At 36.9% G+C, this 62,937-nt stretch overlaps 4 protein-coding genes across 4 annotated transcripts; 2 read left to right on the forward strand and 2 right to left on the reverse strand.

The window, feature by feature from the left end:
* The first annotated feature begins 10,355 nt into the window (after positions 1–10,355).
* LOC146138326 (nuclear migration protein nudC-like) lies at positions 10,356–21,259 on the forward strand. Its single transcript, XM_083393384.1, has 8 exons — positions 10,356–10,484; positions 12,637–12,714; positions 12,795–12,887; positions 13,027–13,143; positions 13,308–13,499; positions 18,310–18,504; positions 19,566–19,768; positions 20,249–21,259. The coding sequence occupies exons 1-8, from the start codon at positions 10,413–10,415 to the stop codon at positions 20,298–20,300; spliced, it is 1,002 nt and encodes a 333-aa protein (XP_083249510.1). The 5' UTR covers positions 10,356–10,412; the 3' UTR covers positions 20,301–21,259.
* Positions 21,260–31,803: 10,544 nt separating this feature from the next.
* LOC146138327 (alpha-(1,3)-fucosyltransferase 7-like) lies at positions 31,804–39,640 on the forward strand. The gene is made up of 4 exons (XM_083394819.1): positions 31,804–32,698; positions 34,823–34,987; positions 36,459–36,687; positions 38,750–39,640. The coding sequence occupies exons 1-4, from the start codon at positions 32,550–32,552 to the stop codon at positions 39,362–39,364; spliced, it is 1,158 nt and encodes a 385-aa protein (XP_083250945.1). The 5' UTR covers positions 31,804–32,549; the 3' UTR covers positions 39,365–39,640.
* A 403-nt stretch (positions 39,641–40,043) lies between these two features.
* LOC146138328 (uncharacterized) lies at positions 40,044–48,150 on the reverse strand. The gene is made up of 7 exons (XM_083394570.1): positions 47,847–48,150; positions 44,965–45,168; positions 44,269–44,356; positions 43,848–43,952; positions 43,522–43,578; positions 43,278–43,453; positions 40,044–41,585 (listed from the first exon to the last, which is right to left on the reverse strand). Exons 1-7 carry the CDS (start codon positions 47,980–47,982, stop codon positions 40,972–40,974), a joined length of 1,380 nt encoding a protein of 459 aa, XP_083250696.1. The 5' UTR covers positions 47,983–48,150; the 3' UTR covers positions 40,044–40,971.
* Positions 48,151–55,334: 7,184 nt separating this feature from the next.
* On the reverse strand, positions 55,335–59,518 carry LOC146138329 (uncharacterized). The gene is made up of 7 exons (XM_083393966.1): positions 59,354–59,518; positions 58,356–58,510; positions 57,944–58,161; positions 57,652–57,721; positions 57,072–57,217; positions 55,975–56,122; positions 55,335–55,916 (listed from the first exon to the last, which is right to left on the reverse strand). The coding sequence occupies exons 1-7, from the start codon at positions 59,416–59,418 to the stop codon at positions 55,810–55,812; spliced, it is 909 nt and encodes a 302-aa protein (XP_083250092.1). The 5' UTR covers positions 59,419–59,518; the 3' UTR covers positions 55,335–55,809.
* Between the last annotated feature and the right edge of the window lie 3,419 nt (positions 59,519–62,937).

Here is a 62,937-nt window from a genome sequence, read left to right on the forward strand (position 1 = left end):
ATGAATAATGACGTCATAAAACAGTGATAGTATAGCGTCATAGAATGGTGATTGCAAGACGTGATAAAAAAAATATTTAGAAACAGCCAAATACGTCCAGCAAAAGCGACCACGTGCGTCGTCGACAATCCGTCAGGCGCCAGCTGCGAAATCACGGTGTGCAATCGTTAACTTCAGGCAAAAAAACAAACCAAGACCGTGAAATATGTGTGTGTGTCAGCTAAATTACAAGCTGCTTCCGTTGAGGGGAAATAAGTTGTGTCCATTGCACACTTAGCACGTGATCTTAGAGTATGCTTAAAGAGCATAATTTTGCGTTAATCATCATTACTTATAAATAGAGAATTTGAAACGCGCACGACAGTCACCATTATACCTCCTTTTAGAAACCTGCTTCAGTTAAACAAATGTCGATTTTACATCAACATCGGATATTAGCCCAGAGACCGAACAGTGAGGAACATACTGATACTGCGTATAACTCGACGTTTTGTAGCGAGAAAAAAAGAAAGAAGGTTTAACTTAGCGTTATCAATTATCGAATACACACTTGCTAATCAGTCAACCTACACAAATAACGAAAGAGAAAAACTTCCAGCGTTTACGTTCGACCAAACAAAAACGAAAAACGGCGTTTTGCGCTCGATTTTGGTTTCGCATAAGATTAAGACGTGTGACCCAATTACTTCAAAAGCACGCCGCTTCGAACAGTTTGTTAAACCATGACAAAAACGAACATAAAACGATAATGTCACTTACTAAAAGGGGGTAAGAAGTCCCGCCCTCCTGGATACGCCACTGGGGGCAATGGATAATGTATAATATTTTTAACCTTCATAAGTAATACATATTACACTTATAAACAATACTAATAATTGCATTTTGAAACTCCATTGGGGGGCAAGTGCCGAAAATTCCACTATAGATATGTGAGGCCTAGGGCACATAAATAAAACAAATTCGGTTATAGTTCGATATAACGCCATTAATGGTCTAATTTAACAGAAAATGTGCTTTGTTAAGCTTATGATTTACACAAAACAACATGCAGTACCATGCGAAAATATTCGTATTCCATAGTTATACACTTGGCTATAATAATAGTTTGGGAGGCCATGGCCTGGTGGCACTGTGATGCAACATTGAGCCAAAGTAAAAACTCCTAGCAATTGAACGTTAACTTACATTACAATGAGTATACGGCCACCAAGCGACCCACAATGGCATGACAAACGACGATTGATTTACACTGATTTTACAGGGTGGAAGATCTAGCACTCAAACACAACATTGACCTTTTGTTTGGGGCAGCCACTTCCAATATCTCTCTTAGGGTTTTTTTGAAAAACAGATTTGTTCCAGTAAAAGAAATGTTGTATGCGGACTACAAAGATCCCCTAACAGAAGAGTGTATTTTTAAAGATGTGCAACCACCTCATACTGGATCGGTGCTTACATTTAAAGAAATGAGACAAATCGTTTAACTAGCAATGACGTCAAGCAACCAAGTTGAATTAGACCTTTGGATACCAAAACTCAGAAGTATAGTTGTAAAATAGAGAGGGGCCGAAATCCCAGTTTTGGAAGCCATATTGTTTTTTTCACAAATATACTGGAGGCCGGGTATGGCTCTTAAGTTTTTCTAATTGCCTATAACATTTTTGTGATAAAACATATTTGTGATTATTTTTGCTTTAGTAAATAGGCAATTCCTTTGTCTAAAAATAATAGGAATATGCGGTTTCTTTTAATATGAGATGTGTCAAAAACAACTGAACTGAAAATCACTCAAATATTTGATGTTACCCGGATACAACGGGGAACAACTTGCTTGCGACGTAAAACACTTCTGTTTGTCTACCAAATACCAAATCAGAAACGAAATTTACAAATAGCCACTAATTTTAGGCATGTATACAGGTTGCTTTATCTCACGTTGGGGTAGTCGAAAATGACGGCCGCTGTCCGGGCTATACATGATGTTCACTAACCCATATACCTATCAATTAAATTAGACGTAATTTAATTCTCCTCAAATCGTCTGGTTCTTCTGGTTTATGCATGCGTTGTAAAGTATGTTAACCGCTTTTAGCTACGAATTGCTTTATCGTAGTAATTGTTTTGCGAAAGGAAGTAATAAAATTGTTTGCAATTGTACGCTCGAGGAGTTTATCTTATGTAGGCCTACAGGCTAAGTCTTATATTTTATGGCGAAATACGTTGGACTGTAACAAATTCGAAAGGAAGCGACATTTTATACGTTTTTAAACTAATTAAATATAATGATGAAACATTTGATAACATTATGCCAGAGGGTATTTGGCTGTAAATTTCAATACGGCTATTACTACACAATCCATAAATTTCGATTGCGTGGTTTAACAAATGCTATCTTATTGCGTAGCGTGTTGTTTTGGAAAATTATTGGGACATCTCAATTGCAAAATAAAATAAACTGGCCAACCATAGAATCACATGTTAAACTATTTTGGTAAATTTTATAGATACTATTTTTAAAAAAAGGGTCAAATATAGCCAATATATTTAACACCATTCGGCAATCTTAAATTTCATTACCTACTTAATTGCCTGTACTGACTTAGCGAAGAATATCTATATATGTAATGCCATATTAAGTCGGGAAACAAGGACGCTTTGGGTAAGAACGACCCTGGAAATTTTACCAAATTATGTAAGAAGACGATTATATGCAAGCTAAGCAAATACTAAGATCACGTTAATAGCGTTTTAGACTTTTGCAATGACAAGAATTTGTAAAGGATGCATACGGTGTGGCTTTTTAATTGGCAGCGATTTTACACGTCATTAACCTATGTTTCAAACGTACCCCTCTACTGTCGTATTGTCCGTTCTGATTACGTCACTCGTTAGTACGTCATATTGCGAAAACACATACAGCTTTTTAATAAAACAAAAAACGAAAGACAAATAAGTAAATGCCCCCCTAACGGATCGGCAATGAGGCTTAATAAAGAATGTCAACGCCAAATAGGTCAAGCAAAATCGGCACCCCAGTAAATCGGCACCATCAAAAGAAGTTCCGATACAAACTTATATCATCATCAGGTAATGTGAATGAAATATATCCAAACTTCACTTGTAAAATGTCGAACACAATTATATTTTTTCGACACATTAGCTGACGTTGATACAAGATTCCGTGAGTACTTTGTTTTGTTGCTTATCATCTCTTCCTGTTCTTACAACATTAGCCTTCTTACCAGCACGAGGTCAAGAAGTTTTTTGCCATATAGCAGCCTTATACAGAAAGAACCTCTGCTTATAACAACTGGACAGCGGGACTCGTAGCGCAAATTGGCTGGGGGTGATGGTCCCCCGGCCTGGGAAATCCTTTGACTGTTCCATAACTTGTGCACAAAAAACTTGCGCTTGAATCTAACCACCTGACTGGACATTTAAGGTGGAGGTGGGCGCCATGTGTTAGACACTTGGAGTAAACAAAAAGTTAAAAAAATGCTAGTTTATTCTTTTACAATGGGCGTCGTCGACCGTGGATTTGTTCGAGAAGCTCCTAACAGTTAGAGCTTGAAAGGACGTGGTTAGAAATATTGCGATCTGGTAATAGCTGACACTCCTAATATGACCAAATACGTAAACAAACTTATCGAAATTTCAGATTTAAACTCTTATTTACATCGTGTTCACTAAACAGGCACAAAGTTTTGAATGGAGGACGGTTAATAATAATGGATAACAGCCAATACTTAATAACAGTATAAACATTGGGAAAGTCCGATAACATCGAATTAAAGTCGATACCCGAAGTAAAAGTACCAGTACTTGCCAAGGTTAAGGTGGTATCGTGTCAAGCCAATACCAATGTATATTTGCGTTTTACAAATGGTCTGCGATTTCACGCTCGTAATATTTTTAGAAGTTGTACATAAAAATCAATTTTCCGGAAACGCAAGTCATTTTTTCATTGCATGTGCTGAGTCAGTGCATTAGGCTACGAATAGTCCGACACTGTTGTCAGATATAACCGTGCGTTTTTCATATCCTGTTAACGCCAGAAATCCTTTTACAGTGTTATGTTCCTTCTATTAGAACCTCAATCAAGCATCAATAATAGGAAACTTTAATTCGAGGTATAGGAGGTAAATTAAATAGTTCCGTTTGATCAGGAACGACTGGCGCCTGTGTGATGTAAATAGGAAATATTAGGATTTCATTAAAAAAAGGAAAAAATATTGGTCGGGTTTTCAAATTTATAAGAACTGTAGCAGGTATAACCTACTTTAGAGGATCTTCCCCTTACAATTTTCCAAGGTAAAATTAGCTGTTGGGAATGTAACTAAGACAAATTCTACGTGAAATACGTAGAACTTTTATTGGAAAAGAAGTCATTAACTCAGGATAATACGTTTAAAGGGCAGAACTTTTGGTAAGTGTTGAAGAAAGAAGTGTTGAAGAAGATTAGATTTATACTAGCCTAATACGAATTTTTAATTATTAGGTGAAGTTAAATCTGAAAAAAAAGTACAAGCCATGAATAGAAAGGCTGTTTTGTCATTAAGGCTTATGTTATCACTATATAGCTTTACAAAAATATCTTGGTACCTGTTTTGTTAGCTCAATGTTTTGCTTCTAGACAGGTTCATATAGTTTTACCCGTTTCTAAAGATGGAGGATTTCTACTTTAGAATTTTGACAGCTGACGACGAAAAGGAGGTCCGAAGCTACTTGTACCTTTTTTTAGAAAAAGATGTTGCTGTACAATGTTTGAGTTTTACGGATGATGATAAAAAACTTGTTGTTGAAACTTATGTCAAAGTAAGTTGTAAGACTCACTCGTCCAGCATCTGAGAATAGACTTGTAGGCAGAAAAATGATTGACACAATGTCGTTTACTGAATTGGTAATGCAAACGAATTTTACCGTTAACATTTGTATTCCGCAAACGTACAGGTATTCCAATTTAAACACACTAAACTTAATTGGGATTAGTTTAGTTGGTAGGACAATGTTATCTTTATAGACGTTTACACTTGCATTTAACAACACCAGTTTAACATTTCAAAAAAAATTATGATAATCGAAAAATTTTGGACCACTAGCCAACACCTCCCATCACATTATGGTAAATTCAGTTTTACAAATGATAAACAAATAAATGCAATTAAAATGCCAAAACGATTGTTTAAATTTATCATGCAGATGTTAGCTAAAGTTGACTTTGTAATATACCAACAAATGTAGAGTATACCATTCTGTGTTTTTTGTTCCATGCGATTTAAAAAAAAAAAAAAAAAAAAAAAAAAAAAAAAAAACGTACTCCTCCGACTGCACTTGCAGTTAGTATAACACAATTTGCTTTCTGCAGGATCTTCTTTATGAAGAAATATCACTATGGTGTATTTGAACGTGTGACGGGTGAAATGTGCGGATGTCTTTTGGTAGAAGATGGACAGTCAACTGTTTTCCCCGCAACCTACGCAAAACACGGAGTGGTTTCTGAACGCTTGGCAAAACTCATGAGGGTAGTCGTACCACCAGGAAAAATACTGTTTCATCATAGCTATTATACCTTGTAGACTGAGGCAAAATAAGTATAGTATTGGTTTCGCTCATACGCAAAAAGTGCTTGAAACTCCACAGTCTACAGTGTATTGGATAACCTTTATTTTTATTTTTTTATTGAACTTTTTTATGTAGTTTGACCAAGCTTTAGAGAAAGGTGTCGAAGAGGCAGCGGCCGGCAGAACTTTTTGGACACTAGAAGTGATGATTGTTGGTTCCAAGCACTTGCGAAAAGGATTGGCGAGTTATCTTGTTTCTAGGTAGTCATTATTTTCTCGACAACGTATGTTTTGTTTAACTGAGTTTATGGATGTCAATCTTTCAAGCAAAACTATACTTTATTTTCTTGCTTTGATAGTATCACTGCTTTCGGAAATTATTGTTTCAACCAGTGGTCGGCAAACGTTTTGTCACCGCCCTAAATATCCCTTTAAGAGCTATTAAAGGCCCACCGCGTTAAAGGATGGTGGGCCTTTAATAGCTATAGATACGTGAAGGCTATGGCAAATAAATAAAACAAATTCGGTTATAGTTAGAAATAACGCCATTTAATATGGTCTAATTTAACGGTTAACGGAAAATGTGCTTTGTTAAGTTTATAATTTACACAAAACAACATGCAGTACCATGCGAAAATATTCGTATTCCATAGTTACACTTGGCTATAATGGTAGTTTGGGAGGCCATGGCCTGGTGGCACTGTGATGCAACATTGAGCCAAAGTAAAAACTCCTAGCAACGTTAACTTACAGTACAATGATTATACGGCCACCAAGCGACCCACAATTGCATGACAAACGACCATTGATTTACACTATGTTTACAGGGTGGAAGATCTAGCACTCAAACACAACATCGACCTTTTGTTTGGGGCAGCCACTTCCAATATCTCTCTTAGGGCTTTTTTGAAAAACAGAATTGTTCCAGTTAAAAAAATGTTGTATGCGGACTACAAAGATCCCCTAACAGAAGAGTGTATTTTTAAAGATGTGCAACCACCTCATACTGGATCGGTGCTTACATTTAAAGAAATGAGACAAATCGTTTAACTAGCAATGCCGTCAAGCAACCAAGTTGAATTAGACCTTTGGATACCAAAACTCAGAAGTATAGTTGTAAAATAGAGAGGGACCGAAACCCCAGTTTAGGAAGCCATATTGGCTTTTTTCAAAGTATCCTGCTGAGATTCGAATTGAAACAAATATTGGGGAGGCCGGGTATGGCTCCTACGTTTTTCTAATTGTCTATACCATTTTTGTGATAAAACATATGTGTGATTTTATTTTGCTTTAGTAAATAGGCAATTCCTTTGGCATTTTCATTCCTGGTAACCCAAAGTCGCAATGCTTCTCATCGCACCCTTTAAAACAAGCAATAATAGCGTGTTTCTCTGGGCGTGAATGTATAACGACTTTAAAATTCATAGCTGATGTTTTATCTTCTACGCCTTTAAGGTTACTTCTTTATAACGCGTTTCACCATAACTTTGTAACGGTACATTATGACGCGAACCATTTTTATATTTCCAAAAAAATATATTTTTTTCCTAATTTATATTTTTCCTAATTAAGCACTGCATACTTATGTCGCGGATCGTATGCAATAAAAATTCAATAACATACATTTTTGCCTCCTTTGATAAGGAGTATATTATCACACTTTTGTTCTTTTTTTAATTTTTGCCAGTATAAGAAAAGCTTTTCATGTAGGCTCTTGCCACTGTAAATTGCAACACATGTAAGTCTGAGTCGTGTCCTAAATCAGGCAGGTAAGAAAACAAGTAGCAGAGTTGTAATAACTTAAGTCAAGTCACTGTTTTAAATAACTTAACTTGAAGTCTTTTGGGAAAATGAATTGACTTGACTGAAGTATTTTAGACAATGACTTAATTGGGTTAAAATTAGGTCTTTTGATTAAGCATTTTTTTCTTAAAATTGGGTTATTTTTCCTATTTATTGCACATAAAACAATTAGATTGCTCTATTGCTTTTGCTATGCTCTATTGCCTTTTTGGTATTGTTTAGTTTAGGTATTGCTCATAATCGGACGAGTTTACTCAATTTTAATAGCCTAACCTGTAATTTTTTATGACAAGGACTTTAACTTGGAATTGACTTGCTTTAATTATGACTGACTACGACTTGACTTATTGTAATTTATTTAAAAAGACTTAACTTGGACTTCAGTTATTCTACATATGACTTGACTAAGTTACTTTACAAATGATTTGAGTCATTTCAAAATGACTTGTTTACAACACTGACAAGCAGTGTTGGAATCAATTTAGTCAATGACATGATTTAGTTGCACTTAAATAGCTGTTTTCAAGTGACTTGACTTAAGAGCCAAATAACCCGGGTGCACTCATTGTACTGCATCGGGACCTTTTTTCAATTTTAAACAACTAAATAGCCTACAGACATAAAATTTATATTGAAACGTTGCACTTATAAAACTGTGTAGGCCACAACAAAAGGTAGAAAAAACATTGTCTTTTTTTATAAAGATGTAAGGCTAAACCACCTTGATCAATTGTTTGATTGTTAAATTGGTCGCATATTGCCTATGAGATTCGTCGGTTTGTGTACCGGTATTACAATCGCTTGGCCAATCGCAATAAACAAGTAGGCCTATCCCTGCTGTTCTTCAATTGGTTTGAAACAACTAAATAAGTTATACAAAGGGGATTATATAGGTCAGCATGTAACCGATGTTAATTGTTACCAAGTAACTCGCTGCACAATTGATAAATTTTGTTCCTCGTTTCAAAGAATCTATGTCAGGTTTTTTTACTTCAGTCGAAGTCAGGAATTGTTAATTAGTGAATCGAACAAAAGTTAACATGTGAAATAGAAAATGCTGTAAAATCATCACGTTGAATAAAACATTCAAAAACTTTATTACGAAGTAGTTACACCTGTTGTGTCAAGAATCTAAACAGGAATAATTAAGTCAGCATGGCAGACACCTTTTATCGTTTTAGTGCCAAAACACGCAAATCAAAACCCACAATATATACGGTGCCAAAGTCAAAGTATTCATTCAGGTGTCAATCCGACAGTTTTAGATAAACTTACAAATTATACCAGTGCTTCACACTCACAGAATAGGTAGCCTATATATTGTTTTCGCAAAAATCACATATTTAAAGGAAACAAAGGTTAAAAACTATGCCGAGGGGCAAAATGCTGGGGCCTTGAAAGACACTCTATACCTCACTGATACTTAAAAGGTGTCAAAGTAGCTGGTACTACGGTATTGACAGGTTAATTAAGTTATCTTAATTAAATCAATGTCTTAAAAGTTTTCCGGCTGCCTTACTGCCGCCGTGACCGACGTGCGTTAGCAACGATTTAAACTTACCTTAGTAAGTTTGTGGAAAAACATGTAACGACAATAATATTGTGATATTAGATTACGTACGAAACAGTAAACATTGCCAATATATGATATATACTTGCAATATATCTGTATATAAATATTATTGTTGCGATACGAAAATAGGTAGGCTAAATTTGTATTTTTTATTTTTAACTAGTTCAATTGGGCTAATTAAACATTGGGCTACTTTCGAAAAACTAACAATACCACCACAAGAGCTAATCCACAAACAAAAGTACAAAACTACCATTACATTTATGTTTACTATGCTTAGACTAGTTCTATAAAGAATTGTCGGACTTCAGCCTCAAGACCGAGATAAGAACAACGCCAACGTCAGAATAAAACACAATTTGGAATAAGGTCAAAATAATAATAATACCTGGTAATTAGTACCGTCTAAATCGGAAGTCCGAAATCCGTCGAAATAGACCTAAAAGGTCAGAATCAGGCCTAAACAACACTTACTAACCACAAACCCCACCCCTAAGTAAATCACTAATCACTAACTCCTTTTTTCTTTTGTGGCCCATTTACGTGAATTTAGGCCTTATTTCGATGAATTTAGGCCTTATTCCGATTTTGATGTTATGTTGTACTGGATATTACTGCGTATTTGGCTGTATTATGTCGTTGCCCATTGGTCTTACTACAGCGTTTTTATAGATTTTTATTATTGTGTATTAGCATTGACAATCGGCAGTATAACAAATTTAGTAGTTTTAAACAATTCGCTAAATAACAAATTTACAATTTTTTAGAGGGCCTGCGTGCCACATTTGGCACGCGTGCAGCGTTGGACACCCCTTGTTTAGTTGCATAAATAAAGATTGTGGTAATATTTAGGGTATTTTCCCTAATTGCTCGAAAGTTCGCCATGTTTGAAAATTTAAATATTTGTTAGTTGTTTTTATTATCTGCTCAAATCTGACGTATTTTCCAGTTATATTCAAAAATTTAATTCAAAGTTTTATCCTTAAAGCTATCAGAGGGCCTTCTCTTGAAAAAAATGAAGTGAACTTCACAGGAACAAGACAACTGCTTTGCAATATCCAAGTCCGTTTAAACTCCAAGTTATATTTCCTTACTTGGTTTTCATTTTAGATGCATATCCTTAGTTAAATAGTTACAACTCGAGTGAGAGATTATAACTGTCTAGCATCAGACTAATCAAAGTGGCCAAAATCCATACAGGCATTTTTACTACAGCATTTTATTAGGTTTTTGGGCGCTGGTCTAGAATCCTACCACAACGTTGAAATGATTATTAAGCAATGCATAATATGTGGGTTAGGGTGTCGGTTAGTGTTTGGGTGTGGGTAGGTCAAGTAATATTGTTTAACACTATTACTGGACTCACCCAAACCCAAACGCTAACCGGCACCCTAACCCAAATAATGTTCGTTGTGGTAGGATTCTAGACGAGCGCTGGTTTTTGTTATCAATATAATATTTAAGAACTCCCGAAAATGGATAAAACTGAACAGTGGGATGGAATGCTACTACATATGGCAACGCAACATGAGGGTGGCATAGAAGAAGTAAGTCAGATAACTTTTGGGCCCTCTTTTACTTATGTACGTGAAAATTAATAAAAAAAAACTTTCTTCAAATGCCGCATACCACGATGCATATTGTTTGGGTGCGGGTTAGCGTTTGGTTGAGGGTGGGTCAAGTTATTATTAATAATAAACATAATATTACTTGACCCACCCTCACCCAAACGGTAACCCGCACCCCACCCAAACAATATGCGTTGTGGTATTCGGTATTATTTTGTTTTGTTTTTTGCATAACTTTTCATGTACATAAGTAAAAGAGCGCCAACTTTTGTTTCGTGTTAAATTGACATTAAGGGATGGGACTTAAATATAAATGGAATAGGCTCTTTGCCTGTCGATCCAGTTAGTAGTGCAAGTTTTAAAGTTTGGTAAATGGGTGGCGAAACTTTGGTGGGTGCATGGCCAAAAAATCCGGGTGACCAGGTGCAACAAATGTCACAAAAGTACATTCGGGTGCACTTTATGATTTTTTTATTGTACTGTAGACTAGGGTTCCTCTTTTCCCCGGATTTTTTCACTACCGTAAAACGGGATTAAAAAATGAAATTTCCCAGGAATCCTGCAGAATTTTCGTTTCCCAAAATTACGTTATTATGATGTTTAAAATTACTTTATATTAGCTCCTAACATTGAATTAAGCTCATTTATATTTTGTGGTACCAGATTGGATTTTGCGTGGGGGAGACTAATTTGCAGCTTGAAATTGCGTTATCACCTTATTTGTAAAATTTGCACGGCTGAAAATGGAGTACTATACTGAAAACCGTTAGCGCGATGTAAGTTTTGCGCGTTTGAGCGATTTTTCGCGCCTGGCCGCATTTAACGTCCTGATTTTACTTGAAATGCGCGGCTGAGTGTAAAATGTGGGGCCTTACTTTCCAACCTGGGTGTAGTATTGTTTCTGCAATCTAACAAGACCTTCTTGTATTAAAGGCTGCACCCTTATTTGTTTTTATTTAGAAAACACGCGTATCCAGTGGATTTTTATTGGTAAAATAAATTTAATTAGGTTTTATTCCCGTGGTGCAACGACTTTAATAGGTTTAGTAATATTTTTTTATATTAGTCAAAAAAGAAAATTTTTTTTAAGTTTGCTATGTTGCCGAATAACCTGGATTATAAAAAAATTTCTGGGAAATGGGATCGTTATTTCGATGCAAATCCCGGGAATTTCCCGGAAAGGAAACCTACTGTAAACGTATGCATCACAAGCGATTTACATCATTGAGGTGCAGTTTGTATTTATTTTTTCGGGGTCCAACATTTAAGAAAAAATCGCGAGTGCATTTGCTGTACTCCACAGTGGGGGTGCGGATTAGTGTTGGAATTTAGGTAGGTTAAATAATTTTAATAACCAACCCTCACCAAAACAATAACACAGACCGTAACCCCAGATTGGAAACTTTGGGATTTGCAGCTTAAAATTGCGCAGCTGTAACGATAGTTCTGACAAATTGGCATGACAGTATGGTTATTGGTAGAAATTTGCATTGCTGAAATAAAGTTTATACAATAACGGAAGCCTTTTAGGCAACTTTTCACAACTGATCGGTTTTTATGGTGATTTTTCACAAAATGTGCCGCTATGATCATGGCAGAGTGGGCAACAGGCCTTACTTTCCAACCTGGCCATAACCTAAATAATGTGCAAAAGAAGGTACTTCTTAGTTGCAAACTAATTCTATATATAGCCGTTTACCGAACTTTTTGAAATTCAGGGACTTGCTCGTTCTTTCATATATACCGTACTTCAAACTTTGAAGTTCAGTGTTGTACCCCCCTCCAATATAAATTGGGCACTGGTCTAGAATCCTACCGTTTTTTTTTAAGTCACAAAAAGAGTTGTCAAAATTGAAATTGCAAGGAAAAAAAATTGGGGAGAATAAATACAATTACCCACCCATACGCTTACTCACACCCTAACCCAAATATTGTCAACAAAGTAAATCCCTGGATAAAGATTGGTAGAATTCTAGACCAGTTCCATAATTGTTGTGATTTAAACTTAAGCTAAAATAGGATTATATTTCCTAGGTAAACCCATTTTAGTTTTTTAAAGCGCTTGTTACCTAAATGAGCTTTCATTGTTAATTATGTTTTTAATATATATTTGTGAATTTTTCTTTTGTAGGTTCTTGATACATTTTTTGGTTTTTTGAGAAGGAAAACAGACTTTTTTACTGGTGGTGTACCAGGAAATGCAGAAAAGGTTTGTAAATTTTTGTTAAACAGGTTTAAAATGTTACCAAAATAGTGTTAAGATTTATAAGTATTTCTGCTACTGTTTAGATGACGATAAGAAAACTAAAACATCACCTAAAACTTGCAGCAGAAGCAAAAGCAAAAAAAGAAGAAGAAATTGCTGAACGAAACAACATAAAGGTTTTAAATGTTAACTTTAAATGGTGCCTCGATAAATATCTAGTTTTGTTTTTATGTTTGGTGTAAAGGTACAGTTTCTTGTATTGAACAGTCAACTATAATGTTTTTTAATCTAAATTTTTATACCCTTAAATTAAAGAAAAAGGAGCAAGAAAAGAAAGCTCGTGAAAAAGAGATTGAATCAAGTAAAATAATGGAAGTTACAGAAGAAGAAGCCGAAAAGATTGAGGCCGAACAAAACGCTAAAGACCAAAAGGTTCTTGAAATCATGTTTGCATTGATTTTTTTCAAAACCGGCTGATCTTTTTTTAAACAAATGCTCCTGCAAAATTATTGTATATTAAATAAGCAAATTGCTTTGACCAAACTAAGTTTTCTAACCCTTTCATATTCACTTATATGTTGTGGTTCCCTTAATAGCCAATTTTGAGCAACGGTGATGCCCCAAAAACCGAAGTTCCCGAAACTACCTCGAAGACGAAAGAAACCGACAAGAAAACTGAAGATGATAGTGATGATGATGAGGACAGTAAAGGCAAGATGAAGCCCAACACTGGAAATGGAGCTGACCTGCCCAATTACCAGTGGACACAAACTCTTCAGGAAGTTGAGGTATGACTTACTTTTATCGCCTGTAAGTAAGAATCACAATATATTTTAATTTTAATGCTACACTGTCTGTAACAATAATAAAAAGTAGTACACGATGTCGTATTTAAGCCATCTGTTCATAACTGTTAGCGGGCCATTTCGTGTCAATTCACACAGTCAAGAAATTCAACCTCTCCGATTTTCCTTAAATTTTACACACCTTTTCACTATACTATATAATGAACCCCTTCCATAATTTGAGCGTAATTTGTTGAGAAATGCCAGAGTTATGAAGCTTTTAGTTTGGGGGGGTCTGCCGAGGGGGCGCAATTTTTCCATTTTGGACCATGTTTGACACCTTATTACTGCTAAACTGAATAAAGTAACAACCCAATATTTTTACACGTGATAGTTCTTCTACCAAATATTTAAAAACAAAACATAGTTTACATTGTCACTCTACAAAGGTCATAGACATCCAAAGTTGGCCTTTCCCAGCACTCGGCTAAAATTTTCCCTAATTTTGAAATTTCGTCAAGACCCCATTTTTAATTGCAATTGGCTAAAAATGGGTTGAAATGTTGTTTATAGGATTCTCTCTGAACTGCGAAAATTTCAGCACAAAATATTAAAGGGGTTGGGAGATATTTATTGTGAAACATGGGTTGAAATGAAAAAAAGCAAAAAGTGGGGTTCTTTTAATATCCCGGTTACCCATGACCCCAGTGAAAATTTGCACTGAAATTTTGTCCACATATTTACTAAGATATGACAAGTCTACCATGCAAAATTAATTCATGGTTCTCAATGTTTTCTGATAGAAATTCTGTGTCCAATTTGGACAAAAACGCGAAAATTTACAAATGAAAAAAAAATTAAAATGAATTTGTAATTGTGTTTTTAACTATTGTTACCTCACAAAACACAAGTGTTATACTTGATAACTGTAATGTACAAGTGTACAACTTAATAACTGGAATATTTTTGTATTATTTGCCATATTACTGTATAATTTAAAAAAATTCATGCATTTCTCGCCATGCACACTGCCACATTTGTTGTGCTATGTAAAACCTTGTTTTTATAGCTTTTCAAAATTGTGAAATAATAAACAACTTGATTGTGATATAGATGCTGACACAATTATATTGCCAAAACTAGAGGCGCAAGAGTTTTAAAAAATTAAGCCAATTGAGGTGCTGCACAAAAAGTTTGAGAACCCCTAAATACAGGTTATCAAATTTTTAGTTTAAATACAATATATTGTTTAATGTTATAAACAGTTAGATGAAGACATCAGAGTTATACCTTTCATAATAAGGTGCAAGCAATATCCTCATAGTGATCAAACGAACTTGAGCATCTGAAAATCCTAAATGACTTGATTGAATCATTGTGTGACACCTTTCTCGCTTGGAAGACTCATCACTTCATTAGTTAATCACAATCAAGTTACTTGAAACAAATTAAACATAATTTAGCTGATGATGAAGTGTAATATTACTTGATATTGCTGATAACTACTTATTGATTGTCCAAGATGCTGTGTAGGGATCCTATAGTTATCACTCAACAACCCTTCACCCTTTTGTAATATACTACAAAAAATATGGAGCTTTAACGTCAAAAAGCTTGCGCTTGCAATATCAGATTATTTGGAACATTTAACAAGCACAGTGCATGCATTCATTGACCAAATAATTCCAATTATTATCTGATCACTTAGTTCTCCAAAAAAAAGATATTTTTCAATGATGGTGCTGCTTCACAATACAAAACCCACAAAAAAGTATTTTTGCTTGGAACTGAAACTGAGTGGCATTTCTTTGCTAATTCTCATGGCAAAAGCCCATGTAATGGAATTGGTGGAACCACCAAAAGATTAGCTGCATATGTAAGTCTTCAAGCAGCAACGAACAACCAAATTTTACCAATCAGAATGAAATCTGCAAGCCATATATTGGCCTACATTTGTATCATTTTTCGGCAGTTGTGATTGACCTTGTTTCACATCTACAAGGGAAAATGAAATATCATCTGACAGTCAACGCATTTTTAAAGACTGACATGATTGTGGAATGAAGCTATAATGTGATCTTCTGCCTGTTATTGTTTTACACCATGCATATCACTTTTCCAATTCAAATTTTGTGTTGAGGTCTTTAATTTTACTTGAGGAAAGCAAAATATATTAAATCCCACAACTGAGATCGTGTGCCCATTGGAAAAGATCTTGTGGTGTAAAAATTCGGTTGTTGGTTGCTGCTTGAAGACTGGCACATGCAAAAAAATCTTTTTTTGGTTCCACCAATCCCAACACGTTTAGTGATGTCCAAATGGAACCCCTACATGTCATCTTGGACAACTCCGCGAAATCAAGTAATATTACAACTTCACCATCAGCTAAATTCTGTTTATGTTGTTTCAAGTATATTTTTATGAATTGCTAAGGAAGCAATGGGTCTTCAAAGCAAGAAAGGGGTCACACACTGATTTAATAAAGTCATCCAGGCTTTCAGATGCTCAGTTAATTTTGTTCTATTAACATGAGCCTATTGCTTAAACTTATTATAAAAGATAAAAAACTGGTGTGTTCATCTAACTGTTTATAACATTTAACAATATATTGTATTTAAACTAAAAAATTGACCACCTTTATTGTAGGGGTTCTCAAACTTTTGGTCCGCACCCCCATTGGCTTAATTTAGCGAAACTCTTGCCAAATGTAATTATGTCAGCATCTATAAGTTATTATTTCACAATTTTTAATTGTATAAAATTGAGTTATAGTTTGCTGCTAGGTGTAAATTAATTGCCATTACAGAAAATAAGGTTTTACATAGCACAACAAATGGGGCAGTGTGCATGGCGAGAAATGACTTTTTTGTAAATTATACAGTAATCTGGCCAAAAAATAGAAAACTACTCCAGTTATCAAGTTGTACATTATAGTCACAAGTATAACACTTGTGTTTTGTGAGGTAACAATAGTTAAAAACACAATTACAAATACATTTTAATTTTTTTTTATTTGTAATTTTTCGCGTTTTTGTCCGAATTTGACACAGAATTTCTATCAGAAAACATTGAGAACCATGAATTAATTTTGCATGGTAGACTTGTCATATCTTAGTAAATATGTGGACACAATTTCTGTGCAAATTTTCACTGGGGTCATGGGTAACCGGGATATTAAAAGGACCCCACTTTTTGCTTTTTTTCATTTCAACCCATGTTTCACAATAAATATCTCCCAACCCCTTTAATATTTTGTGCTGAAATTTTCGCAGTTCAGAGAGAATCCTATAAACAACATTTCAACTCATTTTTAGCCAATTGCAATTAAAAATGGGGTCTTGACGAAATTTCAAAATTAGGGAAAATTTCAGCCGAGTGCTGGGAAAGAACAACTTTGGATGTCTATGACCTTTGACCTATTAGAGTGACAATGTAAACCAGGGTGGTCCAAACCCGTGGCCCGCGACATCATTTTTTGTGGCCCGCGAAGCACTGTTGAATTATTGTAATATGTAAAGTTAAGGGTTTAATCAAAGAAATATAACTGACCAACGATCATCGGCAAGCATATTGCAACTGTTTGATTATAGGCCTAGTTACATTATTAAATAAATTAATCGGTTTACTATCGACCATCAAGGTTTAATCCAGGGGTGCCAAGAACGCCTAATTTTGGTATGTGTTAGACCGGTTTGAAAGTCGCAGTACGTCCTATATGGAACTTTCCAAAATGGCTGTTTTGCGAACTTGTAGGTTACATTTGCGTTTTGTTTTACGTCTTTTTAATGGACCAGTAAACATAACATAAAAAGTACAACCCTATATAATTACTATTTTTGCCACTTCAAGGTAAATGAACGATGAAATATATAGCGCTTCGGGAAAGTATTGTTTTACAGGATTTTACTGTGACTAAAGGTTAACGCCCTGGACCTTTCCATCGTACATTTCTAGCCAAATATATCTAGTTAAAAAACATTCTACGCTTATAAATGCAGTATTCTGTTTTGTCAAATACGCATTTTTTGCGCTTCGCGCGCACCATTTTGCCATCAGTCTTATTATCACATTACTTTTTGACGATGCTTTTTGTCGTCATCTTTAAACATTTCATGCCTTACGAAAATCGTTGATCGCTCCTAGCACGCATGTCGCATATACAGCCTACTTTATGTGGCCCACCAAGTATATCAAAGAAATATTGTGGCCCGCGATGCTGTCAACCTTGGACCACCCTGATGTAAACTATGTTTTTTTTTAAATATTTGGTAGAAGTACTATCACGTGTAAAAATATTGGGTTGTTACTTTATTTAGTTTAGCAGTAATAAGGCGTCAAACATGGTCCAAAATGGAAAAATTGCGCCCCCTCGGCAGACCCCCCCAAACTAAAAGCTTCATAACTCTGGCATTTCTCAGCAAATTACGCTCAAATTTTGCAGGTGTTCATTATATAGGATAGTGAAAAGGTGTGTAAAATTTAAGGAAAATCGGAGAGGTTGAATTTCTTGACTGTGTGAATTGACACGGAATGGCCCTAGCGCCAAATGTTATTAACTTATCGACCTGTAATTATTATATGTGCCCAAATTTAGTAAAACTAAGAGACTGATAGTGATTTACATGGCCTAGTTTTCGGTGATCAATTTTACTCCGGCTTTCGTTGTCTTATTGATGTTGCTCTATTATGGGTCACACATCTTGGCGTTTATTAAACCTCGATTGTAAATTAGATATCATTTTGTCCAATAAAACATAATAAAGTCATTCCAGAGGTTGTTGCCTGATAAACAATAATCGATGAGGCTTTGCAGCTTCGCGTTCCCTTCAACGTCGATTTTCCCGTGCGCGGCCGTGACGTCATATGTGACGTGCAACGCAAGCGACTCAAGTTGGGCCTGAAGGGACGCCAGCCAATCATCGACGACGAAATGTTCAACGAAGTGAAAACGGAAGAGACGTACTGGACCATTGACGACAAGAAGGCCCTGGTGTTAAATTTGGAGAAGGTTTGTTCACGGATACAGGGCCAAAAGTAGGCTTACAGTTTAAAAGTAGGATTTGTGTCTAAAAGTAAATTTATTGTTTTGGGGTTCTTCTCATACCCCTTGTTCTATACAACACCCTCAAAAAAAAGAAATTCATTGGTGTCAGGTCAGGTGAGCGTGGTGGCCATTCAATGCTACCTCTTCTTTCAAGCCAATCCTGTGGAATACCTGTAAGCCTACTTTTGGCCCACCCTGTAGTTTGGTTGGCGGCGTTAAAAACGCAGATCTTATGGCCATGAACTTATTCGATGCTGAAAAGGTATAGTTAAGTCGTATGGAACTGGAGGGCAACGTGACAATTACTGTTGTTAAAACTGGATACGAGTTTTGTTGGTTGTAAACTTGAAATCAGCCGTTTTTTTATTTAAAGGCTAGGAAATGTGTATAAGGGCGAGTTAAAATCTTGTCCATGTTAGCATCGTTGATAACTAGAACGTAACAAACACCGTAGTTCGAAAATTTAGGAAACATTCCCTTTTGTACAGAACTTCCGGGTTTTTTCGTTTCGCACAAATCTGATTTTTAATTTCTAAAAAACGGATTTTCAGCAATATTGGACAGAGGTCAGTACCCAATACATTGGTGATATCGGTTACCCTATCTAAAACAAGTATCTACGGGGTTTCGCTTTCTTGGGAACCATTGTTGGTTGTTTAGACGCGCGAATTACCTGGTAGTTGATTTTGTAAATTATTTCCAAATTACGACTTTTTACGATTAAAGGTAACATAGGTTTTAAAACTTTTAAATTTAAGAAAAGTAAGTTAACCAGGATTAGTACCTACAATCAAAAGCCTGCCTAAACTGTACGTTTTTGGTATTATTAGTTCTAAATTTAGACATTACTGGTGAAAAAAGCGCAGTTAAAAACGTATTTTTACACCGCAGCACACCTGGAATGGTCTCGCGGCACAACTGTTGCTATAGACCAATAAATTTGCCATATTACTCAAAAGGAAACGTCACCCTGTGGTGCAGCAACCGCGACTGTGCCGCGTTGATATCCAAATTCTTTTTGGCAGATCAACAAGATGGAGTGGTGGACGCGCCTGGTGAAGGGCGATCCTGAGATCAACACCAAGAAGGTCAACCCTGAGAACTCGAAGCTGTCCGACTTGGACGGCGAGACGCGTGGAATGGTGGAGAAAATGATGTACGACCAGCAGCGCAAGCAGATGGGTCTTCCCACCTCCGACGAGCAAAAGAAGAATGACATGATGCAGAAGTAAGTCCTACTGCACTTCGTTTCTATTTTAATGCGTTCCAATATTCACCCCATTTAAATTTTTCTAAAAAACCGCCTACATTTCTTAACTTTTAAAGAATTTTTTTTTTGATTAATTTGTTTTTTGCCCCAACTTCTATAGTTTTCTGGCTCATTGTTCGGTCGACATAGTCGCCAGCATTCTGCCATACTGGTTATTTTAACCCTTGAGATTTGACAGTGATAACAGAGCATCTCTTGTTGTCTGCTAATGTACGCTTTTAGTAAAGTAATGTGCTACTCTATTATAATTGTGCTTTTTTATCTTTTAACATGGAATATATGTAAAGCTTGTAGGTCTATTTGCGGCGCCAAAAATATATTGCTCTGCCCCAACTTTTATAAATTCTCTTATTTAGTTTATATTATTTAATTAAGTTTTTATGTTTGTTTTCTAATATTACCACCCCTTTAAACATTTACGCAACTTTTTCTTCAAAGGTTCATGGCGCAACATCCGGAAATGGATTTCTCCAAAGCGAAGTTCAGTTGATCGAGCTACAAGCACAATACTTCGTCACTACCGCCACGATTACTATTTTAAAAACTTCACCTGGAAAGACTATTCCAACTTACAATAGATCAAAAAGTCCCAAGCCTATCTGTGCCACGCTCCGTAGCATAAAACAAAAACACTATTCGGTTGCATTTATTTTCAAGTCTTTTAAGTCAAGTTAGTTGCCTGTTTTTCAATTAGTCACTCGTAATCTGTACAATTGTTTATTTTCTTATTCGTTTCTAGCATTTTAAATACGACCAAACGAACCCGCGAACTAGGTTGTGTTGTGGTTTTTAGGGTTATATTGAGGCTCTCGGAAGGCAGGATTTTTATTTAGGGCATAACATTTAATAAAACAATTCTAAGTCACACTACCTTAAATGTAATTAAAGTATAACAGACTTTGTGTATAAATTCTCGTCGAGCATTAGTGCGGGGCATATTAATTCCCTATTAAAATAAAAACTATTAAAAAAGTAGCTATACCTTCATAAATACAAAAAATGCGTCTTTTTGGTTTCAGGTTGCATAAACATTTACCTTTGTGAAGCGGACTAGGTGGGTTGAGCACATAAAATACTGTAATTAGAAATATTAAAATCACAGCTAAATAATCGCATTAAGCTAAAAATTACCGTTTGCATTTGTGTAACAGCAGCAGCAAAAATGTGATAATGAAGTGCCTAAAAACTAAATATATTTTTTCTCATAGGAGCCGGACCCAGGTTGTTTACGCGTTTCTCCAATATTTTAAGTTTGTCTTGAATGCAACCAATTTATCTGACAATCTCAATACAGTTGTCAATTTTTCCAGAAGCAAAATATTTAGTTCATTGAGGAGATTAAATATATCACACACGAAGGCAAGTTTTAGAAACCATTTTGAATCAATAAATTTATTAGCAATATCTGAATGTGCAGTGATTCACGCAATCCAAACACTCTGTTCCATGATTTCCCCAGGAGAGACGCCTTACTTCTATGTGCAACATAAGGCATTTTTGCTATGCATCTATGTTCTCACATAGCCACAGCCTGGTGTTAAGTGCATGTACTTTGATGAGGTTGATAATTGTAAATATATGATCGAATGCAATATGAAGGTCCAGTAACAATTTTCGGTAAGCAAGCATTCCTCTGTGGATGACAAAAATTATTTGAATCGCACTTTGGTGCGACCGCCTTTATCCAAACTTTCAAACCAGACGGACGGGCAATTATCGCTGCAACCCAATACGTGCATACACCGACACAAAAAGACCAGTTTACGTACGGTTTGAGTTTCAATTAAAACTTTAATTTGACAACCTTGATACGGACCGGTCACGAACTCCTTGCGGACCGGCGGTTGCCGACAACTGGGCTACAATATGGTAGAAAATTGAATTGAAGTTGGGATAGTTTGGAAGATCGATGACCTGCTTAGTTAGATTAGTGGGTTGATTTATTAAACTACCACGTTCAATCGTGCAATTCACTGGGGCCAGATCGAGGGGCCGCGAATTGTCGGATTTTTGCAGATTATTTAGTAATAAAAAAGTAAAATTTTAATTGTCTATTTTTGAACCCAAAGCGCTGGTGTCGGGCATGCCCTACTTCAAAGTTGTATGTTGTCTATTTGAACGACAAAAACTCATAAATCGCTTATTTTTCGCTTGACTTCATTTGGCTTGGTAGTGTGGTTTGGCCAGGTTAAAAGAATCTTTTTAGCCGTAGGCCTATGTTGCATATCTTGGAAAATGTGAGCATATTTGAAAGTGCGTATTGTGTTATGTGCACATCTAGATTCTAGATACACATGCGCGCGTTTTAAACTGCACGTGCAAAAAATGTCCCCAATGGCTAGTAGCACTCGCAGGCCGCAATGCCAGAATTTCCTATTGTGCAGAGCCTGGCATCCGGTGTAGGGTTGGCTTTTCTTAACAAGGAAATTTGAGACGAAGTTGAGGTAATGTTCTCTTTTGAAAAGCAGACTAGTAGGCCTAGTAGTGTACAGCAGTTTTGTTGTGTTATATTTCTGTGGCATACTGATAGATCAGGGGTGGGCAAATTGCGGCTCGCCGGTATGTTTTTTGTGGCTCTTCTAGTTGAATCGTAATGTCAAAAAAATGTAGAGGTTACCGTGAGTACCGTTTATAAACATTTCTCTCTTTTTCCTCATTTAGGCCAGCGTTTCGTTTATGACGTAACACTAGACATATAGTTTGAAGAGTTAGTTAACAAAAGACTGATTTTATTAAATATTGTGCGTGTTATTTTGCTATTACCGTTATTATTATTGTGTTGATTACTATCGTTTTGTTATATCACAATTCTGTTATTATTGCGGCTGGCCTTGCATTGTTTACCGTTTTTGTATTGAAATAATTTTGAGGCTCTACCATTGAATACATTTGCCCACCCCTGTGATAGATAGTATACTTGTTCGTTAGCGCGATACAGAAACAGGCAAGAGAGATAACTGAATCGGACTTACCCATCAGACATGCGAAACTAAATTCAGTCTATTTAACATTTCAAAGTCGATCACTTGTTTGCAAAAGGCGATGTGAGTTTTCACAAATACTTGCTGGAACATAACATAAAATGCTACCATTTAACTAAATTTTTACTTTGAATCTATATACTAAAATTTTACTTTGAATACATATGTCATATCGTAAAAAACATTATGTTATGCGCCAGTCAAACTAAATTAAGAAATTCTGTTAACCGCAGCGTTTCTTAAAATGTGATATGTAAACGCACGGGGTGTTATTTAACTTTGTGAATTGCAAGCTATAACATGAAAATTATGTTAAAAAATTAAATATTGAGTTTTGTCTGGTTAAATAATGACTGTGTGTTGCAGCCCACTGTAGCCTACGAGTTCACTCGTCATTAGGGTGAGCCCAATCACTTCCGGCATATAATGGAGAATTCAATTCTTTCCGAAAAGGTTGGTTTAATTAGCATGATGGTTAATTATAGCCATAGGCCTACACCATAGCAGCTTAACGAGGCTAGCATGAACTGCTACTTTTAGAATCTACAAACCAAAGTAACACCACCCCATCCGTCAGAAATCAGTGCAGTTCTAAGCAAAAAGGTCTACGACAATCAGTGCATTCAAAGGATCAAAAAGTCCGACTTTTAGACTTTGAGGTCATGGACAATGCACTAATTTGCATTAACAAATATGCATAAGAAGATTAAGTTTAACAATACTTGACCCAACCAAACCCAAACGCTAACCAGCGCCCTAACCCAAATAATGTGCGATGATTTAATACTTATAACGCTTCAGGCCCCAATACCTCAATTTGTGACGTAAAAATCTTAAATACAATGGACGAGAAACCATCCGAGTTTGGGCTTTTTTCCCCAGCATTTAAAGAATTATTGAAATAACGCACATTATTTGGGTTAGGATTCGGGTTAGCGTTAGGGTTTAGGTGGGTCAAGTGTTATTAATCCTATCTCATATTTTTTGTTATCTTTTCTGAACTTTTAATGAATCTTTTTAATTTATCTTCGCCGGGAGTTTACCTAAAGGTCCAAATCAGTGCATTGCCAGGACCTCAAGGTCTAAAAGTCTAGACTTTTCTGCCATTGGATGCCCTGATTGTCGTAGACCTTTTTGCTTAGAAATGCACTGATTTCTAACGGATCGGGTGGTAACACATTAATGTACGGCAGAAAACAAACTAAAAACAAATCATTGCAGAAAACCAACTACCAAACATAGAAATGATATACCGGTATTATTAAAAATGCTTTGGGAAAGCTCAGTTGTATGTTATGTTAATCTATTAAAGTGAGCACGAATGTAACTTTAGGAAGTCCATAATGTTCAGAATGTAGGACAAAGCACTGACTTTAAACCATATTAAATAATAAAGTAAATAAGGTTTGATTTAAATGCGCACTATTTCAATATAGTTTTTCCAAAGAGTTATTGATCAAAAAACTAGACAGGGTCCAATAAATTTTCCACCCGTCAGAACTAACGTAATTTCGTTGATGAAAGGCTTGACATATGACCGATGCTTATGTGCTTAAAATATGACCGATGCTTATCCTATATGTATTCAAATATGTGGTTCAAAATACCGAGCACACAGTATACGTGTTATTCTTTCAGGTCCATGCGTTTAGTCAGGGGAGTTTTGAGTTTCGCATTCAGTTTTACTTCTATTACGATATAGTAATTAAAATACCAGTTTATAACGCTTGATACGGGAAATCCGTGTTTCCACATGTGCTCAATCGTAATCCTACACTCAAGACCTAGTTTTGCGGCACGAGTCGGCCCACATGTCGCAAATCAACGACGCCTGGTCGTCTACAAAACAGCTAGTCCCCTGTGGCAAACAGTCGAACTTAACAAATAACTGTGTCCTTCCAAGCACAAAGATATCTGTAGTGCGTAGGCTATGCTTCATGGATTTGTATGTGGTTTGGCCTTTTATAAAGCACTGTACAACCCGCTATTTTCATTCTTAGCCGACGACATTCAAAACAACCGTTTTATTGTATTCTTTCTTTACCTAAAGAAACATTAAAACTTGATGTCAATAGAGACTAGCGTTCATTAAATTTTGTATTAGATTTTCAATTCTTCAAATGAGCTGTGCATTTTGTTAAGGAACGTCGATTGGGTATTTTACCCAAACGCATGAGTACAGTAAAGCCTGCACTCGAGTCTGCATGAAAGACGAAGTACTTTAGACCTCGCAGTACTTACCCTATACTTAGTGACATTGCTGGTCGTGGAAAGCATTTCTTTTTTAAAAGTAGTGATTAAAAACAAGTGCCACTTTATGGAATGTGATGAAATATGGCGCGTGATTTTTATGCTTATTTCAGTTAACCTATGTAACTGGTTTAAGTGGTTTATTTTTAACGGAGAAAAAGCTTGAATTGTTTAATTGATAGTTAAAAGTATAAAAACGTTAATTTTTATTTTTGAGGACTTACGTTCTCGTTTTGTAAGTGTTTGTATACTTTTTACAATCTAAATAAAAAGGTAGTTATAGCTCATGAATCCTAGTTGGAACTAGCTTTAAACCCGATGTCAAAACCCTGTTTTATTGTTTATATTATGCTGTATATTAACATTAGTCGCCCATGTAAGGCGTCTAAGGCAATGTGGTTGTCCAAAGCCTAGCTACGTAGAAAGGGGTGTTCAGACATGCCATGCATTTTGTCATGTTTCGACCATTTTACAGTTGTTTCCTGACATAGCGAAACATTGATTTTGCCCAAGCGTCTACAACGCTACATGACTAAGCTATGCAGTAGCAGTATGCAGTTTGCAGTATACATTTTATACAGGCAAAAGTGCAGTTGCGTTACTGTAGGTACCTATTGCCTGTCACAAGACTTGTAAAGCGTTAAACGTTTGCTTGTGACCTGACAAGACTGCAAAGTACAAAGGTTGTCGAAAATAACTTGACTGGGTCGTTTTGACTTGACGAGGTTTTAAATGAGTCGCGAACATCAAATGCTCAAAATCATGAACCAGGATTCGCACTTTTCAAACCTTATAGCTTGTTGACGGACTTCAGTTTACTATAGACTGCTTGTATTGTTATACGTTGTTGACAGACTGCATTTTAATAAAGGTGTGTTTGACCAAACAAACGTGTTACCAGACTGCAGTTTATTAGTGCTGTGTAGAACCAGTAAAATGTCATATTTGTTGTGGTACTATAGGTTCTAAATCTGTCAATGGTGGAAAAATGAGTTAAGTTGCGCTTTTATTGAAGAAAGGCACAAATAGTCATAATTTCTGTTTTTGGTCATAAAAATATATCTTTTGTTTTACTTCAATATACAAAGATTAAACCCACAACTGAAAATAAAATTGCTGCAAATTTAAGCCTACATAAATAAATACTTATGAACTTCTATTATTGTAGTAGAATAAATGCGACGTAAAATGTTACCTAAAAATAGAGTTAACTCCACCAGGCAACATATCAATGAATAGAAGTCGCTCTTCTGGTGTAAACGAAGTATAAACCGACGTTTCGGCAGCAGATATTAGCTCACCTCATCAGGGTTAATAATTAAAACGATAATGCGTTAGCCATCTTGAATACTAAAAGTATAGCATAAAAAGACTACAGAATAAAATTAATGAATCTAGACGTCGCTGAAGTATGCGATAAGCTGTGACGCGACGAAGTCATCCGGTGCAGAACTGCGCCGTCGGACAACTAGCGTTTACCTACTTTGGGCCATGGCGTTAGCTACAACGACGAGTAAATAGCCGGATACCACGAATCCTTTTTGTTCATGGTGTTAGGACATTTGTCAATCCGGAATGATTCAATGAACCGTCTTTTGTAATAGTGCGGTTCCCAGTCTAGAATTTTACAATTATCCCAATCAATTCCGTGTCGAAGTTCAACCGCATTCTCTGCCAGAGCTGACCGGGATGCCCTTTCATGGAGGACATCACGTATATGTTCAAGTTTACTGGTGTGAAATGAACGTTTAGTTTCCCCTATGTATGTTACCGAACAACCTCCACAGGGAATCTCATAAACAGCCCCTTGACGCTTTTTTGGTTTAACTGGATCTTTTGGTGAAGGTAAAATGTTTCCAATTTTTCTCTGGCCGTTTTGAAAGCTGTAGAAATGTCGTGGCTTTTCAAAATACGTTTTAGTTTTTCTCCCAGACCTGGAATGTAAGGAATAGACCTTTAGGTTCTGGTTTAGCTGTTAAATGGTTATATTTGGTTTGGGGTTTGAACAGCCAGTCGAGGTATCCGTTTATTCTCATGGCCTTTTAAACATGTTTAATTTCGTTAACTTCGTCCTTATTGTTAGTACAAGTTTTGAAGCTCGGTGTAGCAGGGTGTTCACAACCGAGCGTTGGTGCTGTAGAGCAGTGGTTCTTAACCTTTTTTGTCTTACGGACCGGTACAATTTCAAAACAAATTTTGCGGACCGGTAGACCTTCAAATATCAAAATCAACCCAAAATGTAAATATGACAAAAGTATGCAACTTAAAAGCAAATAATGGAAACTTAAATTCAATGTGCAATTTGCTGCTGTCTCTTCGATGTCATACGTGTTATACGTGATTTCATTAAAGTTTTTCACATACAACTGGTCCTAAAATTTAAGATTTAAACGATCTGTAGCCTACTTTTAACAGTTGGGCACAACACTTGCATTGTGTCGTACGATAAAGTCCAAAGTAGACTATTACCTTTATGTTACGTCACAATGTTGCAAATTACGACTCTGGCGAAGTTCTAAATTTGATGGACAAGCCTTCAGTATCTTGCATTTTGTAGTTGAGATTTACGATTGTAATATATTTGGCGGACCGGCAGGAAAGTTGACGCGGACCGGCGGTTGAGAACCACTGCTATAGAGGGTGGTCCGATCTGAAATTCAAGTAGCGATCTGAATGTGTTACTTTTCTAAATACCTACCTTGGAAGATAGTTTACCTGACCGGTCTGAGTGATTAATAACTCCAGAAATGACATAGAGCATTTGTTCTCTGTTTCCATTGTGAATTTTATATTTGGTTCCAAGCTGTTTAAGTAGTCTAGGAACTGCTGTATCAGGTTGTTTTTTATTATAACATACGTGTCATCCACGTATTTTCGTCAAATTCGCGGTGGAGTATGGAATGAATTCATGGCGCGTTGCTCGATGTCCTCCATAACCAAGTTTGCCATAGTTACTGAAACCGGTGATCCCCTGGCTGTTCCAATATCTGTTTGTAATGTTTACCTTTGAATTTAAGGTGTGTTCATTTTAAACGGACTCCAGCCATAAGACCGAGATAAGAACAACACCAACGTCAGAATAAAGCACAATTCGGAATAAGGCCAAAATAGGACTAATACCTAATGATATTGCTACCGTCTAAATCGGAATAAGTCATAAATCCGTCGGAATAAGACCTAAATGGTCAGAATCAGGCCTAAACAACACTTTAACTAACCCCAAACCCCACCCCTAAGTACATCACTAACTCCCCTAATAATTTCAACACTAACCCATTTTCTAACCCCACCCATTACCCACCAATAACCCCAAACAGGACCAAAAATCCGTTGCCAAAACAGCGACGCCCTGACGGCGCCGGTCAGACTATGGCGTCCAAACCTTGGCACCAAAACGTCCGATGCCAGACAGATGGCCCCCGATCGTCCCATACCCTTTATCCACAGGTTCTGGCGTTATTATGGCCATTTAGGTCTTCTTCCGATGAATTTAGGACTTATTCCGATGAATTTAGGTCTTATTCCGATGAATTTAGGACTAATTCCGACGAATTTAGGCTTTATTCCGATGAATTTAGGCCTTATTCCGATGAATTTAGGACTAATTCCGACGAATTTAGGCTTTATTCCGATGAATTTAGGCCTTATTCTGATGAATTTAGACCTTATTCTGACAGATTTAGGTCTTATTTAGACGATTTTGATGTTATGCTGTACGGGATATTACTGAGTATTTGGCTGTATTATGTTGTTGGTCTTAATACTATGGTGTTATAGATTATTCTGCTTTAGGTATTTTTGCTTTTTAGGTCTTTTGTGTGTTCCCATTTTAAACATGTTGTCAATCCTTCTAATATATCATTAATATTAAACTTAGTCCTGTTTTCAAATGTGTGTTGTCTTGGTTAAGACGTGCTTTAGCTACTTGTATAGCCAGGTGAGCAGGAACTTTGGTGAACAGGGAGACAACGTCAAACAAGACCATGCTTTCATCTTCTTGTATTTGAAGACTTGTAATTTCTTTAACAAAATCAATCGAGTTTTTACTTTAGTAGTGTGGAAAACTACTTGATATAGAAATGATTTATTAAAAATACTTTGGGAAAGCACAAATGTAAATTCAAGAAGTCGCTAATATTCATAATGTAAGACAAAGCACTGACTTAAAACCATATTGAATTACTATAAAGCGAATAAGCTTTGATTTAAATGCGCACAATTCCAAGTAGTTTTTCCAAAGAGTTAAAATATTGATCAAAAAACTAGACAGGGTCCAATAAATTTCCTAACCGTCCGTACTAACGTAATTTCGTTGATGAATGGCTTGAAATATGACCGATGCTTATGTGCTTGAAATATGACCGATGCTTAGCCTATTATAATATATTCAAATATGTGGTTCAAAATACCGAGCATACGTGTTATTCTTTTGGGCCCATGCGTTTAGTCAGAGTAGTTTTGAGTTTCGCATTCAGTTTTACTTCTGTTACGATATAGTCATTAAAATACCAGTTATAACGCTTGATACGGGAAATCCGTGTTTCCACATGTGCTCTATTGTAATCCTACACTCAAGACCTAGTTTTGCGGCACGAGTCGGCCCACATGTCGCAAATCAACTACGCCTGGTTGGCTACAAAACAGCTAGTCCCCTGTGGCAAACGGTCGAACTTAACAAATAACTCTGTCCTTCCAAGCACAAAGATATCTGTAGTGTGTAGGCTATGCTTCATGGATTTGTATGTGGTTTGGCCTTTTATAAAGCACTGTACAACCCGCTATTTTCATTCTAAGCCAACGACATTCAAAAGAACCGTTTTATTGAATTCTTTCTTTGCATAAGGAAACATCAAAACTTGATGTCAGTAGACTAGCGTTCATAAAATTTTGTATTAGATTTTCAATTCTTCAAATGAGCTGTGCATTTTGTTAAGGAACGTCGATTGAGTATTTTATCTATACGCATGAGTACAGTAAAACCTGCACGCGAGTCTGCATGAAAGACTTTTAGACCTCGCAGTACTTACCCTATACTTAGTGACATTGCTGGTGGTGGAAAACATTTCTTTTTGAGTCGTGATTAAAAACAAGTGCCACTTTATGGAATGTTATGAAATGTGGCGCGTGATTTTTATGCTTATTTCAGTTAACCTATGTAATTGGTTTGAGTGGTTTATTTTTAACGGAGAAAAACTTGAATTGTTTAATTGATAGTTAAAAGTATAAAAACGTTTATTTTTATTTTTGAGGACTTTATTGAGTTTTCGAATACGTTCTCGTTTTGTAAGTCTTTGTATACTTTTCACAATCAAAATAAAAAGGTAGTTATAGCTCATGAATCCTAGTTGGAACTAGCTTTAAACCCGATGTCAAAACCTTGTTTTATTTTTTTTATTATGCTGTATAGTAACATTAGTCGCCCAACGCCCATGTAAGGCGTCGTCCAAATTAAGGCAATGTGTTTGTCCAAAGCCCAGCCACACAGAAAGGGGTATTCAGACATGTCATGCATTTTGTCATGATTCGATTATTTTACAGTTATTTCCCGACGTAGCGGAACATTGATTTTGCCCAAGCGTCTACAACTCTACATGACTAAGCTATGCAGTAGCAGTATGCAGTTTGCAGTATACATTTTATACAGGCAAAAGCGCAGTTGCGTTACTGTAGCCTAGGTACCTATTGCCTGTCACAAGACTTTAAATGAGTCGCGAACATCAAATGCTCAAAATCAAGAACCAGGGTTCGCACTTTTCAAACCTTTATAGCTTGTTGACGGACTTCAGTTTACTATAGACTGCTTGTATTGTGTTACACGTTGTTGACAGACTGCATTTTAATAAAGGTGTGTTGGATTTAACCAGTGCTTTTCAACCCGTGGGATGACACGCACATGTGCGGATGAAAAAAATTGTAATGCGGATGACTAACGTCGTGCAGATGAATGTGCGGATAAAAATGGTGTTATTATTTTTTATTATGTGTAATACAGTAATGAAATAAGCTGGTGCGCCCATTTATGATTTATAGGTACAGTAATATAGTCTCGTAGCGGTTTATTGCAGCTTAAGCTACCTATTTTTGTAGTAGCCAAGACTTAGTTACATGGTTTTAAGACAAAAACCCTTTTATTGTTATTTCACAAACAAAACTAAAGGTTGCAAACTCACTGACCTTGTTTCGTGCGGATGGAAATTTTTCGAAATAAAAAAGTGCGGATGGAAATTTTAAAGGTTGAAAAGCACTGGACCAAACAATCCGTGTTACCAGACTGCAGTTTATTAGTGCTGTGTAGAACCAGTAAAATGTCATATTTGTTGTGGTACTATAGGTTATAAATCTGTCAATAGTGGAAAAAAATAAGTTATTTTGCGCTTTTATTGAAGAAAGGCACAAATAGTAATAATTTCTGTTTTTGTGTCATAAAAATATATAGTTTTTTTTTCTTTCAAAATACAAAGATTAAACACACTACTTAAAATAAGAGCACAACTTAAAGTAAAATTGATACAAATCTAAGCCTACATAAATAAATACCATGAACTTCTATTATAGTAGTAGAATTAAATTGAAAAGTGCAACGTTTAATGTTACCATCAAGAACTGTTGTCTAACAAATTTTTGTTACCTACATTGAACTCGCTAATTTAAATACATTCAAGGATACGGCAGCAAAGCGACCGCTCGAAATATTAGAAAATTATTGGGGTTAAATTGGCAAACGTTTAATTCCAAAAATATAGGCTACATGACGCGATTAGCACACAATCGAGGTTCGTGCATTGTTTATGTACATTAATCGATTATTGACATTTATTAACAACTGTATGGCTGCACGGAAATACGTAGAAAACGTGATCAACACACAATCGATACGGTACATTTATCCTGATAACTTTCGAGTTTGTGCGGTGGTTACATACAATATACAACGGCCAATCGGCCATTTTGCAAAGAGGATTTGGCGCAAAGCGCAAAAATATACTTTTAACTCGATATATGGCAGAAATTGGGTGTAAAAACACGCCTGTTATTTGTTAACCAATCTTGTAACGTTCGTTAGTGGCAGGGTAGGACCCAATGGATGCGATCCACACTGTTTGACGTTCATAAGGTTGCATCTTTATAACGTCATATTTTAACTTGGTGAGGTAATATTTGAATTTTTGTGCCTCTTATTGTTTCGCTCCTGAACAGTAAAATAAATGAACTCGCAAAACTGTGATATATTTGCTTTTACCAAAATCTTATTTGCGAAAGAGAAACACATTCAATTTTTTGTTAAACACGATTTTTTTCGAATGAGTTTTGTTGTTTTGTAAGATCAGCGACCACTATGTTGCCTTGTTATAACCGTTTTACCCTTATCCACCGTTAATAGACGAGCGTTAAGGAAGCACGTTTCTGCTGATTGTGTAAAACCACAACCACATCTGGAATAGCACTGAAAGCACCATTTGTTGTTGGATAACCGGGTTGACTGGCGCACTGGTCACCGTACAAACGCTATGTCGCAATTACTGCGATCGATCGGCCTCGTCGTTGCAACAGTGATTGTGGTCTCCACTCTGATTTTTTACGTCACATGGGAACGAATGCTTCCACTGAATTTCCCGAAGTTCAAGTTCACCAAAAGGAACATTACGGAACCTGACAAGTAACTATCACTGTTGTCTGTGTATTTGTAATATTGTTTTAGACAAACGCAAAATAGGCCTTCATATTAAACTAACTATTTAAGTCTAGCAAACAATATGAAGTCATGGAAAATTGTAAAACTTATAGCTTATAACAGGCTTGTAAAGAATCGTTAAAAAAAAGTAGTTTAATCAGGCACAAAGTACCGACTGTTGAGTGTTGCGCACTTGAACTAACAAACAATGCTAAACACCTAGGTATACCATGAAATGTAAAAAGTGATGTGACGACCAAAACTTAGGATTAGTTCCACATAGGCTTACAGGAAAGCGTTTTAAACTGGAATTCTGTGCAAATTGCAGCTCAGTTTCTTTGGCAGGTTTATGACGCTGTGTAACCGCCCCCATAAACTTGTTTTAAAAACACTACCGAGCGCAGATATCAAATTTATACGAACAGGTTACAACTTGGACGAAACCTGTTTCGATGAACCAAAAAATGCCAGTTTTTAGGGTGCATATTCATGGAGACTTGAATAATGCATGGCAGACCCTAATTAAATATTAATGGGTGCTGGCCATAGGTTCTTTTGAAAAAATCATCGCCAATGGTACCTAACAATAACACTATTAGCTTTTTTTTCAGCTGTTTTGCCGAGTTAAGGGTTAGAAACAGACGTTTATTGTACAAAATATAGTATTTTTATGTGAACAAAGGTTACTAGTAGCGTTCAACAACAAGCACCAAGCTAAAATAAACGTTTTTGTCGGGAAAACTTATAAAATAGCTACTGATCGTTTCCACCAATGGTCGGCAAACTGTGGGCCGCTACCCAAATGTGGCCGCTCGGCTATTTTTGGTGGGCCGCGTATAGTTATGAGCTGTATAGTTATGGGCCGCATCATAGCTGTACACTCATTGCACTTTATGTTAAAAGTTGGTGTGACATAGAACTTCTAAATTGACTCAGCTTTAAAAGACCCACGTGCCAAATGTGGTTCTGACAGCCTATTGAACTATATTTTTTTACTTTTTTACTATAACTATATGTAAACGAAATTTTTTTCGCGCTTCGCGGGTATATTTTTTGTTTTCATTATGGCATGGCAGTGTTTTGGCCATCAATTGTTCCGCAGTGGTTTTGCGTAGTGGGCCTTCAATAGCTCTGGAAGAGTACTTTCGTTCGCGACAAAAAAGTTTCCCGACCACTGGTTTACACGTTACTAAAACTACTGCCCAGCTTATCTCCCAAGTCATTCGTAGGCTCAAATGCATATACACTTAACGATAGTCAATATATTTGGTTAGACGCGTGCGTCATTCATTGGCAAGTGTTTCCCAATAAAGCAGCTACCTAATAAAATTACACTCTGTAGCTAGCTTGTAATGAACAATAAGGCACATAAGTTGTCGATGTTAGAACTTTTAAAATACATAATTCATTTGTTATTATATTTGTTCAATCATGTTACGTTTCGTCAACTTCTTGGTTTAAGCGCGTCGACAGGCGCCAGTTACCTTTACAAATGCATGGTAACTTAACGAAAATATACTTGGCAAAAAGAGTTCAACGCCTACTCAGTTCTTGAGGTAAACGTATCGTATTTGTGGGGAAGTAAAGGAAGTGGGTGGCAGGCCATTCGGTAACTAAAGTAAGTTCGTTGACTGCAGCCTCGCGCAGGCCTGTGCGCTCCACCACAACTCAGTAGATTACCCCAGTACTCTTCGACCGGTGTGACGGTGCACCTTATATGCATAGGGTGCACCAGTACGAAAAGGTATACAAGGGTGCAAAACAAACTTTTATTCAACTATTAATGTTACATCGTATTTGCCAGTAATTACAGTTTTCTATGAGACAATCGTATTTTTTTTGCCTGACTGTCGTGGTGCAAGTTGTATTCCTGTGTTCTGTGTAAATGTTAATACTGTTTTATGACATGCAGTACTTACTCGCAGCTCTCAGTCACAATCGAACTCTCACCGACAGTGCGAAAACTTCGGCAGCTCCACTCGGTTTAATTGACATGATGATATTGATATGCATAATGTTTTCATATCGCTTTTTACCTCAGTTTACCTAAGAGTTCACCAAACCCCCCAAAAAGTGAAGAGCACTGGCTTTACCAACGTTGCTTTACAGACTGATACTGCTTTGGAGTAAGCCCTGGAATGCAGAGGGTGAATCTCCGCCAGAGGGAAGCAAGTTCGGGCCTTGCATCTTAACCTACGACCAAAAGTCCCTCAGCCGCGCGTCGGCCGTCGTTTTTCACTTTTGGAAGGTGCCCGTCGAGTGGGCCAACTACAGGTCAGTTAGCCAACACGTATATGCGGTTGGGCGGGTTCACGGCCTTGTATAAAGCTTTTCCGCGCCGTTGGTTTCGTGCCATTTCCAGCTCGCTAGGCATGACCGCTTCAAATCGAGCGAGCCCAAAACAGTGTTGTATTCGCTTCTAAAAAGGAGTTGTTTTCTCTTTTTCATTCGCTTGGATAGGCTTGAGATATAATGTGGACACGTTTAGAAATGTTATAATATTGACATATGATTAAGAGGTTGTACATTTGTAACACAACATCCTCCAAGACTGTAATGAGTTAATGAGCTGGCGAAATTATATTTGAAACCTTGTTACCCTCAAGCTAACTGTTTACCAAAAACCTATTTTTAACACTTCAAAACAGTGCTTTTTAACCCGCGGGATGGTACGCACTTGTGCGGATAAAAAATTGTAATGCGGGTGACAAATGTCGTCCGGATGAATATGCGGATGAAAATGGTGCATATTGTTCATTATGAGTAATACAGTACCGGTAATGAAATAAGCTGGTGCTGCAACTTGTGCGTAACAGGTATAGTAATGTAGTCTCTCATTGGTTCACAGCAGCTTAAGCTATGTATTTTATATCGGTTAAGGCTTAAGTTTTAATACACAAATCCTTTCATTATTGTTTTACAAATAGGGAAAACTAAAGATTGCAAACTTACTGTGCTTGTTTCGTGCGGATGAAAATTTTCCGAAACAAAAAAAAACGTTCTTTTAAAGGTTGAAAAGCACTGCTTTGAAATAAGGCGACTTAATGCACTTTATTTACAATAATTTGAACGTTTATTTTGGTAACCATCATAAACATATTGGACGTAATGTTTTCCCAGAAATATCGAATCCCTACTTCACAGCCTGAGCACTACAAGACGAGACGTGTCAGTGTTGTATGATTGTAATTTAGGATGATACAGGCGAACTGCCATATAAAACATAAAACAATAAAAGGGCGTAAGATAAATCGGTCAGCGACCAAAACCGGGCGGAAAAGATTGTCTAAACTGGTCGTAATCCCAGCCTAGGCCAAACTAACTTTCGACTATTACGAAACCGTCCAAAAACTGCAGACCATGAGAAAATGGTGTGGGAGCTTTAGTAACTAAAGACAGCCAACGTGATTAAATAAGGTATACCCAGGTGAAAGGTGAGGTGCAGAAGTTAAGAGGCAAGAAATGTTTTGTGAGTGAGAACGCAATAATTAAAATAAGGCGTAAACAACACACAACGAACGATAAAATGTTCTGTTCAACACTAATTCTGCTCTGGTTTACTTCGAAGCTTCGATTCAACGTATTTACCTGATACAGCATTTTAACCAACTTCTCCAAAAATTAGGTAATGACAACGATTTTGAATGGTTGATAATTGTAATATCGTTAAATAAACGAAATACCAGTTTTGGCAACTCGATTAGGGTAAAAGGCGAGCATTCGGTTCAGCATTGTCTTTTTGCAGGGACCAAAAGCAGCGTTTCGTATGGTGGAGTAAGGAGAGTCCTTGGGTCATTCAGTGGTTCGAGAACCAGCCACTGACGCAGTTCGACAACTTTTTTAACTGGACGATGACTTATAAAAGGAACGCAGACGCCTACATGCCTTACCAGTCGATGTATCGAATGTTTAAGGAGCTCGCCAGAGGCAAAGAAGTTGTGGATAAAATCATATCGAAGAAGAAAGCGTTGGTGGTAAGTCATCTTTTTTATAGTTTTTTTAATAACCAAATTTGTTTTTAAACTTTGAAAATCGATTTCCGACACTTGGACACATTATTTCGGTATACTTCATTTTTGGGTCAAACAGTAGCGCGGTCCGATCGGATACCGAAAACACGATTAATATATGCTCACACAAGCAAAATAGATAAAAATTACACGTTTAAATGTATTCTTTTCAGAATATCATGTCAAATTTGCTTTAGCGTTGAAAAGTTTAATCACATTTAGTTCAAGGGTGTCCAACAAGCGGCACGCGTGCCAAATGTGGCACGCGACCAAATAAAAAATGGCACGCAAGCCCCCCTGAATTAGTTTATTTGCTATTGCAGCCAATTGTAAAAATATACCTAATTTTGTATACAGTAAATTGCCATTGTTTATTCACAATATAAAACAATCGCTACAATCACGACAACGTACAATTACTTCTAATACTATTACATTATATTGTAGTGGAGGCTAGCATTCACATAACTATAAAGTTCGGTGTAAAGAAACAAAACGTCAGCTCACCGACGGACATTTAGATGCAGTAATGCGCACTGCTAATACACGTTTTTTTATTTGTAAAAAAACGCTCTTATTATTAGAAAGAATTATATTACTAAACTTTGGCACGGGATGAAGTTATAGGATAAAAATTGGCACGCCGGCATGTTTGAGTTGGACACCCCTGATTTAGTTGTATACCTGCTGTTTTTGTTAAATCCATCTTTTACGATAAAAATCTTTGGGTAAAATTGCAAATGATGGCTGGAATTGCTGAAATAATTTGGTATCTCATCGACATCGATTCCACCTTACTATCGGACTAGTGCCGATACCACCGCTTAATGTTGGGCATGGGTTCCGTTCTGATAGCTGGAAAATTCAATAAACATTTTTGACACCAATTAAAATAACTTAATATATTATTTATAACTATTTGCAAATCGCAAACTTCCTAAATCACTGTTCGTATAGCTCTTGATCAGTGGTCGGCAAACTTTTTTTGTCGCGGCCCAAATAACTCTTTTCATAGCTTCCGGAGGCCCAATACGTAAAATCACTACGAAAAAAGGCCGGATCCAGGATATTTGTTTTGAGTTTGAGGCATTAGATTGGCGTCACAAAGGTACGCCATAAAACAATTGTTCTTAGTTATCCTCGAACGAACTCGTGCGCAAATGTGAATCTACAATCCGGTTTGCGAAACGTTGAACTTGACGTAGGGGAGATGTGGGACCAGTGGTTCACTTTTGACGTTTTTACATCGGCAGGATTTAGTTTCCTCGTAAAATGGTATTTAGAAGTCTTAACACAAACTTTAATCTATCCGTCAACATACCACAGCTTTTAACTTGAAATGTCAGTACAGAAAAAGTGTTTATTTTGCATGCAAAGAATGCTACTCAAGTGAATCATTTGTTCCCCAACTAGAAAACATTAACTATATATATGTTTGTAGAAGTTGTATTTTTTTGGGAAGTCTTCGCCTACACAGCGTTAGGCTGTGGACACAAAGAAATGGTGAAATATTAAACGGCGCCTCGATGCCGAAACACACCAATATTTCAAATGAAAAACATACTACAAAACCAAGTATACGCGCGTAGCGCGAAAAAAATGTGCGCTAACTTTACATAGTTAAAGTTGGCTTTGAAAGGCACTCACAGGGCCACATTTAGCACGCGGGCCACACGCTGAGACAATACGAAATTTCTTACCAGCTTTTAAAATACAATAATATATGTACAGCATTCACGCGGCCCACAACTACATGATAAAACTAAACTATTAAAAAGTAGCTTGCGGCCCACTAAAAATGGCTGCGCGGCCCACATTTGGGCCGCGGCTCACAGTTTGCCGACCACTGCTTTAGATTTCACATACCATGGATTCTCTCTGTTTAAGAACGGTATCCGCTCTTTATATGACCATCAAGCTGATAGCCTTACAATTTAAGAGTTACAATTCCCTAATTAATTTGTATGGAACGCGATAAAAAAGCTAATTGGCGTAACCCGCTGACTATTTGTTCCTTAACGAACAGGCGTGGGTCGTAAGCGAGTGCACGGGCAAGAAGGGCGCGCGCATGCGCATGGACTACGTCAACGAGATGATGAAGACACTTCCGGAGTTAGACCGCTACGGCAGCTGCTTCGGCAATCGGGACGACATGCCCTGGTCAAAGATGGCCGGCTTCATCGGCGCGCACAAATTCTACCTGGCTTTCGAGAACTCCCTGCACTGCACCGACTACATCACCGAGAAGTTCTTCAACAACGCGATCCGCTACGGCGCCGTGCCGGTGGTCTGGGGAGCGCGCAAGGCCGACTACCTGGCCATCGCGCCCCCGCACTCGTTCGTCCACGCCGATGACTTCAAGTCGCCGCGACACCTCGCCGAGCACCTGCTCTACTTGGACTCGAACGATACCGCCTACCGCGAGTACTTTGCCTGGCGCGAGGAGCCAGACCTGGACGTGGCCGAGATGCGGCGACGAGTTGCGCTCGCCCACCCCGAGGTGGCTGTCGATCAGCACGAGCGCTTTGGCTTCGACGACCTCTGCCATCACTTGTGGAACGACGACGGCGCGAAGGTGATCCCGTCGTTGAGGAAAGAGTTCATCGATGACGAGCCGGAGGAATGCACGAGCAAGACGTGATGCAGCGGGTACAACCTGGTGGAAGGCTCCCTCCCGTTTGTGATTTTTGCGAATATTGGGCGTCTGAAATAAGGGGAGTAAGGAGTTTGTCGTATGGCCGTGCCCGACAAATTGCGTCACTGGTACTACGCAACGTCAATTGAAGAAGTTTGTTTTGTGAATTCAGCGTGACAACTGCTCCTTTTTAAAACCTTAAAAATTTGCTGTTTTAGCGTGACCAGTTTGTTTCCGGGTATTTTATGTCTAAACAAAGTGTGTTTTGTTTGTGCAAGCTCGAAACTTGGTCTAAATCCTTTAAAAAGGTAAAGCGGCAATAACGTGGACAAGCGATATTTTTGTGCAATACTACACAATATGTTAATGTTGATTCAAAGAATGTTTTTTATGTTGAACTATAACAACTTTGTAAAATCGTGCGTTCTGTCTAGTTCTGAGGCCAGAAAGGTTGTGCCAAAAAAGTAGGGTGCTTAAAAGGCTATCCCTCAAGCAAATAACACTAACTCACATTCATTATCGTGTGCACTGTGATTCTAGTTCAAAAAAGCACCGTTTGTATTGCGGTTGTTGTAATGGCATTTCCTGTTTTTAGAATTATCACTCATCCCTTACTGCTCATATGCAATTATCGTTGTATCGTCTTTTCTCACTATTTAGGTAAACTATCTACGTTCGTTTTGCATTTTTCGACTCAGAACATAGAAAATAAACAGAGTGGTCTGTATTTCTCTAAAGCAAAGTGCTTTCGGCGTATAAATAGCAAAGGATAAACTAACATTGCGATATACAAGAAACAACAAGATCAATGCGCTAGCTGTAAAAAAATTGAAGAATAAATGGTCAGAAGAACGTAAAGCACAACTGCAAAAAACACCTTTAAACAGAATAGGATGCAATACGGTTGGGTCATCTCATAAATGCTGATCATTAAATCGATTTACATCCACCACATGCAAAATCAAAGGTATCCAATAGATAGCAAACATGGAAGGATTAATGTAAAAACTGACGTTCTAATGCCGATAAGCTATCGCGCGCTCTTACACCAATGAGCGTTGGTGCGAGTTTTTAATCGCACGAATTGTTGCTTGTTGATTTATAAGGAATCTCTTTACATGTAACGTCAGTATCCTGATGAAGACGTTTTGTATAGCACGTCGAAACGTCGATCCATTATATATTCTGCTGGAAGAGCAGCACTCCGTTATATATTATGCCTGGCAACAATAGCTTATTTCATGGAAGGATTAAGTTACTTGGGGTTTTCTCATAGATTGTTTGTTTCGGAAAATCATGTAACTGATGATAAAAAACGAATTTGATTCATAAAAATAAAAATGCCAAACCATTACATTTCCATTGAAACAATTTTCGTACAGTGTTCGATAAGATGGGGATTGGGGGGTATTGTTTTATTGACGTATAGACGTGTTTTATTGACGTATAGAGTGCTTATGTAAACTCTGCGATTTATGTCAAGACGTGTCCCAACTTGTCCCATACGGTTGTAGAACAGCTACACCGTCGTCATTTCATATAAAAGCTTATGCAACACACATCGAAGGCATTGCATGCGCCGCTATGGTCCAAGATAATAAATACAGCGACTGTCAGTAACGATCGGCGTAGCTGTCTCCATCCCACATCACGAAGAGCCGGTGCGAGTAGAGGAAGATGCAGAGGAGGTTCTTCATGGCGAAGAGTGACGTGTATGTGTCGGGCCCCGGCAAATCCCAGCTTATGGTGAGCGCGATGACGGCGATCCTCCAGGCCAGCCTGGGCAGATCCTGAAGGAGTAGGATCACGCAAGCGTAGAAGGTCTCCAGCTTCTTGCGATCCGACGGGAAGAGGTCGCCCTCGTGCCTCCGGCTCAGGATGAAGATCAGGCAGAGGAAGCCGACGCCCCAGAGCGCCATCGCTCCCACAAAGAGGGCAAAGTCCCGGAGCACGGCGTCCTCCTCGAGGCCGGAAACTATCAGACTGTCCAGATCCAACGCGTGCAGTAGCATTTCGAACGCGATCGAGTTAAGGTGAATTCGCTGCAGCGACTCGGGTCGCCGGATCTGCACCCTCGTCATAACCAGCAGGAGGCAGGTCACGTGATGGATGACGAGAAGCGACCAGTCGCGTCCCCATCCCAAGAAAGGCGATTGTGGATCGGTGGCGTTCGTTGGCAAGCCGGTCACTTGTCTCGGTTCATTTTCAGATGCTGATGATGTTTCTGCTGCGTGTTGAAAAGTAAGTTTAGTGAGTGGGCAAATTCACATTGTTTATTATATTACAACTAAAATTGCCATAGTGAGAATCCCCCAAATCGCAAAAGGTGGGATAATACGCTGTCAAGGTGGTATAATAGGCTGCCTGGTGTTCAGTTGGTCTGTGTTGTCGCGCCAATACTATTAGATATTGGGAAATATACGATAGGTGGAAATAGTATGGTATTGAGTTAAAAACATGAGCGCATTTCATGTTTTTTGTTATGATACCCGATGTTTTTTAATTAGTGAGAATTTAAGTTTTCATTTCAAGTAAGAGAATATTAAACAAATCGATTCAAGCGCATCTGAAATTGGATTGAAAATATATTTCTTTTATTTTAGTCAAGCTGGATAAATCTTATCAGGGGTAATCCAAACTATAGCAAATCAATGACAATAAAGTACTAGGTCTATTTTTTAACTATATGTTTGAGTTTTAAAGATAGACTGAAAATGATTCTCAAATATAATTACTCTGGTAAATGTTTTGATTTTTGCGTAATTCGTTTAAATTGGTCAATTGACATGTTTTGATGAAAAATAAAAATCTGTAAAACAGACATATTTGAAAGATGCCTACAGCCGATTTTTTAAGGCGGATCACCATCAAGTTCTGCTCTGGCAATTTTGATCGTTTGCTTTCGGAGATAAATAGCTTTCTGCTGGTTTTCTTTGTATGGTTTAATTTTCCCCGACAGGCTTTGCTTCACCTGAGAGAATAACAGTTTGCAAATCTGCTACAAGAGAAGGCGCAGACTAGTTTTGACAGCTTAGCTTTTTACATTTAAAGTACTTTACGCGAACCAAAGCCTTTTCTTAGCAGTTTGTATATGCTAGAGGTTCCTAAAAAGAGGTCCATGAACTTCTTAGTGGTACGTTGACCAGTTTTAGCGGGTACATAAAGGACTAATTGACTTCTTAGTGTATAAGATTAAACATGAAAAGGATTTTTTAAGTACGCTTTGGCGCCTGCTTCTTGAACATATTTAGACTTCATTTCAGTTTAACATGTGCTAGACCCAAAACGTTTCTTTGATCCACTTTTTATGACGTCATTTCTAAAAAAACAATTAATGCCGATCCGGTCGACGCGAACCAAAAATATTATTTACGTTGTACGCGTTAAAAAAATTTAAAAAACCCTGATTTAGTCTCTTATTTTTCGTACGTGAGTTCCCTTCCACCCACAAAATTGTTATGGCCTCAAAGGCCCTAATTTTTCTTTATGTATAAAGAACCTCGATTGTCTTGACTTAACCTGTAATTTAATTACATCATTTTTTCTTGTTTTCGATTTAGTTACAAATATTTATAGCATGTCCTTATTTTGGTTTAGTTAGCAAGAAAAGTATGGCAAATAATACATTTCCAATAACCTTTATTTTTGCTAATAGTAATAAGCAGCTTTGGTGATAAACGTTTACTAAAATTATGGAGGGCTCTTTATGTGAGGCCGATAAAAACACGTTTATAACAGAAGGCTATCTTATCTTTCACGCAATCTGCGAAATTACAACAAAAAATTAGTCTACGGAAAAGTTACGTAAAAAGTTGCAAGCTTGGGGTATATTTAAAAAAATTGGAAATTCCTGTAAAAGCAAACATTGCACAAAGCTATATTCAGCGTTTGCGTTAAGTAAGTCAACTAGGTAACCAACCGAGAATTTCCTGTGTGCTTGAGGCTGTAAAAGTAATTGTTGAAGCAGTCGTAACTTCAGATGTTTGTTCGACAGTTGTAGCAAAGTCAGTCGTCTGTTCACAAGCACAAGTGTAGTTTAATAGAAGGTAAAAAAACTTTAGAAACATTTCAATCGAAAAAAACTTTGAAATTCCTATATATTATACAACACACTTGCCGTTATGACTGAATCAGTCGCGTTTATTTCTCTGCGTCGTCTTAACAGCAATCCAACAGAAGATGTCACGTCATTGCTAGTAGAGTGAACAAATTCCGTTTCCCTTAAAGGTAAAATATTGGTAAAACCGGAAAAAAGGGTTGGAAAAGGAAAAGGGTTCATTTAAATTCCGAAACTTGTTTTTTTAAACGCTTTATTTTATACCACAATCTCTTATACGCAGCGTTATAGAGCAAGGATAGTTTTTAAAACATGAAAAAGTCAGCCTTAAACATAAAATTAGCCAACAAACGAGTTTTTGCTCTTTGTCGCCACCTATCTATTGTAATATGTCGCCACCTATCTATCGCAATATTTCTAACTTGTACTCACGTGAGAGCGCCAACGTCAATAAACCTGGAGTTGTAAATTGCTAGTTCCGTAAAGGCAAGTGCAGGTATAATCGTTAGCAAGCAGAAAACGGTGTTAGGGTCCATCCTTTAAACAAAATTAACAAAAAGCTTTTAAATAGTATTACCGCCTGAAACATCTACTCAACATCGTATTTTTTTAACTAAATTCTAAAAATGGTAAAAGTTATAAAATTTTAACTTAAAACTGTTCAGTCCGTGACAAACCTAACAAACTAAATATTTGCTGTACATACAGATACATTCGCTGGTGGACTGTCATTGCTTTTTAGTAGTTTTAAAGACATTAATATATAGTTTTATAGGAAAAAACATATAGCAAAACTTTGGTTTTCAAGAGTTGTATAACAGAACTAGGTCGTTATTTGTGTTTTACAACCTACCACGTTCTTCCCCTCCAGTGCATGTATTTATAGAAGTGCCAGTAGCCGTGAAGGTGTGCCTTGTACCAGAGGGCTTGCAGACCGTCGCCTACAAAAGAACACATATTTGTATATACCGATATATTCAAGAAAAGTCCAATCAGTCATTTGGAGTACATACTCTCCACTTACATTGTATAACCTCACCTAAATGAAAATGCTACAGTAACCTATACGGTGCCTGCATATTAACTTTACAAAACATGATCTATACCGCAGCAAATCAGTGGCGCATAACTTTACAGCACCAGTGTTTGTCAGCCTGTGGTAAGGGTAATTTTACAAACTCGAGGCGTAATTTTTGGCAGTAATATGAAAATGCATTTTAATGATAGTATGCAAAAGGTAGTAACGTGCTTTTTTATTGTTTATTTAAACTCAATCATTTTATTAGGACATTATAAGTTGCCCCTTTTCAATATTTAAAAGTAATAATTTTACCAAGGGCTAACAATCATCTATTGGTTTTTCTAGGTGGGTAAAATACTTAATCACAAATCGTTTATTAAAAAATGCGACTTTCAGTCAAAAGGTTCCACGATCCAGTTAAGCACTCTGTTGCAGCCATAGACTAAGCAGCATAACGACATATTGCGTAAATACAACGGGCGCAATATCCGACAAGTAAATTCTAAACAATCAACACGGAACACTTACATATTGAAAGAAGGGCCCCCAAGCCGAGAAGCGCGTAACCCCAGTGGGGAAAGTCGAGATCGGTGACCGTCAGTCGCCAAATGCAAACGGCGCACAGTCCAAGAAGCAGGCATCTGGCAAGACACTCGCCGAAGAAAGAGCAGAGAAGCTTGCGCACAATCGCAGAGCGCTTCATTTTCGGGGCCTTAAGCTCGTCGATTTGGCCTGCAAAGTAATTTGTGCCATTTTTGTTCTTTTTGTCGCCATTGCATGTTTGAAACTTTCCAGCTTAAAGGTACAACACAATACAATGCTCAAACACACTACAATGTTCTCTTTTACAAACTAGCCAAGAGGCCATATTTCCCATTTTTATTGGCATTTTAACTACTTAAACGTAAAACATTTTCGTGCTTTGCGTGAAACCTATTTATACTTCAGGTATGTTTGCGCTCAGCCTAAAGTCGCCATGCATTGCTTGCAGCTATCAGCAAAGGAAGTTTCGCCATCTTGTATATCGGCGTTTTATTGCGCTTAGCCTTAGCAGGAGTGAATTGGGTCTTTTCAACTAGAAGTCACGTAACATCTATTCAAATTAAACCATAGACTGGAAAGTGTTTTTTTCTACACTTTTTCATTGTGATGATGGATATCTCCAGATAAAATTTAATAACTAAGAAACGAACTTTAACCCTGATTAACAACTGGTATAATAGTATGATTAAAAGCTAAACATTTTAACAACAAAAATGTGAAACAAACTTCATAAAAGTCCGTCGAAAACAAGCTTAGTTTTGTCCCTCGACTGAAAGGGTTGCCCATCCCTGTTCTATAGGTTTGTGCCGCCGAATGCCAAATCAACGCAAAACGTTTCTCGCTTTCTCGCGCTTAAACGCACACTTCTAAATATTAGGTGAATATGAAGTCACGCTCTGCCAATTATGACTTTACAGCTAAAAATAGTTTTTTTTATAGGAAATCAATAGGCCTTACACGAGTTTATAGCCCTAGGTCCGTCAAAACCTCAATCCAGCACTGAAGGAATTAGGAAATTCAAACATCTTAAAACACTGAACGTATGTAGGCTATAGACATCATACACAGACGTTGAATGTTTTAAACGTTAATTCGACAGACAAGGCTTACCAGGGAAAGTTGTGCAATCTGACTAGACAAAGTAAAGGTAACCGTCGTAAGTATAACTAAACAGGATCTTTCTGTCAAAAAAATCTAGCAAAATGGTCTGGCTATATATGTACAATGTACATCTTAATAGGCAAACTTTTAAAAAATTACTCAAATTCTTAATTAAAATTTATCTGGCCTCTAAATTTAACCCTGACTTTCCGCCAACTGTAATTGCGAATAGAACCTTTCTAAGGCGTGTGGTTTACACGCCTTAATACAACCACATGTTATGCCCAATCTAACTATGAAGCGGTGTGCAAGACTTCAGATGACTAAATAGGTACATACGACTGGCACAGTCTCTTCCTTGGCGATTCACCATTTCCGTTCATTGATATTATTTTGCATATCGACGTCATGTCATATAGGTCGTGCTTGTGGCCAAGAACGCAAGTCAACATACTGTTTTGCAATTGCAGTTTTAAATTGGCGTCACGCTGTGTTACGAAGTAAAAACTGTTCGACAAAAACATATCAATTTAAAGCAGATCGTAAAATACTGGATTGTTATTGTTAAAAACAGTTGACGAAAAGAATAGGTTGGTGATATTTTGACTATGTCATCAAAAAAGCCCACACCTTCTTTCTTCTGATATTGGTTTCTTGCATCTTGCATTCTCAAAAATAATAAATTAATAAAAAGAAATAGGCGATATTGCGACGAGATACTGTACAGTGTACAGCAGGTCACGATGTACTTTAGTCAACCATAATTTGGATACCAATTGCGACCACGTATAATTTATCCGGTTACCCTTTTAGTATCACGAAAAGCGTTGCAGTTCGCAGTACACAATTTTCTCTTCAAAAAGATTGCTATCGCTACCAAATTTATCATAGGCATCCACCCGGGTCGCCCATATATTCGCTATATGTGTCTTGACCCAAGAGCTGTAAAGCGAAAAGTTGTTCACTTTACAATATAACTATGAAAATAGGGCGTCACCAAACATTTCGATAAGCCTTGATAAAAGTAAAAATGGAAAATCTAAATCAAAAATTCAGAAGAAACAAAATTTAGCTTTGATAAAACCTACACATTCACGTTAAAAGAAATATTGTTGCAACAAAAAGTTACAGATATTATTATTAACCGTACATGAAATGAAATTTTTGTTACCCGCATTGCTATAGGGGCCTAACACAATTAAGTCGTCTTTAAACCTTTTTAGGTTGCGGCACACTTTCTACAAAGCAGTAAAATTATAACTTAATATTCACCCTAAATACACGGAAATGTTATACTTAAATAATATAGCATTAATTATCAGTTATTTATTTTAAATAATATGCATCCAAGCCCCGCGTGTATGCATGGCTATTCGTAATATATACACATAACCTTGTAGGCTACGACTATTTCTAATATTTTTTTAATTACAAAAACCTTCACGACACACTTGTCAATCACACTGATGTGTATTGTCTCACAGTTTGAGAACCACTTGCTAGTACCCTTATATATAGAATTAGGTTCTTTCGCATGGGCTGTATACTTAGCAATAATTTTAACGGGATTCTATCACTATTTTCACTTGTCGATTTTTGCTTCGGAAAAAATCAGCTAACTGTCATCGACGTAAACCATCATTGCATTCTTTCCGATAACGGCCTATTTCAAAGATAGAGGCAAGTTTTCCGGTTGCTTTCTGCTTTTCTACCTATTTCCAAACGCAGTTACTTCCTTATTATTACTATCTCGCCCTCTCTTATACCTGCTTCCATCTTCCGTACGCCCACGATGGCGGTCTGCGGCAAGGTCCCTCTTCTGTGCGGCGATGAGGGGGCGCCGTTCGGTTCAGGTGACGTCAGAATGACGTCATGAAATCCGTTGGCGGACGATGCGTCCATGTTGTTGTTTGTTTTTCTAGTTGCAAAAACCGTTCAATTGAGCCACTATTTTTTAGGGACAAACAGTGGCAAATAAGCTACGGCTTAAAATTTACAAATCACAATCTGAACCTAAAATAAAAAAGTTTTTTTTGTTTTATAAACACTAGCCTAGTGGTTCCCAGCCCTTTTTGTTTCGCGACTCAAATTTGAGTTTACGAAAACTTACGCGACCGCTTAATGTTCTATGAAACATAAAACAGAGTTAATTGATGTTTTCGTGTCTGGACAAAAATATACTAAATTTGACAAAATTGTCCGGCTATACGCCAAAAGTGCGAACAACTAGCTGAAGTTATGGTTCAAGCCTCCATTCGTCGCATTACAATTGTCATTAGACAACACTTTTCAACTGAAGTAATATTTGATTCTATGATGGAAAACAAGAGTAGGCCTAATGGTGCTGATGCCACGCAACTAATTTTGCAAATGACAGTTGATTTTGCTCCTTCTACTGCTTAACGTTTAGTTTATACAGTTTTTTTATTTTATCAATTACTAAACGGCGACTTCTCCAAACAACTCTTTGGCGACGCCCAGGCAAGGAACCACTGTACTTATCATTGCTCAATACATGGTTACAATAATCTGTGCATTTTGGAAAATGTGGTTGAAATTTATTAATTATTGCTATAGCAAAACTTCTGTGTGGAAAAACTGTCAAATGTCAAGCGAACATCAACTGCAAGTAAATAAACCTCTTGTAAAGCATTTGGTTTCATCTTTACTAACATATCCGGACTGTCCGGTGTTCCATAATGGCAGTTTCAACCTTTCAGCATAAGTGGCGCATCACTTTATCTGATTCTGTTTTGGATTTTTGACTTTCGATGCACGTTCTTGGGGTTGCGTTACCGATGACGATAATATAGAGTTAAGTTTCGTTACTATAGTGATTATAAAAACACCTGATATATTGCCTACCTGACACTAATATGCCTATATTTAGGGCCATAATCACTAGAAATTTGGGGCATTTTTTTAACGTTTTTTAGCAATCTCCAATAACAAAATGTAGGGTAAAGCAATAAATAGTTTGTTTTGTTTGGAAAGTGTTCAAAAGGTTACAACGAAGCAATAATGCACCAACATTTGTTACTTAAGCCTGCACTGCCTTTTTGTCAAAAAACAAAGTTGTTTGAAAGTCAGACACTTCGTCACTATGGACGGCGCGTGAATCCAAGGTCTTCGGTAGATTTGTTGACTACAATTTAGGGGAAAATGGCGAAGCTGTGGTTCTTAAGATAAATGCCTTTTTAGGTTTTCTTATAGTTTTATATTGAACTACTGCTAACTTGTAACACAAACGTGAAACATGCCCCTTCTTAAGCTAATGTAATAAAAGTGTCATAAAAAGGTTTTCGTTGTCTTACAGCTGGGGGTGTTTGTGTAGGAAAGAGTTTAAAATTTTAGCGGTTTGGATAGAAAATGGCATAACACTTTGGCTACAGCTATCTTGATCTATGAAGGTGTCTTAGAACGACCAGAACGATAACCCTTATCGCGGATAATCTAAAACACCGTAATTTGTTGAAGGATTGACATAGAACTATGCGAGATTTCGAAGCGTATGTCCTGTTTAACCATGGAGTTTGCAGAACTGAAGGTGTGTCAGATAGACAAACTCAAAGAGAAGGCCAACCACCATGTAGCCCCTCAGGGCCTGGTGGTCCATTCTTAATGTCGCGATTTTCTTAGCTGAACATCACTTTATGAGCCTGTCTCCTTCTAATTTGACTAAAGATAAACAAACATAACTTTAATAACACATTCGCTTGCGCTTGGCATGGTAGCCAACTCAGGAAATACTTTAAAATACAGGAATCGGAATGGTTTCTTTGCAGTGAAAGGCACGTTATAGCCATGCCATCCCACAAACGCAACGTAACATAATTCGAAAACTTTCCTAATCGTCTCGACGATAGCTGTCAGGTCACAAGCACTATATTAATATATACTGTAGGCTCAGTCTAAACCGCGAAAATACAACTGCTACGACGCCACAGTTTCTCGCACGAAGTAATACGACGACGCAAAAGTTGCCGCCCAATGTAAACAGTGAACAACTCGAATCGGCATAATTCCTTTTATTGCGTATGGTTGTCGACTTTTTTGGCAAGCGAGGCGGAACGTCGGGCACGCAAGCTCGGGCGTTGCGAATTGTGACGCAACAAAGGAAAGGGGAAAAACACGGGAAAGGAAATGCCAGTTTGCGGAGCAAATGACGCAGAGAAAATTGCCGCTTCGACGGTTATGTACGGGAACTTTTCCATTTGGACTTAAGAAAAAATCTTGTGATATTTTTTCTCGAAATCTGCACCAGTAGATAATTAAACACAGGAATAAATTGCCTGTTGTCAGTCAGCCAATGCGCGATGGTACATTTTTTCGGACAATTGAGAATAACGTTACAATAGTCGAACGTGCTACGACAACGATTTTGACGTAGGCCTAATAAAAAAAATCCTTACATAGTTGTATATTCAGGAACGGCTGCACTGTGCAATATTTTCTATGATTGTGTATAAAGTTGTCTCGCAAACAAAAATCCCTTTTAATTAAAGGCAGCCCTGAAGAATTTTAATCGGTGGTATCCGAAAAACAAAGCTATGTCGGGTCGTGTTGAAGCTTGTAGGTGGCCAAAAATTTGGCAAACTTGTAGCTAAATTTTAGGGTTGTTAAAAATGTTAGCACTTTATTGAATTCCGATATCCCAAATTTTAGCCCAAACCATGGCCTTCCCAAACCAATATCAAATGGCGTACTCTGATCAAATAAGAAAAATTATTCAAATCTAAAAGTGCAATAGGCCGAGTTATATTTTTTAATTTTTAGGCCGAAATCGTCTTTAGAGTTATGGCGCTATTGGTCAACGGTTTAGATATAATATTTTCTAAAAAAATGTTCCTTAAAATATGCCTAATTATATAATGTAGTGGGTGCCTTCGGAATAGCTATTATACCAAAATCATTTATTCTAATCGTGATTAAAGCAAGGCTAGTTACAAAACGTTAATTGTTAAAGACTACTTAACCTCGATCGACTATATTAATCGACTGTTAAAATTTCTGCGTTAATTGCTTAACGTTTGCTCACATTCGTAATAACATCGTTCATTCGCAATATTATTCGGAAATCGATACTATTTGTTTTACTTATCGCGTTCGATCAGATGTTATCGGACTCCTCTCGCCCATTAAATGAAATAAAAAAGTGAAAAAGACTGAAACTGTATTGTTATACCAGTATTTGGTTACTCGCAAATTTGTGTAGTGTAGAAACAGGTGTTGCTGACCGCACTGTTGAGACCAACAACAAATATCTCTATTCTAGACAAGCTATTTTCGGTTGTGCGCGTTAAGCAGTTTGGTTTACACCGATATTTGCATTACAAATTCCGGACAGTTTTGCCAAATGTTGACTTGTTAAAAGCGTAGGAAATGACGGCACAACTATTTTGTGACCGCTAAAAGTCACGGTAAGTTTTTCATGCCAGATTACATAACTGGTGGGCTTTAGGCAAGCCTTTTCTGCAAAAGAGGTCTGGACTCCAATCGGGAAATGAGATATTGGAAAATCGACAGTAAGGGACTATAAAAAGAGTTCAAAGGTATATAATCTGTTTTCTCCTTCATTGAGCATATTACTGTTTTTATTCAATCATCAAAATTAATTTCCCAACATATTATTTGACCTCGGTTACCTAAAATTTCACTTTTATGGGTTAATACTATCCATAAAACAAAAGCAATTTATACATTTAAATTCCGCATTTTATTCACGCAAAGCACGGCAACGTTTCAAATTTTTGTAAATTATTTTGAAAAAAACAACCACACGCTTTACCCACCTTCGTATGACATACAAAATATGGAAATCGCATTTCTGAATTATTTATTTTTTGGTCAACATGTCAATTAAACCAATGAAGAAAGGAAGTTTGCAGAAACCCCAATTAACTTCGCATAACATAAATTGGAACGGTAAACCGCTAACCTAAAACCGTTGATCATTTGTAAAAAAAGGTAAATTGTGTCGCATATTAAATGAAAATAAGGCAACGATTCTGCTATTTGTCTTTATCACATTAATCTGAGTTTATTATTTAACGAAAGGTCTTTGAGAACAACAGTTAAAATACGCTAATGTCAACAGTTTCGTGCATAATTACAAATAATAATCGAAAATAAAACAGACATATTTATATGTCGGTAGAGAGTCGTCGCTAATCGCAGGACCATCACCTCGGGAACATGTCCTTAAATATTCTGTTGATATCAAGAAAAACTGATGGAACGAAAGGACTCAGAAGATCCGTTGCGTTGCCTTTAAATAGGGAGGAGCGCCCTGCAATAAAAACAACGCTTTCATCTGCGATCTTTAAAACACGCTATTTGCGACTTACGATCGTTTGACTCGCTAGCGTCACCAAGCGTACCGTCTGCGCTACGACTCTCCACCGCTGTGTGGCGCTCTCCGTTAGGAGGTACAGTCGTGATGGTCGTTTCCTCGTTTCCTTGAGCGTCGCGCCGAGTGACGCTCTGCTCAGAACTCTAAAATAGTAATCAAAGTATAAGGTCGCCCTAATAAGAGTAAAGAGTGGGTTTAAACGAAAACTTGAGGTGTTTTTTTAGTTAAGGTTAAATAAGAAAGCCAACGGTAATCACATAGCTCTCTCAAAAAACACTTTGGGCTCATTCTCAAATAGGGTGTAAACTGTCCTACACTCCCAACCAGTGTTCCCTTAGCGCATTTTGCGTCACTTAATCAGTTTTGTTTTACTGGAGCAACACAAACAACTTAAAATATGTAGGAAAATCTAATTTGATATAATGGTCTCTAATCGTAAACAAATAGTTGTATCAAGAAGCTTTCCAATAGAGTCTAAATCAGATTCTTAAAAATTTTCAAATACCTATCGGCACCCTTGATTTTTAAATATCAGATGTTATCGGACTCCTCTCGCCCATTAAATGAAACAAAAACGTAAAAGACTGAAACTGTATTGTTATACCAGTATTTGGTTACTCGCAAATTTGTGTAGTGTAGAAACAGGTGTTGCTGACCGCACTGTTGAGACCAACAACAAATATCTCTATTCTAGAAAAGCTATTTTCGGTTGTGCGCGTTAAGCAGTTTGGTTTACACCGATATTTGCATTACAAATTCCGGACAGTTTTGCCAAATGTTGACTTGTTAAAAGCGTAGGAAATGACGGCACAACTATTTTGTGACCGCTAAAAGTCACGGTAAGTTTTTCATGCCAGATTACATAACTGGTGGGCTTTAGGCAAGCCTTTTCTGCAAAAGAGGTCTGGACTCCAATCGGGAAATGAGATATTGGAAAATCGACAGTAAGGGACTATAAAAAGAGTTCAAAGGTATATAATCTGTTTTCTCCTTCATTGAGCATATTACTGTTTTTATTCAATCATCAAAATTAATTTCCCAACATATTATTTGACCTCGGTTACCTAAAATTTCACTTTTATGGGTTAATACTATCCATAAAACAAAAGCAATTTATACATTTAAATTCCGCATTTTATTCACGCAAAGCACGGCAACGTTTCAAATTTTTGTAAATTATTTTGAAAAAAACAACCACACGCTTTACCCACCTTCGTATGACATACAAAATATGGAAATCGCATTTCTGAATTATTTATTTTTTGGTCAACATGTCAATTAAACCAATGAAGAAAGGAAGTTTGCAGAAACCCCAATTAACTTCGCATAACATAAATTGGAACGGTAAACCGCTAACCTAAAACCGTTGATCATTTGTAAAAAAAGGTAAATTGTGTCGCATATTAAATGAAAATAAGGCAACGATTCTGCTATTTGTCTTTATCACATTAATCTGAGTTTATTATTTAACGAAAGGTCTTTGAGAACAACAGTTAAAATACGCTAATGTCAACAGTTTCGTGCATAATTACAAATAATAATCGAAAATAAAACAGACATATTTATATGTCGGTAGAGAGTCGTCGCTAATCGCAGGACCATCACCTCGGGAACATGTCCTTAAATATTCTGTTGATATCAAGAAAAACTGATGGAACGAAAGGACTCAGAAGATCCGTTGCGTTGCCTTTAAATAGGGAGGAGCGCCCTGCAATAAAAACAACGCTTTCATCTGCGATCTTTAAAACACGCTATTTGCGACTTACGATCGTTTGACTCGCTAGCGTCACCAAGCGTACCGTCTGCGCTACGACTCTCCACCGCTGTGTGGCGCTCTCCGTTAGGAGATACAGTCGTGATGGTCGTTTCCTCGTTTCCTTGAGCGTCGCGCCGAGTGACGCTCTGCTCAGAACTCTAAAATAGTAATCAAAGTATAAGGTCGCCCTAATAAGAGTAAAGAGTGGGTTTAAACGAAAACTTGAGGTGTTTTTTTAGTTAAGGTTAAATAAGAAAGCCAACGGTAATCACATAGCTCTCTCAAAAAACACTTTGGGCTCATTCTCAAATAGGGTGTAAACTGTCCTACACTCCCAACCAGTGTTCCCTTAGCGCATTTTGCGTCACTTAATCAGTTTTGTTTTACTGGAGCAACACAAACAACTTAAAATATGTAGGAAAATCTAATTTGATATAATGGTCTCTAATCGTAAACAAATAGTTGTATCAAGAAGCTTTCCAATAGAGTCTAAATCAGATTCTTAAAAATTTTCAAATACCTATCGGCACCCTTGATTTTTAAATATCAGATGTTATCGGACTCCTCTCGCCCATTAAATGAAACAAAAACGTTAAAGACTGAAACTGTATTGTTATACCAGTAGGCTATTTGGTTACTCGCAAATTTGTGTAGTGTAGAAACAGGTGTTGCTGACCGCACTGTTGAGACCAACAACAAATATCTCCATTCTAGACAAGCTATTTTCGGTTGTGCGCGTTAAGCAGTTTGGTTTACACCGATATTTGCATTACAAATTCCGGACAGTTTTGCCAAATGTTGACTTGTTAAAAGCGTAGGAAATGACGGCACAACTATTTTGTGACCGCTAAAAGTCACGGTAAGTTTTTCATGCCAGATTACATAACTGGTGGGCTTTAGGCAAGCCTTTTCTGCAAAAGAGGTCTGGACTCCAATCGGGAAATGAGATATTGGAAAATCGACAGTAAGGGACTATAAAAAGAGTTCAAAGGTATATAATCTGTTTTCTCCTTCATTGAGCATATTACTGTTTTTATTCAATCATCAAAATTAATTTCCCAACATATTATTTGACCTCGGTTACCTAAAATTTCACTTTTATGGGTTAATACTATCCATAAAACAAAAGCAATTTATACATTTAAATTCCGCATTTTATTCACGCAAAGCACGGCAACGTTTCAAATTTTTGTAAATTATTTTGAAAAAAACAACCACACGCTTTACCCACCTTCGTATGACATACAAAATATGGAAATCGCATTTCTGAATTATTTATTTTTTGGTCAACATGTCAATTAAACCAATGAAGAAAGGAAGTTTGCAGAAACCCCAATTAACTTCGCATAACATAAATTGGAACGGTAAACCGCTAACCTAAAACCGTTGATCATTTGTAAAAAAAGGTAAATTGTGTCGCATATTAAATGAAAATAAGGCAACGATTCTGCTATTTGTCTTTATCACATTAATCTGAGTTTATTATTTAACGAAAGGTCTTTGAGAACAACAGTTAAAATACGCTAATGTCAACAGTTTCGTGCATAATTACAAATAATAATCGAAAATAAAACAGACATATTTATATGTCGGTAGAGAGTCGTCGCTAATCGCAGGACCATCACCTCGGGAACATGTCCTTAAATATTCTGTTGATATCAAGAAAAACTGATGGAACGAAAGGACTCAGAAGATCCGTTGCGTTGCCTTTAAATAGGGAGGAGCGCCCTGCAATAAAAACAACGCTTTCATCTGCGATCTTTAAAACACGCTATTTGCGACTTACGATCGTTTGACTCGCTAGCGTCACCAAGCGTACCGTCTGCGCTACGACTCTCCACCGCTGTGTGGCGCTCTCCGTTAGGAGATACAGTCGTGATGGTCGTTTCCTCGTTTCCTTGAGCGTCGCGCCGAGTGACGCGCTGCTCAGAACTCTAAAATAGTAATCAAAGTATAAGGTCGCCCTAATAAGAGTAAAGAGTGGGTTTAAACGAAAACTTGAGGTGTTTTTTTAGTTAAGGTTAAATAAGAAAGCCAACGGTAATCACATAGCTCTCTCAAAAAACACTTTGGGCTCATTCTCAAATAGGGTGTAAACTGTCCTACACTCCCAACCAGTGTTCCCTTAGCGCATTTTGCGTCACTTAATCAGTTTTGTTTTACTGGAGCAACACAAACAACTTAAAATATGTAGGAAAATCTAATTTGATATAATGGTCTCTAATCGTAAACAAATAGTTGTATCAAGAAGCTTTCCAATAGAGTCTAAATCAAATTCTTAAAAATTTTCAAATACCTATCGGCACCCTTGATTTTTAAATATGGCACACTAAGGCGCGACTGCCTTAATATGACATTAGAAGCTAGTTAAATTGGGGCTTTGTGCACTGTTTATCGGCCCTAGTGCAAAGTTTATGGCACTCCGCAAGTGGTAAAAAAAATTGATACTATGGGTCCGCAAGTTATATTAAATTTAAACAGTTGTTTGAAAACTTCCTTTATCAATTATTTGTCAGGCACAAAAAATGAGTTTACTGACTTAACGTTCTCCCATGATATGTCACAATAACTATGTTGCATGGAACTAAATATTCAGGCATGTCAGCCTCTAAGTATGCTGGCCAACTGTGAAAAGTTTTGTAATTCCTGACATGCAAATACACAGAAAAATAAATAAAAAAATCATTTTTTGTTTTTAAACAGCAAAGTTTAACACTTTAAAATAACAAACATTTGTTGTTTAAAAAAGGGTAACTTTATTAGGTTGCTCTACATTAATAGAATGCAACCATGACTAAAATAGTTGACAACTAAGTACAAAAAAGTGCACACTTACATAAGCAAGTAACAACACCTTGACTTCAATATTTTTGTTTAACTAACCCCGTCAGATCTTCGGATTGTTGACCTGGACTCATGTATGCTTTGGAAAAAAGATTTTGGTCGTTGAAGTTCGGTCCTTTGATCAACAGGTGGCTGGTCTTTTAGGACAGCATCTAGACCTCTGCTTTCTATTTCTCCATCCAGATCTAAAATATACGAGTCTTGTTGTAGTTAACTTAATACAAAAAAAGAATGACTTTGTCGCGTCACAGCTTATCGCATACTTTAGCGACGTCTAGATTTAATAATTTTAATCTGTAGTCTTTTTATGTTATACTTTTAGTATATAAGATGGCTAACGCACTCTAGTTTTAATTATTAACCCTGATGAGGTCAGCTGATATCTGCTGCCGAAACGTCGGTTTATACTTCGTTTACACCCCTTCTATCTATATTGATATGTTGCCTGGTGGAGCTAACTCTGTTTATACAAAAAAGTTAAAATTTATCACAAAAATTCTACTAGACTTATAAGTGACAGTAAAAATGTTACTTAACAATGTTTTTCAGAACTATCGAGCAAGTCTTGCATCTTTGACTCTTAAATTAAAAAATATATTTAGCATTTTTAACACCCAACCTGTATCTTCCTTTTGCAGTGGATTTTTCAAAAAAGGTGCAAACATCTGACGGCCAAAAAAGTCTTCCAACTACAAATGAAAATGTTTGGAAGAAAATATTTATGGAATAAGAGAACTTTTGTGGAATAAGAGAACAACTGCTTCCACAATGGCTGAAATTGGAAATTATCAAACCAAAACATATTATATTGTTTTAGTTGTTAACAATAATTGCCCTTTTTTGTAAAATTGTCTCACTGGTTAAAATAGGTATTTTTGTTAGCTAATCATACCGCAAAATAAATGATTTACCATTGAATTAAAATCAGGCAAAGTCTGCTGAAATCCTGGAGTTAATTCCCTGCTAGTTTCCTCCCTGCCTTGACTTGGTTGGTGGTAAGGGGGGACATGTTGTTGCTGTGGATCTCTCAAAGAGTCTGGCTGTTTCAGCACCTCATCACGCAAAGATTGCCGATTATCATTGTGGTTGTGTGGACTTTGCTGTGGCCCTACATGCCCATGTGGAAAACCTTAAATAAATTTGTATTGGTTTACAATTAATAAAATCAGCATGAAAACAATGTTTTGCGTTCCATTTTCATAAATCTACCTCCTTTAAATTTAGACTTTTTGGAATATAACAGTTTATTGCATTCATAGAAAATTGTAGATTTTTTAATTTAAAGAATTAGATCTAACAAAGCAGCAAATTACCCAATCATACCAGGAGGAAATATATTTGGTCCAAAATTAAAACCAAATCGGAAGATATCATTTTGATTGTTTCTGTCGAAGTCAAACCAATGCCCGTCGTCAAACTCATCTTCATCGTTAAAGCTCCAACTTTCAGAGAAAAAGGAGTTGTTTTCTTCTGGGTAGCTGTAACATAAGCTGCAGTTGGACTCATAAGGAAATCACAAACTAATCATGATTAGTATATATACTGTATGACAAACATGTTGGTCTTTAACTTTCTAATGTTTCAATATTGACATGTGTGATGTTATCATTGGCCAGTACAACTTTAAATGAGAGAGACAAATATATTAAAATGTGTATAACTGGATCAAAATCTATATGATTACCTATTGTTGAATTTAAGAAACCGCTCGCCTAATACTCATACTACATACTCAAAACAAGCTTTTATATGAGTTTCACAGTTTTCCGTAGCAATTTATTTAAAGTGGCAAAAATTTTAGAAGCAACAGTATTACAGCCTCGCATATTTTAGAAGCAATTTTATAACAGGCTGGCAATTTTAGGCTGCTTAAACATAAGCTCCACACAATATTTGAAGGTTTTAATCTGGCTTAGATGTATTCTCGCAATTCTTAATCATGAGGTATATTCAGGAGATTGTGTGCAATTTTGTTTGATAAACAGTCAATTAAATTTATCTTGTGTGCCATTTGCAATTACGTGTTTAGGAGTTTGGTAAACATTTTATATAACTTTTATCTATTTTTAAATAGTTTGGAATAAACTGGATGTATTCCACTTGGCTTTTAGATTACACTTAATTACCAATACACCCCTATAGTTAAAATATGTTTGACACATTTTATGTAAGTGTATTTCGATTCTTTGAACTACAATTTCAAATGCGTCAGGGGAATGCACGATCATTGCACCTTTTTGGCAATTGACAAGGTCAAATTGCTTGGATGGAATTCTGTAGTAAACTAATACATACAAGACAGATCAAAATAAATTGTTTACCTATTCCATTCGTCTTGGCTAGATCTCGGTCGAAAAAAACTGTCAAAGATGTCTTGAAAACGCATTTGCCAAATCTCACAAACAAGAAAACTGCACACCACAACTAACTTTAGGGCAATTTTCGCGAAAGCTTGTTGTTCTTTTCATGCCTGAGTGCATTTTAATAATGACGAAATATATAGCAAGCACAAATAAGACCAAGCTAGTCAGCAAAAAATATCCGACCAAAATAGGTGCAAAAAATGGCTTAACTAGGTTGGAACCAAAAACATTGCACAGCCCTTTAAAAATATTGAAATAGCTTTTCAACGATGAAAAAATACTCGCTTAGTATAAATTTGTTGGGAAGTAGGCATAAAGGCCCGTTTACACTACAGCTGCACTGAGCTGAGAAAAGCGAAATTTGCATTAAAATTCTATTGTTGCAAACTTTTCACGCTTTGCTAAACTCAACCCCCGTGCAGCTGAAAAAAAATACGCTTTGCTCAAGCCCAGTGCAGCTATAGAAAAACGTTACATTTTTGAGCGATTTTTACGCCCAGCTGTAGCGTAAACGGGCCTTTATATTCTCATAACATATAGCGATAATTTTTAAAAGTCCCTAGTATTCTGAATATAAATCAGATTCGAACAAAACTTGTACATGCTGTTGTTCAAGTCTTAATTTGTCAAACTACAACAAAAATAAAAAAAAACTAGACGGGGGTGCGGTTGTTGTATATTTTGTCAGGGGATATATTTTCAGGGCTTAGTGTTTATTTTCAATTTTTACTTTATTTTAATTTTTTTTTTTTTAATTTTTTTTTTAATATTTTGTATTGTGTACTTTATTCATTTTCCTTAACTTGTTTCTGCAAGCAAAAACAGATATGGGCCGAAAACTTCCCCACTTAAAATATGCCTTTGATGCGAAAGTGGTTCAAATATGGCGTAGAATTTGGGGAATGATCGAAACATATATTTGATAAATAAAATTTACTTAGATAATGCATATGGCTATTTTATTAAATTTTGACCAGCTTACGTGTTTGAAAATCAAATATTATCATTCTCTTAAAGACTAAAAATGGTTTAACGCCTATGGTTTGCTATACTTTTGCAAACTTTCACTAGGTAATTTTTTACCATAGCTTGGTCCGAGCAATCACTGTTAAAACAGGCTTTAAATCTGTCGTTTCAAACAATATGAAAAACACTATTACGTGCCTAATACGCAAACTACTAAATCGAAAGTTTTGCTAGATAAGTTTAGGCCTGATGTTGGTATGCTGGTTGGAGCAAGATGCACAACAGGTGCTAACAGAGAGGCGTAGACTGCCTTAAGATTTCGCATTTAAACTTGCGGCGGTAAATACACCCTATTGACACTTAATTATTAGGCGAAGCTTATCGCGAAGTAATTGGTCGCCCCAAAAAATGCTGACGCCGCATTTAAAGCAAGCATTATAAATGTGTCGCCGATATTCTGCCTTGAACATCCCCACTCGAAATGCTTCCCTCCGTTAATTGTACGGTGGGTGAAACTTTATTCACGGCCTTACCTCTTTGTGTATTACCGCGACTACGATGAAATACGATTTGGAGAATATTGGAAACATCGTATTTGGAGAATATTTGCTATTTGCACCTGTTCTGTATGTTACTCCAATCCAACATATCTACACACAATTATAAGTTGTGTATAATAATATAATAACTTATGGCTTTGAAGCGAAGGGGGTTCAAATATGGCGTAGATTTTGGCAAATGATCGAAACATACATTTGATCAATAAAAATTTACGTAGATAATGCTTACGGCCATGTTATTACATTTTGGTCAGCTAGCATGTTTAAAAAGTCAATATTTTCATTCTCTCTAAATGATTTAACGTCTATGGCTTGCTATACTTTTTCCAACTTTTACTGTGTAAATTTTTACCATGCCTTGGTCTGAGCAATCACTGTTGAAACAGAGTTTAAATCTGTAGTTTTGAGCAATATGCAAACACGTTTATGTGCCTAATAAGCCACGTTTTATATTGAAAGTTTTGCCAATTTAAATCCAATAAACGCAAGATTTATTTATTTATGACGCCATGTTATGACGTAGCTTTGTAACGTCGTCGTTAAGAATGCGTTAAACTTAAGCTTTTTGTTGTTGCGGCCCTTGTATAATTATATTTGCTTAGACCTGGTGTTGATATGTTTGAATGGTGCAACAATTACAACATGTGCTAACAGAGATGTGTACACTGCCTGTAGGATTCGCATTTAAATTTGCGGTGGTAAAATATTTTGTGTTGTAAGAGCAATAGGTTTTTTTACTTAGAGAGGCCTCTTTATGAAAGGCAAGTCGCATGTGCATAGTTTTACTAGGCAAGCCACTTCCAACACAAATGTTGCACGCGCGGGACAATAGGGCGCAGCAGGGATGCCAGCAGCCGCCTCGTCGCGACGCGAGCTGGACAAAGCAAGCGAATATGAACGAATTCTGTATGAAAGTTTTTCTGCTGCTAGATGGCTGTCGTTAGCTACAAAGTGCTAAAACGCAATATTTCAGGTTTTTACCTCCCAAGCAAAGGCCCCTGGGAGTGCAGCCTCATAAACTTTTACAAAGCACCTACATACCACTCTACGCCATGTCTGAAAATTTGAAGGTTCTACGATGTCTACTTTTTCTATAAAGCTTCGGACAAAAGTCGGTCTGAAACAAACCATAGGAAACCATAGGAAACCATAGGAAACCATAGGAAACCAAAAAAGAACTAGACGGGGGTGCGGTTGTTGTATATTTTGTCAGGGGGTATATTTTCAGGGCTTAGTGTTTATTTTCAATTTTTACTTTATTTTAATTTTTTATTCTTTTTTTTTTTATTTTTTTTTTTAATATTTTGTATTGTGCACTTTATATTATATATTTTGTTTTTCATTTTCCTTAACATGTTTCTGCAAGCAAAAACAGATATGGGCCGAAAAATTCCCCACTTAAAATATGCCTTTGATGCGAAAGGGGTTCAAATATGGCGTAGAATTTGGCGAATGATCGAAACATATATTTGAAAAATAGAATTTACGTAGATAATGCGTATGGCCATTTTATTACATTTTGACCAGCTTACGTGTTTGAAAATCAAATATTATCATTCTCTTAAAGACTACAAATGGTTCAACACCTATGGCTGCTATACTTTTGCAAACTTTTACTCGGTAATTTTTTACCATGGCTTGGTCCGAGCAATCACTGTTAAAACAGGCTTTAAATCTGTAGTTTCAAACAATATGAAAAACACTATTATGTTCTCAATACGCAAACTATTAAATCGAAAGTTTTGCTAGATGTTTAGGCCTGATGTTGGTATGTTGGTTGGAGCAACATGCACAACAGGTGCTAACAGAGGCGTAGACTGCCTCAAGATTTCGCATTTAAATTTGCGGCGGTGAATACACCCTATTGACACTTAATTATTAGGCGAAGCTTATCGCGAAGTAATTGGTCGCCCGAAAAAATGCTGACGCTGCATTTAAAGCAAGCATTATAAATGTGTCGCCGATATTCTGCTTTGAACATCTCTACTCGCAATGCTTCCCTCCGTTAATTGTACG

The sequence above is a fragment of the Ascidiella aspersa genome, chromosome 7 (genome assembly GCF_963924565.1).
Source record: "Ascidiella aspersa chromosome 7, kaAscAspe10.2, whole genome shotgun sequence".
Lineage (NCBI taxonomy): Eukaryota > Metazoa > Chordata > Ascidiacea > Phlebobranchia > Ascidiidae > Ascidiella > Ascidiella aspersa.

What these genes read in the sequence shown, in the direction of transcription:
- LOC146138327 (XM_083394819.1), top strand. Translation starts at nt 32,550, where the DNA reads ATGTCGCAATTACTGCGATCGATCGGCCTCGTCGTTGCAACAGTGATT. An exon ending in AACATTACGGAACCTGACAA is followed by an intron (nt 32,699 to 34,822) that starts GTAACTATCACT and finishes GTTGCTTTACAG; the next exon opens with ACTGATACTGCTTTGGAGTA. An exon ending in GTCGAGTGGGCCAACTACAG is followed by an intron (nt 34,988 to 36,458) that starts GTCAGTTAGCCA and finishes GTCTTTTTGCAG; the next exon opens with GGACCAAAAGCAGCGTTTCG.
- LOC146138328 (XM_083394570.1), bottom strand. Translation starts at nt 47,982, where the DNA reads ATGGACGCATCGTCCGCCAACGGATTTCATGACGTCATTCTGACGTCA. An exon ending in GGGGGCCCTTCTTTCAATAT is followed by an intron (nt 44,357 to 44,964) that starts GTAAGTGTTCCG and finishes GTTCTTTTGTAG; the next exon opens with GCGACGGTCTGCAAGCCCTC. An exon ending in ATTGACGTTGGCGCTCTCAC is followed by an intron (nt 43,579 to 43,847) that starts GTGAGTACAAGT and finishes TTTACCTTTAAG; the next exon opens with GGAAACGGAATTTGTTCACT.
- LOC146138326 (XM_083393384.1), top strand. Translation starts at nt 10,413, where the DNA reads ATGGATAAAACTGAACAGTGGGATGGAATGCTACTACATATGGCAACG. An exon ending in TACCAGGAAATGCAGAAAAG is followed by an intron (nt 12,715 to 12,794) that starts GTTTGTAAATTT and finishes GCTACTGTTTAG; the next exon opens with ATGACGATAAGAAAACTAAA. An exon ending in AAGAATGACATGATGCAGAA is followed by an intron (nt 19,769 to 20,248) that starts GTAAGTCCTACT and finishes TTTTCTTCAAAG; the next exon opens with GTTCATGGCGCAACATCCGG.
- LOC146138329 (XM_083393966.1), bottom strand. Translation starts at nt 59,418, where the DNA reads ATGCGTTTTCAAGACATCTTTGACAGTTTTTTTCGACCGAGATCTAGC. An exon ending in CAATCCGAAGATCTGACGGG is followed by an intron (nt 56,123 to 57,071) that starts GTTAGTTAAACA and finishes TTACTATTTTAG; the next exon opens with AGTTCTGAGCAGCGCGTCAC. An exon ending in CGCTAGCGAGTCAAACGATC is followed by an intron (nt 55,917 to 55,974) that starts GTAAGTCGCAAA and finishes TTTTTATTGCAG; the next exon opens with GGCGCTCCTCCCTATTTAAA.